Genomic DNA, 72,089 nt, shown 5'->3' with positions numbered 1-72,089 from the left:
TTGGTGGTAGGACACAAGTCATGAGTGAGAGCAGGAGAGACAGACTGACAAATGAGGAAGTGAATTAGAGTTGCGGTGTAGGTGTGGATGTGACAGAAAACGTTGGGAGAAAATACATTCCGGTGGTTTGACCATATGGAGAGGATGGAGAGCGAGAGAGTAACGAGGAGAAAGTACTTGAGTGAGGTGGAGGGGGGGGGGAAAGGGAATGGAAGGCCGAGGATGAGATGGATGGATGGAGTGGAGAGGTATACGAGAGAGGAGGGTGTGAGCTGGGGGTAGGGCAGCGAAATGACGGGGGACAGGGCGACACAGAAGCAATTCGTTTGTGGCCACTCCTTACGGGATAAAGACGTCTGGCAATAGACAGATTGACAGAACTGATATCTAGAGCATCGGCTGCATTTAGTAATCTTGAAGAAGACTTACTGAATTGGATAAAGAATTAGTATTTATATTACAGACCTCTTCTAAATAAATGAAATAATATACGCGTAATGCTAGGTGTTTTACGTTCGGCTTCCCGTTCCGCAAACGCCTAGCGTATAACGGGGCTCTCTTTCGAGACCGGGGCTTAGACAAATAAGAGAGAGGCAGGACACAAAAACTCCAGGCAACAACCTTACACGTGTATTGCTTAGTTGGACAGGGGTATGAGTAGATGTTTCAGGCACAAGTATACTGGGCGATTATAAAATCTTATGTCTAGATATGGTTAGTTGTATCTCGCAGGATACTGTTGGGAGTCACAGTGGATAGCACTTGAGGCAGAGTGTCCTTAATCAGGGAAGTCCAGGGTCTCTATGCGTGTGCAGTTGTTAAGGTTATTTCTCACTGGGGAGTGTTGTGTAAGGCACTGGGGTTTGATCACGGTCTTAGTATTACGAGATATTTTCTGATGGTAGCGTATTTACCTCGTTACCCTCGTCTCGTATTTTGCTTTTAAACAGTTACCGTCACTCACTCCACCACTTTGATAACATTATTGAATCTTGTCAGAGGGGAGGATCACTATTCCGTCCCCTGGGTCACATACACTGTTCACTGTATCTATTCTTCTCTCCACCACCCCGGTATTATCACTGACTTCCACTAGAGGGTCAATTCACTATTCTGCCTTTGCACTGTTTGATCACAGACACTACACAATTATTGTCACTCCGGTTGAATCTGGCGCCGTGGCAGTCAGGTGCACGGGCGGAGGGGCGGCACAGCTCCGCTACTGACGGGGCTGGGCACCACCGGGGGCCTCTGTACCTAGAGGCCACAGGATCACGCGCAGGGACGTCCATTCTCGTCCTGGGCCGTGGGTGGTGAAGGGTCCTGCGCCCTCAGGGCTGGGGACAGGAATGCGGCCCTCAGGGCTGGAGCCAAACAGTTACCTGAACCGGTTGTTCAGGCTCCAGACAGAGGATGAGGACCTATGCCGTCGAGGTGTGGGGAGTTCCCGCCCAGGAGTTCTGGGGGCGGTCCGGGGTTCCCGAGGGCTGCGGTCCCCGGGGCTTGGCAGTGCTGACAGGAAGGGGCTGCGGCACTGGTCTGTATCAGGGTCCGTCAGGTGGGTCTCCTCCAGAGCCAGTTGTAAAGAGCAGAGGCCGGGGGAGACTACAAGGCCTCTCCAATACTCCTCTACGCCCGAGACTCCCTCTGTGTCAGGGGTTGGGGAACAGGCGTCAGTTCCAGGCGGTGGAGCGGCTACAGGCCGTCTCCTGCCATAGGGCCCGGCTACTGGCCGTGGCTTCCTGGGGGCGTGGCTACAGGCCGTCGCCAAGACCCATTTACTGGCCATGGCCTGGGAGAGTGGGTGGCTACCAGCAGACCCAAGGGCACCTTCAGAGTGGCTACAGGCCGTCTCCTGATGCAGGTGGGAGCGGCTACAGGCCGTTTCCTGATACAGGTGGGAGCGGCTACAGGCCGTCTCCTGATGCAAGTGGGAGCGGCTACAGGCCGTCTCCTGATGCAGGTGGGAGCGGCTACAGGCCGTCTCCTTCAGGAGGGGTGTTGAGCGGCTACAGGCCGTCTCAGGGGGAACACCTTCGGAGCAGCTACAGGCCGTCTCCTGACGAAGGCAAGAGCGGCTACAGGCCATCTCCTCATTACCCTCAGAGCGGCTACAGGCCGTCTCCTTCAGGAGGGGTGAGCAGCTACAGGCCGTCTCAGGGGGAACACCTTCGGAGTGGCTACAGGCCGTGTGATGAAAGCAGGAGCGGCTACAGGCTGTCTCCTTCAGGAGGGGTGTTGAGCGGCTACAGGCCGTCTCAGGGGGAACACCTTCGGAGAGGCTACAGGCCGTCTCCTGATGAAGGCGGGAGCGGCTACAGGCTGTCTCCTCATTACCCTCAGAGTGGCTACAGGCCGTCTCCTTCAGGAGGGGTGAGCGGCTACAGGCCGTCTCAGGGGGAACACCTTTGGAGTGGTTACAGGCCGTCTCAGGGGGAACACCTTTGGAGCGGCTACAGGCCATCTGATGAAGACGGGAGCGGCTACAGGCCGTCCGATGAAGGCGGGAGCGGCTACAGGCTGTCTGATGATGGTGGGAGCGGCTACAGGCCGTCTCCTTGTTACCCTCAGAGAGGCTACGGACCGTCTCCTTCAGGAGGGGTGAGCAGCTACAGGCCATCTGATGATGGTGGGAGCGGCTACAGGCCGTCTCCTGACAAAGGCGGGAGCAGCTACAGGCTGTCTCCTCGTTACCCTCAGAGAGGCTACAGGCCGTCTCCTTCAGGTGGGGGGAGTGGCTACAGGCCGTCTGACAAAGGCGGAAGCAGCTACAGGCTGTCTCCTTCAGGAGGGGGTTTGAGCAGCTACAGGCCGTCTCAGGAGGAACACCTTTGGAGCGGCTACAGGCCGTCTCCTGACGAAGGCGGAAGCAACTACAGGCTGTCTCCCGACGAAGGCGGAAGCAGCTACAGGCTGTCTCCCGACGAAGGCGGGAGCGGCTACAGGCCGTCTCCTGATTACCCTCAGAGTGGCTACAGGCTGTCTCCTTAGCGAAGGGTGAGCGGCTACAGGCTGTCTCAAGGAAGACACCTTCAGAGCGGCTACAGGCTGTCTCAAGGATGACACCTTCAGAGCGGCTACAGGCTGTCTCAAGAAAGACACCTTCAGAGCGGCTACAGGCTGTCTCAAGGAAGACACCTTCAGAGCGGCTACAGGCTGTCTCAAGGAAGACACCTTCAGAGCGGCTGCAGGCCTTCTCCTGACGAAGGCGGGAGTGGCTACAGGCCGTCTCCTTGGAACCCTCAGAGCGGCTACAGGCCGTCACCTTAAAGAGGGGTGAGTAGCTACAGGCCGTCTCTGGGGTGCTGGCAGGAGCTGGATAGGCAGCTCCACCCCTTAGCTGGTTGGTGAAGGCTCGCCCGGAAGGTAGTCTGGTATTCCTGCTATGGTTTTGGCGAGTGAGCTCCAGGTCATAGGGGCGCACGGCCCGGGCTGACTTGTGCCGTTGTCGCTCCGAGTCCCAGCGCGCTGTCGTTGCTCCTCTGTGGGCTCCTTGTGAGGGTGTCTGGGTATTCTCAGGGGCACTATACTGCATTTTAATACGATATGACAAAAACTCATCACCAAACTGAAGGCTTTTGTCTTAGTGCCCTATCATGGGGCTTTTACCATAGGCTTTCTTTAGAGCTCTTACCAATGGGAATTTTCTTTGGAGTTTACCATGCGGATTTTTGTTCGGAGCTCTCACCATGGGGATTTTCCTTTAGAGCTCTTACCATGCGGATTTTTCTTTAAAGCCCTTACCACAGGGATTTTTCTTTACAATTTTTATTAAGGATGTTTAACACAACACTTTTCTTTAGTGTTTTTACCACAGGACTTTTATCGTAGGGTTTTTACAACAATTCCTTTACCATAGGACTTTTGTTTAGTGCTTTTACCATAGGGCTTTCTTTATTGCTTTTATCATAGGGCTTTTGTTTAGTGCTTTTACCATAGGGCTTTCTTTATTGCTTTTATCATAGGGCTTTTGTTTAGTGCTTTTACCATAGGGCTTTTGTTTAATGCTTTTACCATAGGGCTGTTTGTGCCATGCTGCATAAACAAATTATCGATAAAAAGATAAGCTCTCCTCCGTGTGTATAGAGGAACTAAAATGCTTTCGCCCATTCTCATCTCATATAATCCCTCACCTTAAACAGTACACAAACAACGCTATCATATTCTACCTCCCATCCTCTACCTTACCTACCCTACTTCTTATCTCCCTCTACACCTACCTTACCCTACCCTATCATACCTTAACCTACCCTAATCTACCTTAGTCTACCATACCTTACTCCATGCCCATCCTACCCTATCCTAAACTACACCAACCTAATCTATTGTACCATACTCTACCCTAATTTTCTGTACATAATTCTGTTCTCCCCTCCCCTGTTCTAAGCTGGCCTAATCTACCCTTTTCTACTCCAGCCCAGGGCAAGAATAAAATGTTAGCGTTCCTCTCTTCGTTTCCTTTTCTTTGTTTTTTATGCATTCGACTCGGGTCATTTGTTTAACTTGGTCCTCATTAGTTTTCTTTTTTGTTTTGTTTATTCTTGCTACAATCGTTCCCTGAGGCTCAACAATCTTACTACGTACTATACATCACATGTCGCCACTTCGACGCAAACACCCACCGTCCATATTGAATACACGCTAAGGCTGGCTCTTACAAGACTGATGTACGAAGTACTGGTATTGGCGGGGGTATTTTTACATGTCAGTGGGTCTTTTGGTAGATTAGTGATGTTTACGTTTGCATAATTGAAATCCTTAAAGTGTTCCCTGCCCCAGCCAGGATTCAAACACTGGATCTAACGACACGCAGCGCCAACCAAGGTTGGAGCAATTACACTTCAAAAATTTAATCACAATTATAATTACAATTACTTTGTTTTAAAATTACAATTATAATTACAAATACATTTGGGAATAGCAATTACATCACAGTTACAATTAGCCTACTGCAAAATAAAATCAGTTATAATTAGAAATTCCCGACTCTGGAAAAACAAAAACAAAAATCGTTATGGTTAAGAAAAATATAAATTTGGCATTGTAAGGTTGTCCTTTATTTACAGTGGCACAAATTAATTTGAAAACAAAAATCACGGTGTCATTTTTGTACAAGTTCCAGACAGTAACTAAGGAGCCTGTAATTTTTCAAACAATTCACTATTGCACTTAATTAATAACACTAAACAGAAAGAAGTGACACCAAGATGAGATCTGTTAGCAGTGAAATAATTTCCTGCAATGCTGAAAACTCGCTCTGATGGAGCAGATGTAGCAGTACTTGCAAGGTTCTTCAGTGGATGCAAAGCTTGTGACACTTGTTTCCAGTATAGCACTGGATCACTGGAAAATGGCAGAGTTCCTCCCTCTACATATTGCTTCAACAAAAGACTCACTGACACTGTGCTTCCCTCTGATCCCCGTTGATTTTGGAACTTTGATGAACATTTTGGTATAAAAGAAAACAGTCTGGGTCTTTTTGATTCCTGTAATTCTTCTGCTAGACCATCCTTGTCACACTCTTTATCCATTGTTGATCTCTCGTGAACCACCGTCTGTTCTTCAAGCATTTCCTTGACATATACCAGCACTTGGTCCTTCTGCTCTTGTAGTGAAAGCCAGTCCAGTTTGAACCTAGGATGCAAAAAAGCCGCCACTTGAACATCTCTTATTTCCAAGTATGGATCCAATCTTTTCTTCATAGTGACCAATAACACTTTAGCTAGTTGTTCATAGTATTGTAATTTGGTATTATGAATTAGATTCTCCATTAAGTGTTCAAGTCCCTGAATCACTAGTCCAATAGCAGTTATGGTCACTTTTATCTATTCCTTCACAACTTCCAAGGCCTCGTGAAAAAGTTCGAGGACAATCACAAGCTCCTTTAAGGCAGAAATCTCCACTGGCATGAATTTCTTACTCTTCTGCTCTCTCTGGGACTGAAGATCAATTGCATTATTCACCTCTACAGGGTTCTTGAGTACAGATTTCACACTTTTCAGTTGTGAATTCTATCGTATCACATCTTGTGTTTGGAGAACAATCCCTTTAGATCGAAGGCACGGAACAGCTACTGTTGATTTCCTCATTAAGTTGATCAAGGAGGAAATTTTTTGAAGCATTGATAAGAGTCGTGAATTTTTTGCATTTGGATGAGTAAACCCATATCTCATACACAGTTGCTGAGTATTTGCAAAATATCCCATTCTTTGAGGAAGGTAAGTCAGAATATCTTCTAAGCAAATATCCTCATCAATGATGTTGGGGTCACATGAATTTCCAGCCCCCTCTTCTTCCCGATCTATGTAGAAACTTGGCAAAGGAAATGTCAAATGTATTCACCATTAAGATGCATTATTAGCTACAACTTTATTTTCCCTTGAATACTGAACCGATTGACAGTTTCCTCATAGGCAGATGCAGTGTTAAATGCTGTGTGTAGGCCTTCTGAATTATCACAACCAAGGACACGAGACTTCAGTTCCCAGTCTCTTTTAACACAGTTCACTGATGGGAAGAAAGTGTGTGTGTGAGCCGTGAGGAATGTGTGTCTAGGAAAGAGTGTGAACGAGTGTGTCAAGCTTTTTCTCGCTGCTCCTTTTTATTCAGTCCAGTCTGACCTCTGACATGCTCAGGTGAAGACGTACTTTTCGGAGCTCTACCCAAGTCCGGTGCGCTGGTGTGGCGGACGAGCCACTGCTCTCCGCTCCCACTATACTCGTACTAATCGAACAACTCTCCTGCGCTGGGGTGACTACTTTTTGGTCTTGTGTCTTTGTCACGCTATACTTAGTGTGGCAGAAGCCACGACGAATGAACATATGGTAACAAGAAGGACGTATGAAGGAAAGAAACATTCAACGGTAAGGTTGGAAATAGCAGTATCGAATCAAGAATTAGTCATGGAAGTTCCCTGCACGATGGTTGGTGCTGAGGATGGTACTGGTGCTGAGGATGGTATGACCTGCACGATGGTTGGTGCTGAGGATGGTATTGGTGCTGAGGATGGTATGACCTGCACGATGGCTGGTGCTGAGGATGGTACGACCTGCACGATGGCTGGTGCTGAGGATGGTACGACCTGCACGATGGCTGGTGCTGAGGATGGTATGACCTGCACGATGGCTGGTGCTGAGGATGGTATGACCTGCACGATGGCTGGTGCTGAGGATGGTACGACCTGCACGATGGCTGGTGCTGAGGATGGTATGACCTGCACGATGGCTGGTGCTGAGGATGGTATGATCTGCACGATGCCTGGTGCTGAGGATGGTATTGGTGCTGAGGATGGTATGACCTGCACGATGCCTGGTGCTGAGGATGGTATGACGCTGGTGGCAGGGAAAAGAGAAAAACGAAAAAGGATGAAAAACCAAAATTAAGAAGACATAGGCAGAGATGAAGAAGGTAGTCTCGTAGAGAAGAGACTGAGAGGGGCGAAATCTGTTGAGGTTACTACCGCAGGAGAGAGCAGTGCGATGCTACAGGGAGGAAACTCTGCAACGGAAAGATGGCGCCTTTACTTCTCCAACGCGTGTAAGCTGACACTATCGGAAAAAAAAGTTAAGGTCAGCGAAATTAGCACAGGAATGCCGTGAGTATGAGCCTGTTCTGAAGGAAGGGATGAATAGGCCATACATCACAGTTACTGGCGATGAGGCAGTAAGGAAACTTACTACAACAGGTTATCGGGGAGTAGTGATGGAGGTTCCTGAGGAAAGAGGAACCTATACCAAAGGTGTTCCTTGCTCCCTATGACACCGCCCTTGACCCTGACTTACTCCTGGAAGACAACTGTGTGGTATGGGCCAATTAAAAGGCACATTGTCAGGGGTGAGGCTAGGAACAGTGTTGTACCCCTGGAAGGGAGAAGTACCTGACAGCCTGTATGTCTCGGGAAATGACTACCGCAAGGTAAGAAAATATATTGAGGAATCTATCATTTGCTTCAACTGCAGCAGGTGGGGGTACAAGGCATGGCGATGTACATTCCAGGCTTGTTGTCGATACTGTGGGAAAAAAAAAAAAAAAAAAACGACTCCAGAGAGTGCTAGGACAAAAAAACCAGAGGAGTTAAACCCTACTGCCGTAACTGTGGGAAGGAGCATAATGCATGGTCCAGGCAGTGTGAGAAAAGGCCCCAGCTCAAAATGGGGACCCCGAGTGTGGTAAGACTTTATGTTGATGCCCCGGCACCACAACACAATGCGTGGATGAAGCAGACGGTAAGGCAGAACGGGACGGATGGTGGTGGTGGTGGTGGTGGTGGGCAAGGTCTTGGTGGTGGGGACCGGGCAAGCCCCATGGGAACAGATCAGCCGCCCAGCTTCACTGCCATTAACGCCATCATACAGGAAATGAGGGACAATTTCAAGATGCTGTATGATAAGGCAGAAAAGCTTGAAAAGAAATATAAGGAAATACGCAAAAGTAATGGCAACGAAAATACCAATAAAGAGCAAGAAAAGGTGAATAAAGCAAAGACATTGGTGGAAAACAATGTAGTGATCTCTATCACAGCATCAACAGCAGCTGCCGTTAACGATTCACAGTACGTGAATCGCAAGTCTCAAGAAAATACTAAAGAATCAGATGTGATCAGTGAAAACGATGAAGTTGAAGTTTCTCCACGTTATCTCCTGGCTATGTGTGAGGAGATGCAAAAAGCAGCAGAAGAACTCATCCTAGGTACACACAACCAAAAGAGTAAATTGACCAAGGGTTCGGTACGTAAAGCTTTAGTTGGTGTACTGGGTAATACAGTGGGGAAATCTATAGAGTTAAGATGACATCATCAAAACTGAAAGTATTGTCCTGGACGTTAATGGCCTTAAAAACCGACGCACAGATGTTCACTGTTATGCCCTTGAACATTATATGGGTTTTTTAGCATTGCAGGAAACCAAAGAGAAAGAAGGTGATATCTATAGACTGCATAATTATCAATGTTTTTACTTAGCAAGCAACAATGGCAATAGAGGCACATCACTGTACATAAAAAAGAGTATACCAGCAGAATTATTGGAACCACCGGGAAAATGTCAGGGCACTGAATATATAGGCGTTAAAGTAAAACTAAAAGAAAGTTTTATTAATGTTGTAAATTTGTATGTAAGCAAAAACTGTTTGGACATCCAAAACCTACATGAATGCATGTTCATGGGTCCCACTCTCGTAGTGGGAGATCTTAATGCTAGACATCCTACTTTAGGAAGTGCAGGAAGACAGGAAGTCGAAACAAAAATAGAGATAATTGGGTACAATTTTTGAGAGACCATGATGAGGCTATCTTGTTAGGTGAAGGAACTCCAACACATGTGCTTGGGGGCAGATTAGATTACGCTTGTCTTCTTCACTCCTCTGACCTGACTGGCTCGTGCTCCGTTGTGCAATATTTATTGAGTAACCATTTTGCTCTACATGTCGAAATCCCCATTAGCAAAATCCCATACCAAATGAATAGAAAAAGATTACCATTACATAAAGGGAAGGTTGATTAATTCCGTAATGGAATACAACAGTGGTATGAGAGCTGCAAGCCTCATGGAGTTAACGAATTTTATGACGATTTGGTTGCAGAAATAGAGTCCTTATAAAGTGTAAATATTCCTTCCACCAATAATAAAGCTCATGGTCGCAGATCACTATATGGCAAAGACAAAAGGGTGATAGAGTGGAATAAAACACAAAAGCATGCACGTAGACATTGGTTACGGTCTGGGAAGAGTGAGGAAGCAAGAGTAGCTATGCTAGAAGCTGCTAAAACATGCAGTCAGGTAAGGCAGGAGGCGAGGACAAGATACTGGCATGCCTTTACCCAGAGTATTGGTAAAAGTGTCAAGGACATATGGCGCCATGTTAATAAAGTAAGAGGACGGAAAGAGAGAACTCCTTCAGCAGGAGAACTTGAAATATTAGCTAATGACCTGGCAGGAATATGGTCACAGGCAGCCAGTTTCTCCTCCCTCCCAGCTGCCGTAAGGGACGAGGTGTGCAGACTTAAACCATTGAGAACTGGTTTGATAACAGCACAGAAAAACAGATGGGATCACTCTTGTAACAATATTACAAGAGTAGAATTAGTCAGTGCCGTTTAGAATGGAAAGTCCACAGTCCCAGGTGCTGATGGGATAACATATGAAATTTTAAACAGCTTGGCCACACTTGAAAATAGTCCACTGCTGGATTTGTTCAACATGAGTTTTACAGAACGGGTATTGCCCAGTAAATGGAAGGAGGCTGTTATCATCCCAGTTCCCAAAGGCAACGCTGGGTATAGACCTATATCCTTAACATCCTGTATGTGTAAAATGATGGGGACGATAATACTCAATAGGTTATTATAATTATCTCCTAGGTGATAATCTTTCTAGTAATCTGTATGGGTTCTGAAAAGGCAAAGATACATCTGTAATGAAACGTATCTCATATGCAAATGAAAAATGTAGAGATTTTGTAGATTTAGGAGCGTTTGACAAAGCTGACGGTGACATAATAGTGTATAAGCTGGCAAATCTTGGAGAGTCAGGTCGAAGGCTAAGGTGTGGTACCAGGGATACTTGTCGGAACAAGTATCACTGGAACTGGCGACACCACAGGGAGGGGTACTCAGCTCTACTCTCTTCAATGTCCTCATGAACAGGCTTGCGTCAGACAGGTATCCTCAGTGTGTACGACCCATCGTTTATGCTGACGACATCCTCATACAAAGTAAGTCGGTCCCTAGCATGGAGACAGCACTGGAGTAGCTGGGAACATCGTGCAAAGGTGCAAACTTCTTGGGCTGGTGATTAATGAAAGTAAAACAAAATACCAGTGTAGACAGCGTAGTGATGTCAGGCTCACATTAAATGGAAAAGAATTAGAAAAAGTACAAGAGTACAAATACCTTGGTGTTTATGTAGGGTACTTAGATAAAGGAAAAGACGCTGAGATAAAACATACTACTGCTATGTGTAAGTCTCGGCTTCAGCAGCTATAATCTTTGGCTTGGGCAGGAAGAGGAGCTGGCATCCCTGTAGCTAAGAATGATGTACATCAGTACAGTGAGATCATTAATGGACAATGCTACACCAGTGCTCTCTGTAATAGGTAGAGGGAGGTTGGGGAAATTAGACTTGATACAGAATGAGGCTATGCGCATCATATTAGGGTGTCAGAAGAATGCCATGGTAAGAGATAATGAGGATGGATTTGAATCTGCCAAGCGTCCACGATAGAATAAATGAAATTAATGTTAGGAATGTGATGGCCTTAATTACTGTAGGGCAGGAAGTGGCGGAGAACTAAGGCAATGCATTGTGAATGCTGGGAGAAAGAATAATACAGCGTATTTTAAGAAAATTAAAGAAAGTATAGAACTGTATAAGTTGCAAGAGCACTGTACAATACTGCAGGGTGAGAAACTCTATCCACCGTGGGTGGACGAATCAGTGGAGGTAAATATCAAACCTTTAGTAACGAAAAAAAGAGCACTATATCCCATGTGAACTGAAATACATATACAATGGCATTATCAAAATACATATACAATGGCATTATCAAGGAAATACCAAGGGTGAACAGTGTGCACGTGTTCTGTGACGGGTCTGTGAGTGAGGGAATGTGGGTGGGAAGGCGGGATGTGGAGTACTATTAAAAGTAAGTTCGATGCTTGATTTTGAAGAAAGTTTGATTTGGCGAGATTTATTACAGCTTTTGCATGGTTTCTAGCAATTCTAAATTGACAGAGTGATTCACATGTTTTTTATTTTACGTAAAAGTTACAGTATATGCTAAAGACTTTTGGAGCGTTCTTCTGGCACAGTTGCTATCAAACCACTTTGGAGAGTTCGATCTTCTAGCGAACTGTTGACTTGGTATGGATAAATCCATACCAGCTAGTATTAACGTCATTAATGTGGGACTGGGTAGAACTGACATCACCAGAAAAGAAAGACTGCCATGGAGTGTCAGCAAGATAATTTCTAAATCCATCCCGGTTTGCCCTATCAAAGTACGATCGGGTCACCCTGACAGGCTCAGAACGGGGAGGTTTGTGGGGCTAACTAATGAGGCTTTTATGAGATTGTAGTCAGAGGATCCAAGTGGTGACAATACTTCTATCCTGTATTGATCTGGATTATTTGTCAGGAAAAGATCCAAGAAATGGGCATTATGGTCAGGATTATCTGGTATTCTGGTTGGTTGCTTTACCAACTGCGTGAGATTAAACGATTCTGCAAACAGCTCGCACTCTAGACCAGCGTCGTCAGTCCTGGCAGAATGCAACAACCATTCAACATTATGTACGTTAAGATCACCCAAAATGGTAATTTCGGTGCTAAGGGCAAGGTTAAGGTTACTCAACTGTGTGGATATGGAGTCAAATACACTGGGTTCTGAAGAAACATGGGGGGGGGGGAATAGACTACAAAGATATACTTGGTAATATTTAGGCAATTTAGGTTATACAGTGAGTAGTCAGAATTTGTTGACGTGACGTGAAGTTTAAAACAGTGTCACCCGAATATCCAGATTTGATATAACAACAAGTGCCGCCCTTGTTACGGAAGTTTGTAAGGAGATGGTAACTAGGAAAACAAAATGGGGATATTTCTGTAGAAGGAGAGATTTGTGGTTCTGTGAGGAATAAGGCCAGAGGGGATATGCACAGCAAGAAAAAATGAAATGAATTTAAACTGGTGCCGAGACCTCGGATATTGGTGAAGAATAAGGCTGCACATGCACTTCTCCGCTGACGAGCAAGAATGGAATCTGTAACTAATATAAATAATAATAATAATAATAATAAAACTAATAATAATAATAATACAAGTTATAATAATACAGTACCAGTACTAACACTAATTCTAACACTAACATTATTAATAATGATCCAACATTAATAATGATAATAATGATAATAAAATCATCATCATCATCATCATCATCATCATAATAATAACAATAATAATCTCCTCAACTACTGGACGCCTTTCTTAATACACTGTGATATCAGGTGTGTTTATTCAGAATGATACGTCCCTGGGGTGTAAAAATAAAGAACCGCAACGTCTGTGTGGTCTGTGTATCCATATAACTCTAACATCGAAGGACCGAATTGTCTGTGTATCTATGTAACAATTCCATCTACCAAGGACCGTAATGTCTGTGTATCTATGTAACAACTCCATTCACCATGGACCGTAATCTCTGTGTATCTAGGTAACGCAACCTACCCCTGTCCTTCATTCCATCTTAATCCACCTTCCTTCACTCACTCCTTAGCTGGCCCTCCATCCCTTCCATCCTTCATTCCTGCCGTGGAAATACCTACGATATTCAGTGACGTTTTACACCAGCGTCCACGGGGAGAATGGAAGGGTAAGGACAATCACTAGAAGGGATACACTGATAGTTATTGGGATTGAACACTGTGCCGTCGATACATGTATGTGGTTCAATCCTGTTACCAATATCCGCATCAGTGCAATAGTAGTACTCCGACACACACGACGTGAAGCACTTAGGGGAGAGACCAGCAGATAAACAGGTGAACACGTCAATACAGTAGTCTGAGCCGATGACGTTATAGCAGCCGGGGCGGGTAGCGCAGGTAGCCAACTCGGAGCAACCTGGGATGCTTTCGTCGAAGTTTTGTCCCTCCGGGCAGCTGCCTGAATCAGTCGGGGTTCCCGCGACACTACACATCCAGTACTTGGTGCAGTCAACGGGGTCAACAATTAGGTCATAAGTACCAGCTTGACTTGCAGTGCAGTAAGGCTTGCAGGAACAGCACTCAGTTACATCTGTCTGACAGTTCGTGCCGTCAAAGTATGGACTATCCACAGGGCAAGACAACACGATGTCTGGGTTATTGCATTCATAATACAGTGAGCAATCGTAAGGATGAGTGCGTGTGTTAGTATCGGAAGGGCATTCATAGGGGCAATCCTTTACTAGCGAACAACTTGTACAGTCTCCCTCCTTACATTCATGAGTTTCCATATCAAAATAAAACCCAGCATCACAAGTGAGCGGTATATCTGGGTATGTACCTCCAACGGCATTGCAGTAGTAATAGTTGTGGCAGTCGGAGGGGTCGGGTATTTTATCACCAGCGGTACAGTTGATGCAGGTCAGTGTGCAACGGTTCTCATTGGAGCAGGTGTTTTGGGCGCTTCCTGGTGCCTGGGGTATATGAGAGAGGAAGTGAGTTCTGTGCCACATACCACCTCTGACAAACATACCTTCACATATATTTCTCCCATGCCATCTTCACCACGCATTCACCCACGGTCAGTAGTTCTTTTACACCGCCTCCAAATGCGTCAAAAGCTAACGACGTATTGCCAGCTCAACCAACTGTATTTAGGCGGGTTGCAAGACTTCTAAATTTGCTTCACTATTTAGGGAACCGAAAGGCGTAAAATTATGAATGGACAACTGAACACCACCCAAGAAACACATAAACTAGTTTTTTTGCTCTAGCCCCATCACAAACACACACACACACACACACACACACACACACACACACACACACACACACACGTGTATGTATATATACTCACCACCAAGAGCGCTAATAGAAGAATCGCCTTCATAATGTCCTTGTGATTTTAACTGCGTTGTTAGGGAAGTTAATTGTAGGGACAAGTGATTAGTTTTGAGTCTGGGGCAATTACGAAAGCCAGGCTAGGTTGCGTATGCTAGATTAGAACAGGTTTCGTTGAGGAAGGTTAGATCTGAGTTAATCAGGTTAAGGTTGGTAAAATTAAGAGAGTTCAGGTTAGGTCAGGGCATCTGAATCTAAGTGAGAGTAGATCTAGATTCGCATAAATTTAGTTTAAGTCAGAGGACGTTAGAGTAGGGCAAGTTAGGTTGGTTAAGTTAGATTAGATTATGTTAGGTTAGGGTAGGAGAAGGTAGATTATGTGAACGGAGAAGGGCTTGGTGCGTTGTGGGTTGGGCAGGGCATTTCAGGCGTTTTATACCCACCGAGAAGCGCTTATCACTTTATCAACCTTGTCGTCGTGGCATCAGGCACAGAACAATCAGTCCTTTTTTTTATGCAGGGAAGAAGGAACCAAAGGCCAGAATATTGCAAGACTGCTCTCTCCAAGAACAAACAAACACGAGGTAACATCCTGGTTTGAACCACTTCAGTACGGTCCTTTTTTTAGTCATATTTTTAGAAGCTTTGCAAATCGCGAAACACCTCTTCCCTAGTGATTTAGTTTGGACATTGCACCTCACTATCGTCTTGTATTTTGTTGCTGCATATCCACGATCTATCTGGCTGAGTAAACCCATCGACCACAGGTAAGTAAGTGTCTCTATGGGGCCATCCTTCAGGTAGGGTCGTGTAGGGATCCATCATCCCCTTCTGTTACTTCCCTTCTTCTTTTCTCCTTTACCTTACTTCTCTCAATCCTTTCTCGGGCAATTCTCTCTCTCTCTCTCTCTCTCTCTCTCTCTCTCTCTCATGCGTCTGGAGATAACAAAGGTAAAAATAAAGGCGTCTTCCGGCTGGGCGGCAATTTGTGAAGGACGAATGTTACGTATTTCCTCATGGATTAAATTCTGTACATATATTAGGCTGCCCGTTCATGTGGCCCAGCAGACTACCTATGAAACACCAACAGAAGATTGATCCCTTGCAGCCCTGAACCCCTATTTAATCTTACGACTTCTTTTTCACTATTTTCGGATCACCAACAAATAATTTTATTTTAGCGAAGATGAAATTATAACAGTGAAATGGGTAATGAAGGCTGCATATAATCCTGTGAGTTTTATGTGTCTGTTTTAAGGTGAGAGAGAGAGAGAGAGAGAGAGAGAGAGAGAGAGAGAGAGAGAGAGAGAGAGATTCATGGAAATTCCGTCTCCCGCTTCGGCACGCATCAGTCTACTGGTAATTCCTCGAAACACGAATCAAACCTCTCTCTCTCTCTCTCTCTCTCTCTCTCTCTCTCTCTCTCTCAAATCAGCTTTAGTAACGGCATAGGTGAAAACATGGATGGATTTCAGTTAAATGTCCTGAATTTCATGATCTCGCCAGGGACGTTCAATTTCTCAAATGCATTCCATATTTGTTAACATTTTTTTCTACTTATATAATTTAGAGACAATACTTCAAACAAAACTCTCTCTCTCTCTCTCTCTCTAATATATATATCAACTAACCTGAACAGGGATTTATGTAAGAATGTGTCTGTAGCAAGGGGGAAAATTTTTTATACGTCTTGGGAACACACAGGCAACAGGCATATGATCTTATCTCATCAAGGACACTAACAAAGGTACGAAGGCGAAAGCGTGTAAGAGTCGTGCGTGCTTGCTTTCGTTTTTCTTCTAGGAGAAAACTTTGGTTAATCCCTTCAATGCCAGAACGTAGTGCGAACATTAATAGAATTCCACATATAAACAAAATCGCATTGCGAACTCCAGTATAATTACACATCCTTACGAAATCGTATTGCGAACTCCAATATAACTCCATATCCTTACAAAATTCTACTGCGAATACCAATACAATTCCACTTCCTGCTCAGGTCGAGCCGGGTCTCTGAGACCCCCCTCCCCCAAGTTTGTTAAGTAAACTACCTTCTAAACACCCGGGAACCCTGTACCCCCCAATAGCTGCCTGACTTTTTGTACCCATGTAAGGGGTGAAAGGGCAATTTCGAGCTCTTCTCCGTTTCCGGTGTAGGGGGGGGGGGTCTCAGAGACCCGGCTCTACCTGAGCAGGGTGCTTTATTTTGTTCCCTGATTGCCAATGAGGTCGCTGCTTCAGGCACCCCAACATCACACCATGAAGCTCCATGATGCTATTGCCAGATGCACCACACAAAGTTACTGTCAGATTTTGTTTTTATTTTTTCCATGAATATTTAAAAAAGGAACTTTTTTTTTTTAAAGATTTTTTTTTTTATTGGTAATATATAATGAATTTAAAAATTAAGTTTATTTACATGGCTGTATTGCATATAAATTGAGGAATGTCATACCATGTTTGGACGTCATAAATAAAACAAAAGTGTGTTTTCTGACCTGGGTCTGGTAGACCCAGGTCTACCTGAGGCGAAAGGGTGGACAAAGGTCTGCCTGAGGAGGGTTAAGAAATCTTATTGCAAACAACAATTTAATTCCACATCCCTTTTATTCATTTATTTATTTATCTATTTGCTTTGTTTATCATGGTTTTCATGAGTTTTCTTTTGCTGTTTTTATTTTATTTATTCATTTATTTATTTTCTTTGTTTATATTGTTTTTCATTAGTTTTCTTTTCCCTTGCTATTATTTTCTTTATTTATCTCCTTTGTTTATCTTGGTTTTCATTTCTTTTCCTTAGGATTAATTTTTACTTATTTATGTATTTATTATTTCATCTGTTTTGTTTATCATGGCTTTCATTAGTTTTCTGCTGCGTAATTTTATTTCATTCATTTACTTATTTATTTGCTTTGTTTATCTTGGTTTTCATTAGTTTTTTTGGCTTAATTTTTATTTCATTTATTTATTTATCTATTTATTTATTTATTTGCTTTGTTCATCTTGGTTTTCATTAGTTTTCTTTTGCTTTGTTTTTATCTGATTTATTCATTTATTTATTTATTTGCTCTGTTAATCTTGGTTCTTATTAGTTTTATTTTGCTTTAATTTTTATTTTATTTACTTAGTTATTTAATTACTTATTAATTTGCTGTTTATCTTGATTTTTATTAGTTATCGTCTGCTTACTTGTTATTTTATTTATTTTTTATTTATTTACATATTCATTTATTTGTTTCCTCTTTATTTTTGTTTTTATTAGTTTCCTTTTGCATAGTTTATTTTTCCTTGAAGCAGACAATTTCATTAAGCTTGCGAGGGATATTAAGTACTGAGGAGGTTAATGAAGGCGATTTACAACCCTGGAAGTCGATATATTTACCCTATGCTGAATAAAATCGTCTGGAGACAGTAAAAATGAGCAATAAGTCAGCAGACAGGTTAAATTGTAAAAAAAACAAACACACAAACAAAAAAAGGCATATGGGTCTTGGATTTAATATGTTGAGCAGATCATGACCTGTAACCCTTTACAATCATCATCTTCATCATCATCATCATCATCCAGACCTCCTTTCCCACCCAAGGGCAGGGTGAGGAATAATAATAATAATAATAATAATAATATACAAATAATATTACTAATAAAAATAGTTTTGATAATAACATTAATAATAATAATAATAATAATAATAATAATAATAATAATAACAATAATAATCTCAACTACTGGACGTCTCTGTTAATACACTGTGATATCAAGTGTGTTTATTCAGAATGATACGTCCCTGGGGTGTAAAAATTAAGGACAGCAACGTCTGTGTGGTCTGTGTATCTATATAACTCCAACTACCAAGGACCGTAATGTCTGTGTATCTAGGACTAGGTAACTCCACCTACACCTCTCCTTCATTCCATCTTAATCCACCTTCCTTCACTCACTCCTTAGCTGGCCCTCCATCCCTTCCATCCTTCATTCCTGCCGTGGAAATACCTACGATATTCAGTGACGTTTTACACCAGCGTCCACGGGGAGAATGGAAGGGTAGGGACAATCACCAGAAGGGATACACTGATGGTTATTGGGATTGAACACTGTGCCTTCGATACATGTATGTGGTTCAATCCTGTTACCAATATCCGCATCAGTGCAATAATAGTACTCCGACACACACGACTTGAAGCACTTAGGGGAGAGACCAGCAGATACACAGGTGAACACGTCAATACAGTAGTCTGAGCCGATGACGTTATAGCAGCCGGGGAGGGTAGCACAGGTAGCAAAGTCGGAGCAACCTGGGATGCTTTCGTCGAAGTTTTGTCCCTCCGGGCAGCTGCCTGAATCAGTCGGGGTTCCCGCGACACTACACATCCAGAACTTGGTGCAGTCAACGGGGTCAGCAATTAGGTCATAAGTACCAGCTTGACTTGCAGTGCAGTAAGGCTTGCAGGAACAGCACTCAGTTACATCTGTCTGACAGTTCGTGCCGTCAAAGTATGGACTAGCCACAGGGCAAGACAACACGTCTGGGTTATTGCATTCATAATAAAGTGAGCAATCGTAAGGATGAGTGCGTCTGTCAGTATCGGAAGCGCATTCATAGGGGCACTCCTTTACTAGCGAACAACTTGTACAGTCTCCCTCCTTACATTCATGAGTTTCCATATCAAAATAAAACCCATCATCACAAGTGAGCGGTACATCTGGGTATATACCTCCAACGGCATTGCAGTAGTAATAGTTGTGGCAGTCGGAGCGGTCGGGTATTTTATCACCAGCGGTACAGCCGGCGCAGGTGAGTGTGCAACGGTCGTCATTGGTGCAGGTGTTTTGGGCGCTTCCTGGTGCCTGGGGTATATGAGAGAGGGAGTGAGTTCTCTGCCACATACCACCTGTGACAAACATACCTTCACATATATTTCTCCCATGCCATCTTCACCACGCATTCACCCACGGTCAGTAGTTCTTTTACACCGCCTCCAAATGCGTCAAAAGCTAACGACGTACTGCCAGCTCAACCAACTGTATTTAGGCGGGTTGCAAGACTTCTAAATTTGATTCACTATTTAGGGAACCGAAAGGCGTAAAATTATGAATGGACAACTGAACACCACCCAAGAAACACATAAACTAGTTTTTTTGCTCTAGCCCCATCACACACACACACACACACACACACACACACACACACACACACACACACACGTGTATGTATATATACTCACCACCAAGAGCGCTAAGAGAAGAATCGCCTTCATAATGTCCTTGTGATTTTAACTGCGTTGTTAGGGAAGTTATTTGTAGGGACAAGTGATTAGTTTTGAGTCTGGGGGCAATTACGAAAGCCAGGCTAGGCTGCGTATGCTAGATTAGAACAGGTTTCGTTGGGGAAGGTTAGAGCTGAGTTAATCAGGCTAAGGTTGGTAAAATTAAGTGAGTTCAGGTTAGGTTAGTGCATCTGAATCTAAGTGAGAGTAGATCTAGATTCGCATAAATTTAGTTTAAGTCAGAGGAGGTTAGAGTAGGGCAAGTTAGGCTGGTTAAGTTAGATTAGATTTTGTTAGGTTAGGGTAGGAGAAGGTAAATTATGTGAACGGAGAAGGGCTTGGTGCGTTGTGGGTTGGGCAGGGCATTTCAGGCGTTTTATACCCACCGAGAAGCGCTTATCACTTTATCAACCCTGTCGTCGTGGCATCAGGCACAGAACAATCAGTCCTTTTTTTTATGCAGGGAAGAAGGAACCAAAGGCCAGAATATTGCAAGACTGCTCTCTCCAAGAACAAACAAACACGAGGTAACATCCTGGTTTGAACCACTTCAGTACGGTCCTTTTTTTAGTCATATTTTTAGAAGCTTTGCAAATCGCGAAACACCTCTTCCCTAGTGATTTAGTTTGGACATTGCACCTCACTATCGTCTAGTATTTTGTTGCTGCATATCCACGATCTATCTGGCTGAGTAAACCCATCGACCACAGGTAAGTAAGTGTCTCTAGGGGGCCATCCTTCAGGTAGGGTCTTGTAGGGATGCATCATCCCCTTCTGTCACTTCCCTTCTTCTTTTCTTCTTTACCTTACTTCTCTCAATCCTTTCTCTGGCAATTCTCTCTCTCTCTCTCTCTCTCTCTCTCTCTCTCTCTCTCTCTCTCTCTCTCTCTCTCTCTCTCTCTCTCATGCGTCTGGAGATAACGAAGGTAAAAATAAAGGCGTCTTCTGGCTGGGCGGCAATTTGTGAAGGACGAATTTTACGTATTTCCTCATGGATTAAATTCTGTACATGTATTAGGCTGCCCGTTCATGTGGCCCAGCAGACTACCTATGAAACACCAACAGAAGATTGATCCCTTGCAGCCCTGAACCCCTATTTAATCTTACGACTTCTTTTTCACTATTTTCGGATCACCAACAAATGATTTTATTTTAGCTTAGATGAAATTATAACAGTGAAATGGGCAATGAAGGCTGCATATAATCCTGTGAGTTTTATGTGTCTGTTTTAAGGTGAAAGAGAGAGAGAGAGAGAGAGAGAGAGAGAGAGAGAGATTCATGGAAATTCCGTCTCCCGCTTCGGCACGCATCAGTCTACTGGTAATTCCTCGAAACACGAATCAAACCTCTCTCTCTCTCTCTCTCTCTCTCTCTCTCTCTCTCTCTCTGTCTGTCTCAAATCAACTTTAGTAACGGCATAGGTGAAAACATGGATGGATTTCAGTTAAATGTCCTGAATTTCACGATCTCGCCAAGGACGTTCAATTTTTCAAACGAATTCCATATTAGTCGATTTTTTTTTTCTGTGTGTATAATTTGGAGACATAACACTTCAAACAAAACTCCCTCCCTCTCTCTCTCTCTATTATATATATCAATTAACCTGAACAGCGATTTATGTAAGAAAGTGTCTGTAGTAAGGAGGAAAATTTTGTATACGTCTTGGGAACACACAGGCAACTGGGATATGTTCTTATCTCATCAAGGACACTAACAAAGGTGGGAAGGCGACAGCGTGTGAGAGTCGTGTGTGCCTGCTTTCCTTTTCTTCTAGGAGAAAACTTTGGTTAATCCCTTCAATGCCAGAACGTAGTGCGAACATTAATAGAATTCAACATATAAACAAAATCGCATTGCGAACTCCAATATAATTCCACATTCTTACGAAATCGTATTGCGAACTCCAATATAACTCCATATCCTTACAAAATCCTACTGCGAATACCAATACAATTCCACTTCCTGCTCAGGTCGAGCCGGGTCTCTGAGACCCCCCCCCCAAGTTTGTTAAGTAAACTACCTTCTAAACACCCGGGAACCCTGTACCCCCCAATAGCTGCCTGACTTTTTGTACCCATGTAAGGGGTGAAAGGGCAATTTCGAGCTCTTCTCCGTTTCCGGTGTAGGGGGGGGGGGTCTCAGAGACCCGGCTCTACCTGAGCAGGGTGCTTTATTTTGTTCCCTGATTGCCAATGAGGTCGCTGCTTCAGGCACCCCAACATCACACCATGAAGCTCCATGATGCTACTGCCAGATGCACCACACAAAGTTACAGTCAGATTTTGTTTTTATTTTTTCCATGAATATTTAAAAAAGGAACTTTTTTTTTTGAAAGTTTTTTTTTTTTATTGGTAATATATAATGAATTAAAAAATTAAGTTTATTTACATGGCTGTATTGCATATACATTGAGGAATGTCATACCATGTTTGGACGTCATAAATAAAACAAAAGTGTGTTTTCTGACCTGGGTCTGGTAGACCCAGGTCTACCTGAGGCGAAAGGGTGGACAAAGGTCTGCCTGAGGAGGGTAAAGAAATCTTATTGCAAACAACAATTTAATTCCACATCCCTTTTATTCATTTATTTATTTATCTATTTGCTTTGTTTATCATGGTTTTCATGAGTTTTCTTTTGCTGTTTTTATTTTATTTATTCATTTATTTATTTTCTTTGTTTATATTGTTTTTCATTAGTTTTCTTTTCCCTTGCTATTATTTTCTTTACTTATCTCCTTTGTTTATCTTGGTTTTCATTTCTTTTCCTTAGGATTAATTTTTACTTATTTATGTATTTATTATTTCATCTGTTTTGTTTATCATGGCTTTCATTAGTTTTCTGTTGCGTAATTTTATTTCATTCATTTACTTATTTATTTGCTTTGTTTATCTTGGTTTTCATTAGTTTTTTTGGCTTAATTTTTATTTCATTTACTTATTTATTTATCTATTTATTTATTTATTTGCTTTGTTCATCTTGGTTTTCATTAGTTTTCTTTTGCTTTGTTTTTATCTTATTTATTCATTTATTTATTTATTTGCTCTGTTAATCTTGGTTCTTATTAGTTTTATTTTGCTTAATTTTTATTTTATTTACTTAGTTATTTAATTATTTATTAATTTGCTGTTTATCTTGGTTTTTATTAGTTATCGTTTGCTTACTTATTTGATTTATTTTATTTATTTATTTACATATTCATTTATTTGTTTTTCTGTTTATTTTTGTTTTTATTAGTTTCCTTTTGCATAGTTTATTTTTCCTTGAAGCAGACAATTTCATTAAGCTTGCGAGGGATATTTAGTACTGAGGAGGTTAATGAAGGCGATTTACAACCCTGGAAGTCGATATATTTACCCTATGCTGAATAAAATCGTCTGGAGACAGTACAAATGAGCAATACGTCAGCAGACAGGTTAAAAAAAAAAAAAAAAGGCATACGGGTCTGTAGAACTACATATTATATAGATAGATAGATAAATAGATAGATAGAAGCAGGGAGTCAGATGATGAGGTGTTGTGTCTGCGAGAATCGAGCAGTGCTAAACATGCTTACACACTCTGACGCGAGGAAGGCTTGATAGGCACACGACAGCGTCTAGTGGCCATATACACACATACACACATGCTCACACACATCCACGAGGAACACACGTGACACACCCCTGCTACACCAGAATTTAGGAAAGAGAGCTCAGACGGAGATTAGCCACAGAAGAGGCAAGAGAGAGAGGTAGACAGGCCTCAGAGGAGACAGGTGACCGGAGAAGGGCTTGGCAATTAGAGAGAGAGACAGATAGCGAGACAGGGAGGTAGCTACCCGGGACTTATACTCGTCCGTGTGAGAGACTTGTTAATATTTCCAAGACAAATAAAAATAGTCCCATACTATTCTTTACCTCTCCTGTCACTACATGACATTTGGTAGCAGCGAACGTATACGAACCTCGTCTACGAATCAACATTAAATTCCTACAAAATATCAAGATTGAAAACAAGAATATCTCTCTCAACCAACAACACAACCGGCTCCTGACGCTTCTCTCCAACCAGCCCCCTCCGTCTCCCAGATCATCATGCTGATGCAGAGGTCAAGAGATCACACGACGCCTTGCAAGTAGTTTAACAAAATATTGATACAATATTGCAATTTCTACGACGAATCAGAGAACTACAACGATCTACAATCAACTACAATTAACAACTCTACGTCGTCTGTATAATCTTCTACATGCACCTACAAGAAGCGGCAATCTTCATCCTACAACGAGTAAATCGCAAGAAAAAAGGACCAAGAATACATCAAGAAAGAAAGAAAACAAACAAATAAACAAACAAACAAACGAAGAGTGAGAGACGACTCACAACTCATAACCACCAGACCTCATCCTCCTCTCTCTGCTACATCCACCCAACCCCCAACGCTTACGCAGGAGTGCAGAGGTCAATACACGCAGCAAAACACCAAGTCCATATTCACAACTCGTCTTACTCACCCGTCTTCACTCAAGTTACTCATCGCTACTCATTCACTCACCACAGCTACCAACGTGGGAAGCCGACGTCACCATGTGCTGAGACGACAACACGCCAATCAACCCGCGAAGGACAACGCTATCACCACGTGCAACACCACTCACACCATTTCCCATCACGGTAAAAATTAGTGAGTTACATAGTTACTTCATTTATACAATACACAGTGATAGACAATAAGCTTCTGCACAAACATATAAACCGTGCTGTATAGTTACAACTTAAATTCATATACCTACTTCAATTATCTTCATAATTCAATCATTAAATACTTGCACCAACAATAAATATTCTACACAGTATATATTCATTCATTTATTATAACATTTATTTACTACCAACGAGTGTTACCATTTATACCTACACAAAATACGCGTTTCATACGTACAACTATACATTATTATATCTACAAAGTAATAAAGAAAATATACCATCACAGTTACTCAGGGAGCGATTAAAATAACTGTATTAAACATTTATTAATTAAAACTACCTAGTGGAAACATATAAATTAAGTTACAAGGTAAACTAGAAAAAAAAAAAAAAATGGCCAACACAAATGCCGTTAGCAAGAGTGAACATCTTCAACACAATCGTGCAGACAATGATTTCCACACAGTGCTGACACACATATTACTCACGATAGGTACAAGTTAACAAGAAGTCAGTGTGTATAGTTAATACTGTATACAGTGTATATATTTTTTATATAAAATAACAAAATATGGGACTATATAATATCATTTTATAATCTCTGTGCAATATAAACTAAACTTTAAAAAAGTATCCCAAGGAAATTAGCCAGTATTTATGCAACCATGAACAACATGGAAAAAGCGTACACAAGCAAAGAAAAACAAACTATAGAAAATCAATACATACAAAAAAAAAAAAAATAAATAAAGAAAGAAAGAAAGAAAAAGAAAGCAAGAAAAAAGAGAAATAGAGTAAGATCACATAACAAACAAATGAAAATAAGTGTAAGTGTTACTACATATGCCAAAATACCACATAAACTACAAACAAAAAAGCAAATTGTTGTCTCCACAAACAAGTGGCATGACACATCATCACTATCATCGACCGCAGCATATGTTCGGACTGCAATTATTACAATTATGTAACTACAATCGATATGTAACAATTATGTAACGACAAACGATTACATTATGTTACGCTTGCTACAATTATGTAACTATAAAAAATACTACAAACAATATGTACCATTTCTGTGACAGTTGCATTAACAAGATGTAACTTTTATGTAACTTTAACTACAATTATGTACCTACAAACGATATGTAACAATTATGTAACGACAAACGATTGCATTATGTTACACTTTGCCAATTATGTAACAGTTGCATTAACAACATGTAACTTTTATGTAACTTTAACTACAATTATGTACTTACAAACGATATGTAACAATTATGTAACGACAAACGATTGCATTATGTTACACTAACTACAATTATGTACCTACAAACGATATGTAACAATTATGTAACGACAAACGATTGCATTATGTTACACTTTGCCAATTATGTGACAGTTGCATTAACAAGATGTAACTTTTATGTAACTTTAACTACAATTATAAGGCCAACACAATTATGCATTAACACAATATTTTGTAATAATTCATAAAATGTTACAATTATGTAGTACCACAATGTTAGTACAATATTGTAAGTCATACAATTATAGCACAATTCTGTATTACCAGTATCATCATACAAGTTAGGTGAAATATTAGACATTACTAAAGTGATAACTCTATGTAATGTATAACCTAGCAGTATTACCATTGCACAATTATATGCGTACGTCTGTTGTACATGCACGTCTTACAAAGTGTTATACAACAACCATTGCATTTATTCAAATATGTATACAACTTGTTTAAAATGTAATATTACTGAATAATCACTGTTTACTATATTATATGTATACAATATTCATACAATTATGTTACTTTTACAATATTATGTATTTCACTTAATTAACTTATAAGTTCATTATAATGTATATATAATATGTATTAATATGTTATGACTATTAAATGTCGATGGTACGCCATTTTTGCGCGGCCGAGCAGTATGTAGAACTACATATTATATAGATAGATAGATAAATAGATAGATAGAAGCAGGGAGTCAGATGATGAGGTGTTGTGTCTGCGAGAATCGAGCAGTGCTAAACATGCTTACACACTCTGACGCGAGGAAGGCTTGATAGGCACACGACAGCGTCTAGTGGCCATATACACACATACACACATGCTCACACACATCCACGAGGAACACACGTGACACACCCCTGCTACACCAGAATTTAGGAAAGAGAGCTCAGACGGAGATTAGCCACAGAAGAGGCAAGAGAGAAGTAGACAGGCTTCAGAGGAGACAGGTGACGGGAGAAGGGCTTGGCAATTTGAGAGAGAGAGACAGATAGCGAGACAGGGAGGTAGCTACCCGGGACTTATACTCGTTCCGTGTGAGAGACTTGTTAACCCTTTAACCGCGGGTATTGTTTTGGTCTGACTGTCCTCTCCCGCGGGGGTTTCAGCCAAATGTAAACAAACCTTTAAACCTTAATAACTCTGCACAGAATAAAGCTAGAGAAAAAAATAAGGTACCATTAGAAAGTACTAACCTTCAGCTTTCCATTGATGTAGGTTTCATGACTTTGTTGACTTTCACAGGACGGGCAGTGCCGTTAGAAGTGAGGGGTGTAAAATCACTATTTTTCGCTCACACATCATTACCTTCGCTCATACACCATTACCAAATGCCAACCTCATTCTGATAATAATAATATAAACATATATGAACACTGCACATACGATAAACACCCACTCTGTGTTCACTGAGGCAGGTAAAAGGCACTGTAATTACCTGCACTTCACTGCCACATCAGCGGTGTTGTAATCACTATTTTTCGCTCACACACCATTACCAAATGCCAACCTCATTCTGATAATAATACTATAAACATATATGAACACTGCACATACGATAAACACCCACTCTGTGTTCACTGAGGCAGGTAAAAGGCACTGTAATTGCCTGCACTTCACTGCCACATCAGCGGTGTTGTAATCACTATTTTTCGCTCACACACTATTACCAAATGCCAATCACATTCTGATAATAATACTATAAACATATATGAACACTGCACATACGATAAACACCCACTCTGTGTTCACTGAGACAGGTAAAAGGCACTGTAATTGCCTGCACTTCACTGCCACATCAACATGTGTTGTCACTCACACAGCTGGACAGATACTGATGCGCGCTTGGTCAGGGGTGGGGTGGGGGGCCCAGGGGGTGGGAGGTGGGGCCCCAGGGGGGGGAAGAGGGAGGTGGGGGTCGGCTGGAGTGAAAGAACTTAATAGCTACTCTCCCTTGAAACAATTCGCGCACGGAAAGAACGCGGGGTATTCAAAATATTCACAAACATTCGAGAATGACACCCGCGGTTTGGTCCAGTTTTTGCAACGTCATTCTGGAATGACACCCGCGGTTAAAGGGTTAATATTCCAAGACAAATGTCGTTTATGACAGGTCTTGGATTTAATATGCTTAGCTGAAAATGACCTGAAACTCTTTTTAATAATAATAATAATAATAATATAAATAACAATCCTAATACAAAGAGTAATAATAAAAATAATAATGATAACAATAATAATAATAATAATAATAATCATCATCATAATAATAATCATAATAATACAGTAACAATACTAATACTAACACTAACACTAATAACAGTGATCCAATAATAATAATGATAATAACAATAATAATAATAATAATAATAATAATAACAATAATAATAATAATAGTAATCTCCTCAACTACTGGACGTCTCTGTTAATACACTGATATCAGGTGTGTTTATTCAGAATGATACGTCCCTGGGGTGTAAAAATTAAGAACAGCAACGTCTGTGTGGTCTGTGTATCTATATAACTCCAACTACCAAGGACCGAATTGTCTGCGTATCTATGTAAGGACCGAAATGTCTGTGTATTTATGTAAGGACCGTAATGTGTGTATCTATGTAACAACTCCAACTACCAAGGACAGTAATGTCTGTATATCTAGGACTAGGTAACTCCACCTACCCCTGTCCTTCATTCCATCTTAATCCACCTTCCTTCACTCACTCCTTAGCTGGCCCTCCATCCCTTTCATCCTTCATTCCTGCCGTGGAAATACCTACGATATTCAGTGACGTTTTACACCAGCGTCCACGGGGAGAATGGAAGGGTAGGGACAATCACTAGAAGGGATACACAGAAGGCTATAGGGATTGAACACTGTGCCGTCGATACATGTCTTTGGTTCAATCCTGTCACCGATATCCGCATCAGTGCAAGAATAGTAGTCCGACACACACGACGTGAAGCACTTAGGGGAGAGACCAGCAGATACACAGGTGAACACGTCAATACAGTAGTCTCAGCCGATGACGTTATAGCAGCCGGGGCGGGTAGCGCAGGTAGCCAAATCAGAGCAAGTTTGGGCGCTTTCATCAAAGTTTTGTCCCTCCGGGCAGCTGCCTGAGTCAGTCGGGGTTCCCGCGGTAAGACACACCCAGAACTTGGTGCAGTCAACGGGGTCAACAATTAGGACATTACTATCAGCTGTGCAGTAAGGCTTGCAGGAACAGCGCTCAGTTACATCTGTCTGACAGTTCGCGCCGTCGAAGTATGGCCTATCCACAGGGCAAGACAACACGATGTCTGGGTTATTGCATTCATAATAAAGTGAGCAATCGTAAGGATAAGTGCGTGCGTTAGTATCGGAAGGGCATTCATAGGGGGCACTCCTTTACTAGCGAACAACTTGTACAGTCTCCCTCCACACATTCATGAGTTTCAATCTCAAAATAAAACCCATCATCACAAGTCATCGGTAAAGGTGGGTATATACCTCCAACGGCATCGCAGTAGTAATAGTTGTGGCAGTCGGAGGGGTCGGGTATTTTATCACCAGCGGTACAGCCGGTGCAGGTGAGTATGCAACGGTCGTCATTGGTGCAGGTATTTTGGGCGCTTCCTGGTGCCTGGGGTATATGAGAGAGGGAGTGAGTTCTGTGCTACATACTGCCCCTGACAAACATACCTTCTCACATATTTCTGCCATGCCATATTCACCAAGCATTCACCCACGATCAGTAGTTCTTTTACACCGCCTCCAAATGCGTCAAAAGCTAACGACGTATTGCCAGCTCAACCAACTGTATTTAGGCGGGTTGCAAGACTTCTAAACTTGCTTCACTATTTAGGGAACCGAAAGGCGTAAAATTATGAATGGACAACTGAACACCACCCAAGAAACACATAAACTAGTTTTTTTGCTCTAGTCCCATCTCTCTCTCTCTCTCTCTCTCTCTCATACACACACACACACACACACACACACACACACACACACACACACGTGTATGTATATATACTCACCACCAACAGCGCTAAGAGAAGAATCGCCTTCATAATGTCCTTGTGATTTTAACTGCGTTGTTAGGGAAGTTATTTGTAGGGACAAGTGATTAGTTTTGAGTCTGGGGGCAATTACGAAAGCCAGGCTAGGCTGCGTATGCTAGATTAGAACAGGTTTCGTTGAGGAAGGTTAGATCTGAGTTAATCAGGCTAAGGTTGGTAAAATTAAGTGAGTTCAGGTTAGGTCAGGACATCAGAATCTAAGTGAGACTAGATCTAGATTCACATAAATTTAGTTTAAGTCAGAGGACGTTAGAGTAGGGCAAGTTAGGTTGGTTAAGCTAGATTAGATTATGTTAGGTTAGGGTAAGAGAAGGTAGATTATGTGAACGGAGAAGGGTTTGGTGCGTTGTGGGTTGGGCCACGATCTACCCACGGATCGTGGGTTGGGCAGGGCTTTTCAGAAGTTTTATACCCACCGAGAAGCGCTTATCACTTTATCAACCCTGTCGTCGTGGCATCAGGCACAGAACAATCAGTCCTTTTTTTTATGCAGGGAAGAAGGAACCAAAGGCCAGAATATCGCAAGACTGCTCTCTCCAAGAAGAAACAAACACGAGGTAACAGTTCTAGTCTGAACCACTTCAGTACGGTCCTTTTTATAGTCATATTTTTTGCTTTCCAAATCTCGAAACACCTCTTCCCTAGCGATTTAGTTTGGACATTGCACCTCACTATCGTCTTGTATTTTGTTGCTGCATATCCACGATCTATCTGGCTGAGTAAACCCATCGACCACAGGTAAGTAAGTGTCTCTATGGGGCCATCCTTCAGGTAGGGTCGTGTAGGGATCCATCATCCCCTTTTGTCACTTCCCTTCTTCTTTTCTCCTTTACCTTACTTCTCTCAATCCTTTCTCTGGCAATTCTCTCTCTCTCTCTCTCTCTCTCTCTCTTCTTTCATGCGTCTGGAGATAACAAAGGTAAAAATAAAGGCGTCTTCTGGCTGGGCGGCAATTTGTGAAGGACGAATGTTACGTATTTCCTTATGGATTAAATTCTGTACATATATTATGCTGCCCGTTCATGTGGCCCAGCAGACTACCTATGAAACACCAACAGAAGATTGATCCCTTGCAGCCCTGAACCCCTATTTAATCTTACGACTTCTTTTTCACTATTTTCGGATCACCAACAAATGATTTTATTTTAGCTAAGATGAAATTATAACAGTGAAATGGGCAATGAGGCTGCATATAATCCTGTGAGTTTTATGTGTCTGTTTTAAGGTGAGAAAGAGAGAGAGAGAGAGAGAGAGAGAGAGAGAGAGAGAGAGAGAGAGAGAGAGAGAGAGAGAGAGAGAGAGAGATTCATGGAAATTCCGTCTCCCACTTCGGCACGCATCAGTCTACTGGTAATTCCTCGAAACACGAATCAAACCTCTCTCTCTCTCTCTCTCTCTCTCTCTCTCTCTCTCTCTCTCAAATCAGCTTTAGTAACGGCATAGGTGAAAATATGCATGGATTTCAGTTAAATGTCTTGAATTTCATGATCTCGCCAGGGACGTTCAATTTTTCAAACGCATTCCATATTTGTTGACATTTTTTTCTACTTATATAGTTTAGAGACAATACTTCAAACAAAACTCTCTCTCTCTCTCTCTCTCTCTCTCTCTCTATCTCTCTCTAATATATATCAACTAACCTGAACAGTGATTTATGTAAGAATGTGTCTGTAGTAAGGGGGAAAATTTTTTATACGTCTTGGGAACACACAGGCAACTGGCATATGTTCTTATCTCATCAAGGACACTAACAAAGGTAGGAAGGCGACAGCGTGTGAGAGTCGTGCGTGCTTGCTTTCGTTTTTCTTCTAGGAGAAAACTTTGGTTAATCCCTTCAATGCCAGAACGTAGTGCGAACATTAATAGAATTCCACATATAAACAAAATCGCATTGCGAACTCCAATATAATTACACATCCTTACGAAATCGTATTGCGAACTCCAATATAACTCCATATCCTTACAAAATTCTACTGCGAATACCAATACAATTCCACTTCCTGCTCATGTAGAGCCGGGTCTCTGAGACCCCCCCCCCCAAATTTGTTAAGTAAACTACCTTCTAAACACCCGGGAACCCTGTACCCCCCAATAGCTGCCTGACTTTTTGTACCCATGTAAGGGGTGAAAGGGCAATTTCGAGCTCTTCTCCGTTTCCGGTGTAGGGGGGGGGGGTCTCAGAGACCCGGCTCTACCTGAGCAGGGTGCTCTGTTTTGTTCCCTGATTGCAAATGAGGTCGCTGCTTCAGGCACCCCAACATCACACCATGAAGCTCCATGATGCTACTGCCAGATGCACCACACAAAGTTACAATCAGATTTTATATTTATTTTTTCCATGAATATTTAAAAAAGGAACTTTTTTTTTGGAAAGTTTTTTTTTTTTATTGGTAAAAATATATAATGAATTAAAAAATTAAGTTTATTTACATGGCTGTATTGCATATACATTGAGGAATGTCATACCATGTTTGGATGTCATAAATAAAACAAAAGTGTGTTTTCTGACCTGGGTCTGGTAGACCCAGGTCTACCTGAGGCGAAAGGGTGGACAAAGGTCTGCCTGAGGAGGGTTAAGAAATCTTATTGCAAACAACAATTTAATTCCACATCCCTTTTATTCATTTATTTATTTATCTATTTGCTTTGTTTATCATGGTTTTCAAGAGTTTTCTTTTGCTGTTTTTATTTTATTTATTCATTTATTTATTTTCTTTGTTTATATTGTTTTTCATTAGTTTTCTTTTCCCTTGCTATTATTTTCTTTATTTATCTCCTTTGTTTATCTTGGTTTTCATTTCTTTTCCTTAGGATTAATTTTTACTTATTTATGTATTAATTATTTCATCTGTTTTGTTTATCATGGCTTTCATTAGTTTTCTGCTGCGTAATTTTATTTCATTCATTTACTTATTTATTTGCTTTGTTTATCTTGGTTTTCATTAGTTTTTTTGGCTTAATTTTTATTTCATTTATTTATTTATTTATTTGCTTTGTTCATCTTGGTTTTCATTAGTTTTCTTTTGCTTTGTTTTTATCTTATTTATTCATTTATTTATTTATTTGCTCTGTTAATATTGGTTCTTATTAGTATTATTTTGCTTAATTTTTATTTTATTTACTTAGTTATTTAATTATTTATTAATTTGCTGTTTATCTTGGTTTTTATTAGTTATCGTTTGCTTACTTATTTGATTTATTTTTTATTTATTTACATATTCATTTATTTGTTTCCTCTTTATTTTTGTTTTTATTAGTTTCCTTTTGCATAGTTTATTTTTCCTTCAAGCAGACAATTTCATTAAGCTTGCGAGGGATATTAAGTACTGAGGAGGTTAATGAAGGCGATTTACCACCCTGGAAGTCGATAAATTTACCCTATGCTGAATAAAATCGTCTGGAGACAGTAAAAATGAGCAATACGTCAGCAGACAGGTTAATATGTAAAAAAACAAACAAACAAACAAAAAAAAAGGCATACGGGTCTTGGATTTAATATGCTTAGCTGATAATTACCTGAAACTCTTTTTAATAATTATAATAATAATATAAATAACAATCCTAATACAAAGAGTAATAACAAAAATAATAATAATGATAACAATAATAATAATAATCATCATCATCATAATAATAATCATAATAATACAGTAACAATACTAATACTAACACTAACACTAATAACAGTGGTCCAATAATAATAATAATGATAATAACAATAATAATAAGAATAAGAATAAAAACAACAACAATAATAATAATAATAATAATAATAATAATAATAATAACAATAATAATCTCAACTACTGGACGTCTCTGTTAATACACTGTGATATCAGGTGTGTTTATTCAGAATGATACGTCCCTGGGGTGTAAAAATTAAGAACCGCAACGTCTGTGTGGTCTGTGTATCTATATAACTCCAACTACCAAGGACCGAATTGTCTGCGTATCTATGTAAGGACCGAAATGTCTGTGTATTTATGTAAGGACCGTAATGTCTGTGTATCTATGTAACAACTCCAACTACCAAGGACAGTAATGGCTGTATATCTAGGACTAGGTAACTCCACCTACACCTCTCCTTCATTCCATCTTAATCCACCTTCCTTCACTCACTCCTTAGCTGGCCCTCCATCCCTTTCATCCTTCATTCCTGCCGTGGAAATACCTACGATATTCAGTGACGTTTTACACCAGCGTCCACGTGGAGAATGGAAGGGTAGGGACAATCACTAGAAGGGATACACAGAAGGCTATAGGGATTGAACACTGTGCCGTCGATACATGTCTGTGGTTCAATCCTGTTACCAATATCCGCATCAGTGCAATAATAGTACTCCGACACACACGACGTGAAGCACTTAGGGGAGAGACCAGCAGATACACAGGTGAACACGTCAATACAGTAGTCTGAGCCGATGACGTTATAGCAGCCGGGGCGGGTAGCGCAGGTAGCCAAATCAGAGCAAGTTTGGGCGCTTTCATCAAAGTTTTGTCCCTCCGGGCAGCTGCCTGAGTCAGTCGGGGTTCCCGCGGTAAGACACACCCAGAACTTGGTGCAGTCAACGGGGTCAACAATTAGGACATTACTATCAGCTGTGCAGTAAGGCTTGCAGGAACAGCACTCAGTTACATCTGTCTGACAGTTCGCGCCATCGAAGTATGGCCTATCCACGGGGCAAGACAAGACGATGTCTGGGCTATTGCATTCATAATAAAGTGAGCAATCGTATCGATGGCTGCGTCTGCGAGTCTCAGAAGGGCATTCATAGGAGCACTTCTCTACAATCGAACAACTTGAACAGTCTCCCTCCTCACATTCATGAGTTTCCATGTCAAAATAAAACCCATCATCACAAGTCATCGGTAAAGGTGGGTATATACCTCCAACGGCATCGCAGTAGTAATAGTTGTGGCAGTCGGAGGGGTCGGGTATTTTATCACCAGCGGTACAGCCGGTGCAGGTGAGTATGCAACGGTCGTCACTGGTGCAGGTATTTTGGGCGCTTCCTGGTGCCTGGGGTATATGAGAGAGGGAGTGAGTTCTGTGCTACATACTGCCCCTGACAAACATACCTTCTCACATATTTCTGCCATGCCATCTTCACCACGCATTCACCCACGATCAGTAGTTCTTTTACACCGCCTCCAAATGCGTCAAAAGCTAACGACGTATTGCCAGCTCAACCAACTGTATTTACGCGGGTTGCAAGACTTCTAAACTTCCTTCACTATTTAGGGAACCGAAAGGCGTAAAATTATGAATGGACAACTGAACACCACCCAAGAAACACATAAACTAGTTTTTTTGCTCTAGTCCCATCTCTCTCTCTCTCTCTCTCTCTCTCTCTCTCTCATACACACACACACACACACACACACACACACACACACACACGTGTATGTATATATACTCACCACCAAGAGCGCTAAGAGAAGAATCGCCTTCATAATGTCCTTGTGATTTTAACTGCGTTGTTAGGGAAGTTAATTGTAGGGACAAGTGATTAGTTTTGAGTCTGGGGGCAATTACGAAAGCCAGGCTAGGCTGCGTATGCTAGATTAGAACAGGTTTCGTTGAGGAAAGTTAGATCTGAGTTAATCAGGCTAAGGTTGGTAAAATTAAGTGAGTTCAGGTTAGGTTAGGGCATCTGAATCTAAGTGAGACTAGATCTAGATTCACATAAATTTAGTTTAAGTCAGAGGACGTTAGAGTAGGGCAAGTTAGGTTGGTTAAGCTAGATTAGATTATGTTAGGTTAGGGTAGAAGGTAGATTATGTGAACGGAGAAGGGCTTGGTGCGTTGTGGGTTGGGCAGGGCATTTCAGGCGTTTTATACCCACCGAGAAGCGCTTATCACTTTATCAACCTTGTCGTCGTGGCATCAGGCACAGAACAATCAGTCCTTTTTTTTATGCAGGGAAGAAGGAACCAAAGGCCAGAATATTGCAAGACTGCTCTCTCCAAGAACAAACAAACACGAGGTAACATCCTGGTTTGAACCACTTCAGTACGGTCCTTTTTTTAGTCATATTTTTAGAAGCTTTGCAAATCGCGAAACACCTCTTCCCTAGTGATTTAGTTTGGACATTGCACCTCACTATCGTCTTGTATTTTGTTGCTGCATATCCACGATCTATCTGGCTGAGTAAACCCATCGACCACAGGTAAGTAAGTGTCTCTATGGGGCCATCCTTCAGGTAGGGTCGTGTAGGGATCCATCATCCCCTTCTGTTACTTCCCTTCTTCTTTTCTCCTTTACCTTACTTCTCTCAATCCTTTCTCGGGCAATTCTCTCTCTCTCTCTCTCTCTCTCTCTCTCTCTCTCTCTCTCTCTCTCTTCTTTCATGCGTCTGGAGATAACAAAGGTAAAAATAAAGGCGTCTTCTGGCTGGGCGGCAATTTGTGAAGGACGAATGTTACGTATTTCCTCATGGATTAAATTCTGTACATATATTAGGCTGCCCGTTCATGTGGCCCAGCAGACTACCTATGAAACACCAACAGAAGATTGATCCCTTGCAGCCCTGAACCCCTATTTAATCTTACGACTTCTTTTTCACTATTTTCGGATCACCAACAAATGATTTTATTTTAGCTAAGATGAAATTATAACAGTGAAATGGCTAATGAAGGCTGCATATAATCCTGTGAGTTTTATGTGTCTGTTTTAAGGTGAAAGAGAGAGAGAGAGAGAGAGAGAGAGAGAGAGAGAGAGAGAGATTCATGGAAATTCCGTCTCCCGCTTCGGCACGCATCAGTCTACTGGTAATTCCTCGAAACACGAATCAAACCTCTCTCTCTCTCTCTCTCTCTCTCTCTCTCTCTCTCTCTCTGTCTCAAATCAACTTTAGTAACGGCATAGGTGAAAACATGGATGGATTTCAGTTAAATGTCCTGAATTTCACGATCTCGCCAAGGACGTTCAATTTTTCAAACGAATTCCATATTAGTCGATTTTTTTTTTCTATGTGTATAATTTGGAGACATAACACTTCAAACAAAACTCCCTCCCTCTCTCTCTCTCTCTCTCTCTCTCTCTATTATATATATCAATTAACCTGAACAGCGATTTATGTAAGAAAGTGTCTGTAGTAAGGAGGAAAATTTTGTATACGTCTTGGGAACACACAGGCAACTGGGATATGTTCTTATCTCATCAAGGACACTAACAAAGGTGGGAAGGCGACAGCGTGTGAGAGTCGTGTGTGCCTGCTTTCCTTTTCTTCTAGGAGAAAACTTTGGTTAATCCCTTCAATGCCAGAACGTAGTGCGAACATTAATAGAATTCAACATATAAACAAAATCGCATTGCGAACTCCAATATAATTCCACATTCTTACGAAATCGTATTGCGAACTCCAATATAACTCCATATCCTTACAAAATCCTACTGCGAATACCAATACAATTCCACTTCCTGCTCAGGTAGACCCGGGTCTCTGACCCCCCTCCCCAAGTTTGTTAAGTAAACTACCTTCTAAACACCCGGGAACCCTGTACCCCCAATAGCTGCCTGACTTTTTGTACCCATGTAAGTGGTGAAAGGGCAATTTCGAGCTCTTCTCCGTTTCCGGTGTAGGGTGGGGGGATGGGTCTCAGAGACGTGGCTCTACCTGAGCAGGGTGCTTTATTTTGTTCCTTGATTGCAAATAAGGTCGCAGCTTCAGGCACCCCAACATCACACCATGAAGCTCCATGATGCTACTGCCAGATGCACCACACAAAGTTACAGTCAGATTTTGTTTTTATTTTTTCCATGAATATTTAAAAAAGGAACTTTTTTTTTTGAAATTTTTTTTTTTTTATTGGTAATATATAATGAATTAAAAAATTAAGTTTATTTACATGGCTGTATTGCATATACATTGAGGAATGTCATACCATGTTTGGACGTCATAAATAAAACAAAAGTGTGTTTTCTGACCTGGGTCTGGTAGACCCAGGTCTACCTGAGGCGAAAGGGTGGACAAAGGTCTGCCTGAGGAGGGTAAAGAAATCTTATTGCAAACAACAATTTAATTCCACATCCCTTTTATTCATTTATTTATTTATCTATTTGCTTTGTTTATCATGGTTTTCATGAGTTTTCTTTTGCTGTTTTTATTTTATTTATTCATTTATTTATTTTATTTATATTGTTTTTCATTAGTTTTCTTTTCCCTTGCTATTATTTTCTTTACTTATCTCCTTTGTTTATCTTGGTTTTCATTTCTTTTCCTTAGGATGAATTTTAACTTATTTATGTATTTATTATTTCATCTGTTTTGTTTATCATGGCTTTCATTAGTTTTCTGTTGCGTAATTTTATTTCGTTCATTTACTTATTTATTTGCTTTGTTTATCTTGGTTTTCATTAGTTTTTTTGGCTTAATTTTTATTTCATTTATTTATTTATTTATCTATTTATTTATTTATTTGCTTTGTTCATCTTGGTTTTCATTAGTTTTCTTTTGCTTTGTTTTTATCTTATTTATTCATTTATTTATTTATTTGCTCTGTTAATCTTGGTTCTTATTAGTTTTATTTTGCTTAATTTTTATTTTATTTACTTAGTTATTTAATTATTTATTAATTTGCTGTTTATCTTGGTTTTTATTAGTTATCGTTTGCTTACTTATTTGATTTATTTTTTATTTATTTACATATTCATTTATTTGTTTCTTCTGTTTATTTTTGTTTTTATTAGTTTCCTTTTGCATAGTTTATTTTTCCTTGAAGCAGACAATTTCATTAAGCTTGCGAGGGATATTTAGTACTGAGGAGGTTAATGAAGGCGATTTACAACCCTGGAAGTCGATATATTTACCCTATGCTGAATAAAATCGTCTGGAGACAGTACAAATGAGCAATACGTCAGCAGACAGGTAAAAAAAAAAAAAAAAAGGCATACGGGTCTGTAGAACTACATATTATATAGATAGATAGATAAATAGATAGATAGAAGCAGGGAGTCAGATGATGAGAGGTGTGTCTGCGAGAATCGAGCAGTGCTAAACCTGCTTACACACTCTGACGCGAGGAAGGCTTGATAGGCACACGACAGCGTCTAGTGGCCATATACACACGTACACACATGCTCACACACATCCACGAGGAACACACGTGACACACCCCTGCTACACCAGAATTTAGGAAAGAGAGCTCAGACGGAGATTAGCCACAGAAGAGGCAAGAGAGAGGTAGACAGGCCTCAGAGGAGACAGGTGACGGGAGAAGGGCTTGGCAATTAGAGAGAGAGACAGATAGCGAGACAGGGAGGTAGCTATCCGGGACTTATACTCGTCCGTGTGAGAGACTTGTTAATATTTCCAAGACAAATAAAAATAGTCCCATACTATTCTTTACCTCTCCTGTCACTACATGACATTTGGTAGCAGCGAACGTATACGAACCTCGTCTACGAATCAACATTAAATTCCTACAAAATATCAAGATTGAAAACAAGAATATCTCTCTCAACCAACAACACAACCGGCTCCTGACGCTTCTCTCCAACCAGCCCCCTCCGTCTCCCAGATCATCATGCTGATGCAGAGGTCAAGAGATCACACGACGCCTTGCAAGTAGTTTAACAAAATATTGATACAATATTGCAATTTCTACGACGAATCAGCGAACTACAACCATCTACAATCAACTACAATTAACAACTCTACGTCGTCTGTATAATCTTCTACACGCACCTACAAGAAGCGGCAGTCTTCATCCTACAACGAGTAAATCACAAGAAAAAAGGACCAAGAATACATCAAGAAAGAAAGAAAACAAACAAACAAACAAACAAACAAACGAAGAGTGAGAGACGACTCACAACTCATAACCACCAGACCTCACCCTCCTCTCTCTGCTACATCCACCCAACCCCCAACGCTTACGCAGGAGTGCAGAGGTCAATACACGCAGCAAAACACCAAGTCCATATTCACAACTCGTCTTACTCACCCGTCTTCACTCAAATTACTCATCGCTACTCATTCACTCACCACAGCTACCAATGTGGGAAGCCGACGTCACCATGTGCTGAGACGACAACACGCCAATCAACCCGCGAAGGACAACGCTATCACCACGTGCAACACCACTCACACCATTTCCCACCACGGTAAAAATTAGTGAGTTACATAGTTACTTCATTTATACAATACACAGTGATAGACAATAAGCTTCTGCACAAACATATAAAACGTGCTGTATAGTTACAACTTAAATTCATATACCTACTTCAATTATCTTCATAATTCAATCATTAAATACTTGCACCAACAATAAATATTCTACACAGTATATATTCATTCATTTATTATAACATTTATTTACTACCAACGAGTGTTACCATTTATACCTACACAAAATACGCGTTTCATACGTACAACTATACATTATTATATCTACAAAGTAATAAAGAAAATATACCATCACAGTTACTCAGGGAGCGATTAAAATAACTGTATTAAACATTTATTAATTAAAACTACCTAGTGGAAACATATAAATTAAGTTACAAGGTAAACTAGAAAAAAAAAAAATGGCCAACACAAATGCCGTTAGCAAGAGTGAACATCTTCAACACAATTGTGCAGACAATGATTTCCACACAGTGCTGACACACATATTACTCACGATAGGTACAGGTGAACAAGAAGTCAGTGTGTATAGTTAATACTGTATATAGTGTATATATTTTTTATATAAAATAACAAAATATGGGACTATATAATATCATTTTATAATCTCTGTGCAATATAAACTAAACTTTAAAAAAGTATCCCAAGGAAATTAGCCAGTATTTATGCAACCATGAACAACATGGAAAAAGCGTACACAAGCAAAGAAAAACAAACTATAGAAAATCAATACATACAAAAAAAAAATAATAATAAATAAATAAAGAAAGAAAGAAAGAAAGAAAAAGTAAGCAAGAAAAAAGAGAAATAGAGTAAGATCACATAACAAACAAATGAAAATAAGTGTAAGTGTTACTACATATGCCAAAATACCACATAAACTACAAACAAAAAAGCAAATTGTTGTCTCCACAAACAAGTGGCATGACACATCATCACTATCATCGACCGCAGCATATGTTCGGACTGCAATTATTACAATTATGTAACTACAATCGATATGTAACAATTATGTAACGACAAACGATTGCATTATGTTACACTAACTAATATTATGTACCTACAAACGATATGTAACAATTATGTAACGACAAACGATTACATCATGTTACGCTTGCTACAATTATGTAACTATAAACAATACTACAAACAATATGTACCATTTCTGTGACAGTTGCATTAACAAGATGTAACTTTTATGTAACTTTAACTACAATTATGTACCTACAAACGATATGTAACAATTATGTAACGACAAACGATTGCATTATGTTACACTTTGCCAATTATGTAACAGTTGCATTAACAAGATGTAACTTTTATGTAACTTTAACTACAATTACGTACTTACAAACGATATGTAACAATTATGTAACGACAAACGATTGCATTATGTTACACTAACTACAATTATGTACCTACAAACGATATGTAACAATTATGTAATGACAAACGATTGCATTATGTTACACTAACTACAATTATGTACCTACAAACGATATGTAACAATTATGTAACGACAAACGATTGCATTATGTTACACTTTGCCAATTATGTGACAGTTGCATTAACAAGATGTAACTTTTATGTAACTTTAACTACAATTATAAGGACAACACAATTATGCATTAACACAATATTTTGTAACAATTCATAAAATGTTACAATTATGTAGTACCACAATGTCAGTACAATATTATAAGTCATACAATTATAGCACAATTCTGTATTACCAGTATCATCATACAAGTTAGGTGAAATATTAGACATTACTAAAGTGATAACTCTATGTAATGTATAACCTAGCAGTATTACCATTGCACAATTATATGCGTACGTCTGTTGTACATGCACGTCTTACAAAGTGTTATTCAACAACCATTGCATTTATTCAAATATGTATACAACTTGTTTAAAATGTAATATTACTGAATAATCACTGTTTACTATATTATATGTATACAATATTCATACAATTATGTTACTTTTACAATATTATGTATTTCACTTAATTAACTTATAAGTTCATTATAATGTATATATAATATGTATTAATATGTTATGACTATTAAATGTCGATGGTACGCCATTTTTGCGCGGCCGAGCAGTATGTAGAACTACATATTATATAGACAGATAGATAAATAGATAGATAGAAGCAGGGAGTCAGATGATGAGAGGTGTTGTGTCTGCGAGAATCGAGCAGTGCTAAACATGCTTACACACTCTGACGCGAGGAAGGCTTGATAGGCACACGACAGCGTCTAGTGGCCATATACACACATACACACATGCTCACACACATCCACGAGGAACACACGTGACACACCCCTGCTACACCAGAATTTAGGAAAGAGAGCTCAGACGGAGATTAGCCACAGAAGAGGCAAGAGAGAAGTAGACAGGCCTCAGAGGAGACAGGTGACGGGAGAAGGGCTTGGCAATTTGAGAGAGAGAGACAGATAGCGAGACAGGGAGGTAGCTACCCGGGACTTATACTCGTTCCGTGTGAGAGACTTGTTAATATTCCAAGACAAATGTCATTTATGACAGGTCTTGGATTTAATATGCTTAGCTGAAAATGACCTGAAACTCTTTTTAATAATAATAATAATAATAATATAAATAACAATCCTAATACAAAGAGTAATAATAAAAATAATAATGATAATAATAATAATAATCATCATCATCATCATCATAATAATAATCATAATAATACAGTAACAATACTAATACTAACACTAACACTAATAACAGTGATCCAATAATAATAATGATAATAACAATAATAATAATAATAATAATAACAATAATAATAATAATAGTAATCTCCTCAACTACTGGACGTCTCTGTTAATACACTAATATCAGGTGTGTTTATTCAGAATGATACGTCCCTGGGGTGTAAAAATTAAGAACAGCAACGTCTGTGTGGTCTGTGTATCTATATAACTCCAACTACCAAGGACCGAATTGTCTGCGTATCTATGTAAGGACCGAAATGTCTGTGTATTTATGTAAGGACCGTAATGTGTGTATCTATGTAACAACTCCAACTACCAAGGACAGTAATGTCTGTATATCTAGGACTAGGTAACTCCACCTACCCCTGTCCTTCATTCCATCTTAATCCACCTTCCTTCACTCACTCCTTAGCTGGCCCTCCATCCCTTTCATCCTTCATTCCTGCCGTGGAAATACCTACGATATTCAGTGACGTTTTACACCAGCGTCCACGGGGAGAATGGAAGGGTAGGGACAATCACTAGAAGGGATACACAGAAGGCTATAGGGATTGAACACTGTGCGGTCGATACATGTATGTGGTTCAATCCTGTCACCGATATCCGCATCAGTGCAATAATAGTACTCCGACACACACGACGTGAAGCACTTAGGGGAGAGACCAGCAGATACACAGGTGAACACGTCAATACAGTAGTCTGAGCCGATGACGTTATAGCAGCCGGGGCGGGTAGCGCAGGTAGCCAAATCAGAGCAAGTTTGGGCGCTTTCGTCAAAGTTTTGTCCCTCCGGGCAGCTGCCTGAGTCAGTCGGGGTTCCCGCGGTAAGACACACCCAGAACTTGGTGCAGTCAACGGGGTCAACAATTAGGACATTACTATCAGCTGTGCAGTAAGGCTTGCAGGAACAGCACTCAGTTACATCTGTCTGACAGTTCGCGCCGTCAAAGTATGGCCTATCCACGGGGCAAGACAACACGATGTCTGGGTTATTGCATTCATAATAAAGTGAGCAATCGTAAGGATAAGTGCGTGTGTTAGTATCGGAAGGGCATTCATAGGGGCACTCCTTTACTAGCGAACAACTTGTACAGTCTCCCTCCTCACATTCATGAGTTTCCATGTCAAAATAAAACCCATCATCACAAGTGAACGGTAAAGGTGGGTATATACCTCCAACGGCATCGCAGTAGTAATAGTTGTGGCAGTCGGAGGGGTCGGGTATTTTATCACCATCGGTACAGTCGGTGCAGGTGAGTATGCAACGGTTCTCATTGGTGCAGGTGTTTTGGGCGCTTCCTGGTGCCTGGGGTATATGGGAGAGAGAGTGAGTTCTGTGCTACATACTGCCCCTGACAAACATACCTTCACATATATTTCTCCAATGCCATCTTCACCACGCATTCACCCACGGTCAGTAGTTCTTTTACACCGCCTCCAAATGCGTCAAAAGCTAACGACGTATTGCCAGCTCCACCAACTGTATTTAGGCGGGTTGCAAGACTTCTAAATTTGCTTCACTATTTAGGGAACCCAAAGGCGTAAAATTATGAATGGACAACTGAACACCACCCAAGAAACACATAAACTAGTTTTTTTGCTCTAGTTCCATCTCTCTCTCTCTCTCTCTCTCTCTCTCTCTCTCTCTCTCTCATACACACACACACACACACACACACACACACACGTGTATGTATATATACTCACCACCAACAGCGCTAAGAGATGAATCGCCTTCATAATGTCCTTGTGATTTTAACTGCGTTGTCAGGGAAGTTAATTGTAGGGACAAGTGATTAGTTTTGAGTCTGGGGGCAATTACGAACGCCAGGCTAGGCTGCGTATGCTAGATTAGAACAGGTTTCGTTGGGGAAGGTTAGAGCTGAGTTAATCAGGCTAAGGTTGGTAAAATTAAGTGAGTTCAGGTTAGGTTAGTGCATCTGAATCTAAGTGAGAGTAGATCTAGATTCACATAAATTTAGTTTAAGTCAGAGGACGTTAGAGTAGGGCAAGTTAGGCTGGTTAAGTTAGATTAGATTTTGTTAGGTTAGGGTAGGAGAAGGTAGATTATGTGAACGGAGAAGGGTTTGGTGCGTTGTGGGTTGGGCCACGATCTACCCACGGATCGTGGGTTGGGCAGGGCTTTTCAGAAGTTTTATACCCACCGAGAAGCGCTTATCACTTTATCAACCATGTCGTCGTAGCATCAGGCACAGAACAATCAGTCCTTTTTTTTAAGCAGGGAAGAAGGAACCAAAGGCCAGAATATCGCAAGACTGCTCTCTCCAAGAAGAAACAAACACGAGGTAACAGTTCTAGTCTGAACCACTTCAGTACGGTCCTTTTTATAGTCATATTTTTTGCTTTGCAAATCTCGAAACACCTCTTCCCTAGCGATTTAGTTTGGACATTGCACCTCACTATCGTCTTGTATTTTGTTGCTGCATATCCACGATCTATCTGGCTGAGTAAACCCATCGACCACAGGTAAGTAAGTGTCTCTAGGGGGCCATCCTTCAGGTAGGGTCTTGTAGGGATGCATCATCCCCTTCTGTCACTTCCCTTCTTCTTTTCTTCTTTACCTTACTTCTCTCAATCCTTTCTCTGGCAATTCTCTTTCTCTCTCTCTCTCTCTCTCTCTCTCTCTCTCTCTCTCTCTCTCTTCTTTCATGCGTCTGGAGATAACAAAGGTAAAAATAAAGGCGTCTTCTGGCTGGGCGGCAATTTGTGAATGCCGAATGTTACGTATTTCCTCATGGATTAAATTCTGTACATGTATTAGGCTGCCCGTTCATGTGGCCCAGCAGACTACCTATGAAACACCAACAGAAGATTGATCCCTTGCAGCCCTGAACCCCTATTTAATCTTACGACTTCTTTTTCACTATTTTCGGATCACCAACAAATGATTTTATTTTAGCTAAGATGAAATTATAACAGTGAAATGGGCAATGAAGGCTGCATATAATCCTGTGAGTTTTATGTGTCTGTTTTAAGGTGAGAGAGAGAGAGAGAGAGAGAGAGAGAGAGAGAGAGAGAGAGAGAGAGATTCATGGAAATTCCGTCTCCCGCTTCGGCACGCATCAGTCTACTGGTAATTCCTCGAAACACGAATCAAACCTCTCTCTCTCTCTCTCTCTCTCTCTCTCTCTCTCTCTCTCTCTCTCTCTCTCTCTCAAATCAGCTTTAGTAACTGCATAGGTGAAAACATGGATGGATTTCAGTTAAATGTCCTGAATTTCATGATCTCGCCAGGGACGTTCAATTTCTCAAACGTATTCCATATTTGTTAACATTTTTTTCTACGTGTATAATTTGGAGACAATACTTCAAACAAAACTCTCTCTCTCTCTCTCTCTCTAATATATATCAACTAACCTGAACAGGGATTTATGTAAGAATGTGTCTGTAGTAAGGGGGAAAATTTTTTATATGTCTTGGGAACACACAGGCAACTGGCATATGTTCTTATCTCATCAAGGACTCTAACAAAGGTACGAAGGCGACAGCGTGTGAGAGTCGTGCGTGCTTGCTTTCCTTTTTCATCCAGGAGAACATTTTGGTTAATTCCTTCAATGCCATAACGAACTGCGAACATCAGTATAATTCCACATCATGACGAAATCGTACTGCGAACTCCAATATAATTCCACATCCTTACAAAATCCTACTGCGAACTCCAATATAACTCCAAAACTTACAAAATTACACCGCGAACACCAATATAATTCCACATCCTTACGAAATCTAATTGCAAACACCAATTTAATTCCACATCTTCACGAAAAACAAAGATGCTAGACAGGGACGCCTTCATGTGGTGGCACAGATGTAACCAGGTCGGTCAACAAATGTCACTCAACAACATCCCTATCCCACAAAAGGAGGATGGTGAACTGTGCGACAATATCAATTTAAGCATTTGTCCATCGAATTCACGTTTGAGATAAACCTAGGGCTACTACTACTACTACTACTACTACTACTATAGTCTGTTCCATATAAACTGGCGGAGAGAAACCTGTATTTTCCTTCCCAAGTCTGGGTCAAACGTAGAACGCAGGTGACCTTTGAAGGATTATCCCCCTCTTTCCTCAAGCCCCTCCCTTCTCCCTACTCTCCTGAGAGAGAGAGAGAGAGAGAGAGAGAGAGAGAGAGTGTGTGTGTATTTACCTATTTGTATTTACCTATTTGTAGTATACAGGAATTGAGCAATGCTCGTGTTGTCCTGTCTCCATATCCACATTTATCAAGTCTACCTTTACACACATGAATGTTTTTCTCATGCACCACCTCTTTGTCTAAGTCGTTCCAAATATTTAAGAATATACCTAATTGTGATATACACGGAATGTACTATGCTCGTGGGTTTCCGTCGCTGTTTCTCAATAAGTCGAATTTAACTTTAAACTCGTTTATGTTTTTAGACTGGACGATCTCTTTGTCCAGGCTATTCCATAAGTCTATACTTCTGTAAGGAAAGCTATATTTCTTGATATCCTTCAAGCAGCTTGACTTTTTCAATTTCATTCCATGTCCTCTTGTTGCTCTCTTATCCCATACAAACAGATCTTCTTTGTCAATTTTATCTACTCCCACCATGGTCCTGAACACCGCAATCATGTCTCCCCTCTTTCTCCTTTCCTCTAACGAAGGCAAATCCAGTTTTTCCAGCCTCTCTCTGTATGACAGGTCTGTCAGACTGGGGACCATCTTGGTTGCTGTTCTTTGTATTCTCTCAATCTTGTTTATATCTTTCTTTTTGTGTGGGGACCACACTACCGCTGCATATTCTAACCTGGGGCGGATCATGGCCACTATCAATTTTTTCATCATTTCCTCATCCATATAATGAAATGCTACTCTTATGTTAGTCAAGAGCTTATAAGTCTCTCCAACTATCTTGTTAATGTGCTTTTCTGGTGACAAACTATCTTGGACCAGCACTCCCAAATCTTTCTCTTCTCTCCTTTTTGTGATTAATTCATTACCCAAAAAATAATTCAGTGATGGTCTCCTGGTACTTTTACCCATTTCCAATATTTTACATTTCTTTACATTAAATTTCATTTCCCACGTCCGGCTCCAATTGTGTATCCTATCCAAATCCTCCTGCAGTATTTTACAATCCTCCTCAACCTCTATCTTCCTCAAGATCTTTACATCATCAGCAAACAGACTCGCATAACTGTTCACTCCATCTACCATATCATTTACATAAATCAGGAACATTACTGGCGCCAACACTGAGCCTTGAGGGACTCCACTTGTTACTTCCCTCCATCCAGACATCTTTTCCTTTATTACTGTCCTCATTTGTCTGTCTCTCAAAAAGTCTCTCATCCATTCCAGAAGTTTCCCCTTTAGTCCTCCTATATATTCTAGTTTCCACATTAGTCTTTTATGAGGTACCTTGTCAAAGGCCTTCTCTAAGTCTAAGTACACACAATCCACCCAACCATCTCTCTCCTGTACCACATCAATCGCTCTTGAGTAAAAGCTCAACAAGTTTGAAACACATGACCTTCCACTTCTGAATCCAAACTGACATTCAGCCAAAATATTCATCTCTTCCAGATATTTTATCCATCTGTCTTTCAGGATTCTCTCACACAATTTTGCGACCATGCTGGTTAGAGACACTGGTCTATAATTCAGGGGTTCTTCCCTGTTTCCTCCCTTGTAAATTGGTACCACATTTGCCCTCTTCCATTCTTTTGGCACCTTCCCCTCTTCCAGTGAGCATACAATTAAACTGTGAATTTTATTCGCCAGTTGTTCTCTGCATTCCTTCAGTACCCAATTAGAAATTCCATCAGGTCCTGGGGCTTTCCTTACATCTTGAGTTTCCAGTAATTTATACACTTCCTGCACCTCCACTTTTATATCTTTCATCACCGGAACATTTCTAATCACTCCCTCCCCTTCCACAAGCTCCTTTTCTTTAGTGAAAACTGACTGGAAACGTTTGTTCATTATTTCTGCTTGCATTGCCGCATCATTAAAGACCTCTCCATCTACTTTCAGCTTGGTGATTCCTTCCTTTTGTTTCAGTTTGCCATTAACAAATCTATAAAACAGTTTGGGTTCATCCTTGCATTTGTCAATTATACCTTTTTCAAAATTCCTTTCTTCTTCCCTACGTATTCTTGTGTATTCGTTTCTTGTTCTTTTATATTCTTCCTTTGTTCTGTCGTTACCTCTCTTTCTCCAATTGTTCCACGCCTTATCTCTCTCTTTTTTGGCTATCATACACCTTCTATTAAACCACTCCTTTTTCCTGTTTTCTTTCCCTCTTACTCTTGGTACAAATTTTTCCACTCCCAAATTATAGAGGTCTAGAAAGATATCCCACTTCCTCTGTATCTCTCTTGTTTCTCTGAATTTTCTCCAATCCGCATTTTCAAAAAAGTTTCTCAATCCTGTAAAATTTGCTTTGCCAAAGTTGTATCTTCCCTGTCTATGAAGCTCATCTCTTGGCTCGACGTTTCCTATTAACATCTGGAACTCAATGACCACGTGATCACTTTTTCCCAAAGGACAGAGATATTCCAATGATTCTATTACATCAGGTTCTTTGGTGAACAGTAAATCTAACCTTGCTGGTGTGTCCTCACCTCGAAACCGTGTCTCTTCTTTGACCCACTGCGTCATCACATTATTCATTATTATATTTAATAACATAGTACCCCACGAATCCTCACCGCCTCCCGAGTAACATTCCTCCCAGTTCACCTCTTTACAATTAAAGTCACCCACCAAAATTATATTATTGCTTTTCTCAATTATTTTTTGCAAGTAGCTAGCCATATCTGACAACATCTCATGGTATTCGTCATCCTTCCATGCTCTCGTCTTTGGGGGAACATACACTACCGCCATATCTCTCTTAACATTCTCTCCAGTTTCTAATTTCATATATATCACTTCAGCCCTGCCTTCTCCCATTTCCACAGTATCTACATTTATGTTGTTCTTCACTGCTATCATCACTCCTCCTCCCTTTTTTTCTTTTCTGTCTTTTCTCCACAGTTTGTATTTACCATCTCCCAAATGAACATCAATATCTTCTCTTAATTTGGTCTCTACAAAGCACATGACATCAGGTTCATGTTCTCTCAAGAAATCATTAATTTCGATCCTTGTCGATATGAAACCATCAACATTAGTATATATCACCTTCAAATTATTTTTGACATTATTAATACCCTCTTCTCTCCTACTCTCTGTCCGTACCACTTCCTCAACTTCTGATCTTTCACAACCATCCCCCCTAATTTCCTTCACTTCTATTTCCTTAAATACCATTTCCTTACTTTCATATCCAATACTCTCCAAAACCAAGTATTACGTTCTTCCTCTGTCCTCTTATCATTTTTTTCCTTTACTTCTTCCTTTAATGATTTTAAAGCTTCTCTTTCTTCTTCATTCAGATCTTTTCTTATTATAATATTTTCCATCCCCGCCTCTTTGCTTAATTTCCAGGTCACTTTAAGTATCTCATTTATTACACTTTCTGATGTAAACTTGACTCTCATTGGTCTTGTTTCCCCTTTCTTATAAGGCCCTATCCTCCTTACTTCCTCAATTTCTTTTACCCACTTGTTTCCTTCGAGGTCAATCTTGCCTAATATTCCTCTCACCATGTTCGTGTCTCTCTCGAGTCTTGCGAACCTAACCTTTTCTTCCTCTTCCCTGTTTCCAAATACTATCACACATCTGTTCCTTTCTACAGTTTCTCTCACTATTTTCTCTTTTTTCTTCAGTATTTTCACTACATTTTCTTCCATTTCTTTCTTGTTCATTTCCCTTTCTTCCTGGATGATCTCTCTTAAGCTGACCACTTCTTTCTGTTCTTCCTCTACGTGTGCCCACTTTGCCTTGTGTTCTTCTAGTACATTACTCACCTTCTCCGTTTTATTGGTACTCTCTTCAAGTTTCCTCCTCAGTTCAACATTTTCCCGCTTCAAATTCTTTATCTCTTCACTGGCTGTTTCGTTGGACTGGATTAGACTCTGTATGGTGGTTTCCGTATTTCCTGACACATCCTTTATCACTAGATTCTCTACTTTTTTTTCGAGTTCACTAATCCTCATAATTAATGTTTTCACTAGGTCCATGACATTAGTATTAGCATCAAATCCTTGAAATTCCATTCCCTCATTGTTTACATTTTCGGCCATCTTTAACGTACCGATCAAGTACCTAAACAGCTGTTACCAATAAGCCACAAACATTCATGTATACTATTGCCAACAAATCTTTACATTTTTGGTAGTCTACCAACTTTCATTATTTTAAATTTAAAGAAAGACCCTAGGAGACAGGACAGACAACTACTATTACTTCTACTACTGCTACTACTACTACTTCGACTACTACTACTACTACTATGGACACACCTGGGGACTATTTGGCGTATTTAAATCAGGTGAGGAAAATCTGAGCAAAGGTAAATCGTAACAATTTTGAACCCGTTTAACTACAACAATATCCTCTGATCATTTTTCTATTTTGGTATCCTGGGCAAATAAATCCTTCAGTAAAATACGAAAAGTAAAGTAGGGCAACCAAAAGTGGCTCGGTTACTGAGATGGGAAAGTGGGAGACAATAAGGGATCGATACTAAGTTCACATGAATGGGCGTAAACCGGGCATCCCTCCATCCTGAATACGGAGTTACATTACGCGATTCACACTAAAATTCGGTCACGAAGAAGTTCCAAAAAATAGATGTTAAGCCGCAGCACTGTCCTATGCTGTCACTGAGCTACGGAAAATTAGCTTCAAAAGGACCAAAATCTCTATCTAGTTTACATAAACGAATTACACACCCATGAAAGTCAAGTTGTGTGTGCAAAGGCGAGGAATAAAAAGACTGCTTGGTTGCTTTGATGTGTGTGTGTGTGTGTGTGTGTGTGTGTGTGTGTGTGTGTGTGTGTGTGTGTGTGTGTGTGTGTGTGTGTGTGTGTGTGTGTGTGTGTGTGTGTGTGTGTGTGTGTGTGTGTGTGTGTGTGTGTGTGACGGGGTGCAATAAGAGGGTGGGCATTTTTATTATCAAGACAACAGCCTTCATCGTTCGTGTGGATCATGTGTTTGCCACGTTGCACATCCAAAAATGACTAATAAAAGATAAGCTCTCCTGGGTACGTATAAAACAACTGAATTCCCCTGTACCGTTCACAACCACCAAACTCCTCTATATCTTTGTTCACATCTCATCTACCCGCACAAACCTTACCCTAACTTAACCAAGCACAGTCTAACCTAGCCTACCCTACCCCAGCTTAATTTAACCTAGCACAAACGAACCTAACCTACCCTAACCCAATCTAGCTTAAATTAACCTGGCTTTCTGTACTGCCAAGCCACATAACCTACCTCACCTTCACCCAGCCCAGCTTAACCTAACCTAGCATCCCCTATCGCAATCTAAGCTACCATATCTTAACCTAGCAACATAGCCATATTAACCATTCTCTTAACACTACCCATAACTCATAAATCAATTCCCTGTTCATATTTTTCACTGCTCTCACAAACTAGTTACAAAAATCGCAGGGAAATATGAAGGCCATTCTGCTTTTCTTAACAGTCTCCGTGGTGAGTATATTATTATTATCATTATTATTTCCATTATTATTATTATTATTATTATTATTTGGTGAATGAGTTTGGAATAGCGTGCAAGAAACGGAATCTCAAGATGAATTTAGGAAGAGTATAATTATGGTCTTCGAGAAAAATGAAGTCACTGAATGCAGAGTGCGGTTGGCTGATAAGCAAACGGAAAATGTGAAAGTATTTAAGTACTTGGGTGTGCGATGAGTAAGGAAGTAAGTTTGGAGGATGAAGTGCTTGATAGGGTACAACAAAGAAGAAAGGTTACTGGTTCTGTGAAGGCAGTGATAAGAAAGGGAACTGAGCATGGATGTAAAAAAGTCGCTGCATGACAGTAGTGTGATACTAATCCTAACGTATGGAACTGAAGCTTGGACCTGTTTGGAAGGACACAAGTGTGTGTGTGTGTAATTTTTTCACCGGGTCGGTCAGGATCACTTGATGGTCGTGATCGTCAGCTTTTACCCTCCCGGAAGGGAGCTGAGAGCTCATATAGTCCGATCTAAGGGCAAGGCTGTGACCTTCAACACGAACACACCCGTCCCCTTGCTCCAGGGGGACAGTAACCACCCACTTCGTCAGTGAAACTTTTCGCAACCTGAGCGGTTCGGGAACTCTCGTCCACCAGTTGGCAAGCGAGAGCGTTACCACTGCACCAGCGAGCGGTGTGTGTGTGTGTGTGTGTGTGTGTGTGTGTGTGTGTGTGTGTGTGTGTGTGTGTGTGTGTGTGTGTGTGTGTGTGTGTGTGTGTGTGTGTTATAAAGAAAACAATGCATATATAGTGTGTCAGAGATTAGAAATGACACAGAACTCACCTCTTCCCTCATACACCGCAGACTCTACCAAGAAACCTATCAGCGTGCGTTACCGGCAACCCCTGTATACTGGACTGTTCTGGATGTCCCGATTTAGAGATGGTACCCGACCCCGAGGACTGCCACTTGTTTTACCTCTGCGATAACGGGACCGCAGCAATACACATCGATTGTGGCGACGATTATCATTATGACTACATAGCCCAAACGTGTGAGCCCGGGGGTGACTGTGTTAGCTGCAGGGCTGGCCAGTGCTTCTACGAGTGCACTGTGGGGACTACTCAGCACAGCGTCCACAGCCACCAACTAGACTGCTCCCTGTATTATGACTGCGATACCAATACACTGGAGTCTTGTCCCGCGAATGCGCCATTCTTCGACGGTAACTCCTGCCAAACAGATGAACGTCTGTGCTGTTCATGTTGGCCTTATTGCTCAGAGGGTCAAGTTGGAAGCTTTATTTCTGACCCCGTGGACTGCACGAAGTACTGGTTCTGTGATCAGGTTGGAACCCCGACATTCCACATCGGCTGCCCCTCAGGAGAGAACTTCGACCCTACCTCCGCTACTTGCGCCGAGTTTGTTCCCTGCTTTACCCACCACAGCTGCTACAACGTCATTGGACCAGATTACTGCATTGATGTGTTTACCTGTGAGACTGTTGGTATCTTCCCCAAATGTCTGCATCAGTGTGTGTCCGAGTACTACATCTGTGAGCTCTATGATCTAGGTAACATGATGGAGCCCCACACTTGTCAGTACTACGACCAAGTGTTCGATCCCATTACCCTTCGCTGTGTCGATGCTGAAGACTGCGTAGCTGCTGACAACCCCCCTGTGAACGCTAGTGTAATGCGTCACTGAATATCGTAGGTATTTCCACAACAGCACTGAAGGACGCGTGGTATGGAGGGACAGTTGAGGAGTGAGTGAAGGAAGGTGGGTTGAGATGGAACGAAGGACAGAGGTATGTGGAGTTACCTAGATACACAGACATTACGGTCCTTGGTAGATGGAGTTGTTACATAGATACACAGACATTACGGTCCTTGATAGATGGAGTTGTTACATAGATACACAGACATTACGGTCCTTGATAGATGGAGTTACACATATACACAGACATTATGGTCCTTTGTATGTGGAGTTACATTGATACACAGACAACTCAGACATTCCGGTACATACATTAAGAGACAGATATAATATACCGCTCCAAAGACAGACAGACAGACAAACGGGCATATAAACAAACAGACAGAGGTCGTATTTATAACCTCTCCTAATTTTAGTTTGTGTACATGAGTAGTTTTATATATACTGATCTTCATTCATAAAGCTGCCGAACGCCTGACAGTCCAGTTGCAGTGATGAAGCGATACATTATGAAAACAGAAATGAAATACGAAACACAAAATCCTCTGTCATAATCATTAACATTTGTGGATTTTTATGGATTCTTCTTCATCCTGTAAATTATTCAGGATTTTTTGCTAACAGGACGGTGAAGGGAGTGTTCTCGATTTTTGGCAATGTGTGTAGGGGGTATGGTTATCTTCTCATAATACTGTAAAAAAAATAAATAAAAAACTCTAACTTGGCCCAATATTATTCTGCCTCCTGCTTGAACAATGAGTTATAAGTGAGTAACACCAGAATATGATGCTAGTCACAAAGAAGAGCTGTGGAAAGGATGCAGAGCCACAGTACTGTATTCTTCTGCCGCTGAGCTACGTGAAAGAAGTTAAGACAAAAATCTCGGCCAAGTTAAGGTGAAAGGAGTATAAAGGATGAAAATCTGGGCCAAGTTAAGGTGAACGGAGTATAACGGATGAAAATCTGGGCCAAGTTAAGATGAAAGGAGTATAGCACTTTATTTCAGCTAATGACAGACGATTTTATTCAACTGAGAGTAATTTCAACCTGAATTAAGAATCACAATTAACCCGCTCATGGTCAGGGCAACGCCTCAAATTCACCTCTACTTAAAGACAGGTTTCATTCAGGTGAGAGTGAGTTTAGGAGGCTGAGAGTGTCAATACCCTTTTCCCCTTAACCTGGCCTAGATCTCCGTCCTTTTGCAGCTTATTACATGTAGCGAAGTGGCAGAGAAAGACAATACCGCTGCTGTTCATCCATTTCTTAGCACTTCTTCGTGACTAGCATCATACTGTAGTGCTAATCTACTGCTAAAACTCAGCACTGAACATGGAAGGATGAGAAATTTAGGCCAGGTTGGAGTGAAACGAGTATAGCACTGTCATCATCAACCCTCTGGATTTGATTTTATTGAAACTAATGTACTTTATTTAGCTGGAAGTGAGTCATAGGAGCCAGCTGGAAGTGAGTCATAGGAGCCAGCTGGAAGTGAGTCATAAGAGCCAGCTGGAAGTGAGTCATAGGAGCCAGCTGGATGTGAGTCATAGGAGCCAGCTGGAAGTGAGTCATAGGAACCAGCTGGAAGTGAGTCATAGGAGCCAGCTGGAAGTGAGTCATAAGAGCCAGCTGGAAGTGAGTCATAGGAGCCAGCTGGATGTGAGTCATAGGAGCCAGCTGGAAGTGAGTCATAAGAGCCAGCTGGAACTGAGTCATAGGAGTCAGCTGGATGTGAGTCATAGGAGCCAGCTGGAACTGAGTCATAGGAACCAGCTGGAAGTGAGTCATAGGAGCCAGCTGGAACTGAGTCATAGGAACTAGCTGGAAGTGAGTCATAGGAGCCAGCTGGAAGTGATTTTATTCTCACATCTGTTCTGTCCATGCATGCGGTGGGTAAGGAGGCTCCCTAACACCGCTTCTTTAGCGATTTAGTTTCGGATATGGGTGGTTAATATCTATTTGTACGTTATATATGCAGGGTATGGCGATTTTTGAAGGATTTATATAGCTTAAGGTGTAATATGCAAATTAAATCACTTAGGAAAAGGTGTTAGGGAGTTTCCTTAACTGATGAGAATACGAGTCTGAGAGTACGCGAGTTCGATCCCAGGCTCAACGGGGAACAGTCTGATGATATAAATTTGTTTAAGATCCCTAACACCTGTTCCGAAGCGAATTATTTTACTTCATACACCATGCTGTTCTCTTTCGAATGACTTCAAGCATCTTAATGTCACCATACTCTGCATACATAACTTACAAAACTCTGTTAGCCAGCCTTACCCAAAAATAAAGCGCTCAGGAAAAGGTGCTAGGGTATGCTACACGTAGAAGGACTGCTGAGCCTCCGGGAACGGGTTATCAGATCTATACTCAGGGAACAGGCTATCAAATCTATACTCAGAGTGGAATATATCTAATGCCTTAAATCCAGTGACGTATTTTCTTGATCATTTTTCTACCCTCAGACGATACTTTTACTTATTTTTTTTTATTTTTTTTTTTTAGCTTAGGGAATGCTTCGGAAATTGACTACTTGCGAATTTGGGGACTACAAGGAAGTTGAAAATATTGACACCTTTCGTAATACCACCATCAAGTTGAAAATACTGACACCGATAACGTTCGTAATACCAGCACCAATCACGTTTGAGGTGGATAAGGTGTGAAAATTGATTTGACGTAATACCAGTTACCTGCTGAACAATTCTCTGCTTCGATTTAGCCGTAACGAAGGAAAATAATACCGAATATCATAAACACCGTGAAAAGATGGACGGTCTTCGATACTGCACTTTCCTTATTAACTGCCAAGGCGAAGCACAACATCGTACTGGAAGTATTTGTTGTTCTGTCAACGTTTACCTTCACACGATAACTTTCTGGTTTTAATGCGATTTGTTGTAATGCTCCGAAAAGTGCTGATATTTTCAACTTCCTTGTAGCCCCAAATTTGCACACTTTCCACTTTTCATTAACTCCTTCACCCCCCAGAACAAGCGTCATCATCATCATCATCATCATCATCATCAGTCCTGTCAAGCAAGATGGTATCATTTTCGGTAACCCGCCCTATACCGTAGCGTTATACACAGGCCGTGTGTGTGTGTGTGTGTGTGTGTGTGTGTGTGTGTGTGTGTGTGTGTGTGTGTGTGTGTGTGTGTGTGTGTGTGTGAGTCCCTAGCCACACTAAAAATCCTCAGAAATAATAAAAGGAGGGCAAATATGGCTCTGATATCGTAGTATATATTGTACCATGACTTCATATCCGTAATGCAATATCTGAGGAGAGTGACACCCGCAGTGATTCTTCGGGGGGCCAGCTCCCTCCCAAAAATAAAAATTACCTGAAATAAAGGAAAATGAACAGATGGATTTCAACCATACTTCTCAGGTCAGTTTGGCTGGTTACTTGATAATGTCTTTCACTCAAAAAAAAAGAAAAGAAAAAAAGAAATCACTATAATTTAGGAGAATACTGACAGATGAGTCATGGGGATGCAATATTTGGACCACCGTGTATGGCTAAATTATCCTGTATTTTTTTACCATCACCACAAAAACAAAAGGTTGAGAAAAAAAATTACAAGGAAAACATTTCATTTGAGTTAGGGTTATAATGCTTACATGATAACTGGTCTGTCTAACTATGCTAAACACTTCATTTGAGTTACGGGCTATCCTGTTTAGCTAAAAATTAAGTGCAATTCTTTCTATCAATAATAACCACTCAACTCATAGGCGTCTGGCTGACATGAGGCGATTTTATTTAAGAACATCAGAACATAAGAGGATTAATTTAGTCGTCCATTTGGCCCATGCTAGGCAACTCCTGCAAGAGTGACTAAACAATAAAATATGACAAGGATACCAAAGACGATGGCTAGAATACACTTCCTAGTAGTGCTGAGGACCGCAACGTCTGTGTGGTCTGTGTATTTTTTCCCACCTTCCACTTTTTTTTTTCTATTTTAACCACACTTATAAATCTTCCTACCAATATACATGATGGTCTGCAAATAACACGCCGGTAGAAACTTGACTGATCCTTTTGTGATGTAGGTACTGCTCAGTCTGCCGGCGTGGGCGTGGCGGTGGGAATATACAAAGAAATACAATGGAAAGCAAACAGGAACACATCTTATGGTCCTTTCAAGGCTGCTTGTTACAGAGTAGACTATGACTACGAGATCTAATTCTACATGCTGAAGGATAAGGATAGTAAAGTAAGAGGGAAATGAATGAATGATGCAGGGTACGTAGTGATAAGATGGACCACCAGTAAAAAAGCCCCCTAACACATTTCTTAAGCGATTTATTTTGCTTATTACACCTTACTGTGCTCTTCTGTGTTACATAAATCCTCCCAATGTCGTCATACTCTGCATAAATTACGTACAACATGATATCAACCACCCATATCCAAAAATAAATCGCTGAGGCAGGGGTGCTAGGGAGCTTCCTCAACAGCCGCGAATATGAGTCTGTGTGGTCCTTGTATCCATTCAGCGGAATTCCAACCCACCTTCCCTCTCACACTCCTCAGCGATCCCTCCATCCCATCCACTCACCAGTTTTAACCCCCCTCCCCCCCTTTCTCTCTCTCTCTCAGTTTAAATACCTACGATATTCAGTGACTTATTACACTAGCATTAGCATGGAGGTTATAACTGTAAGGACACTGACTGGAAGGGATGCACAAGCCGGAGACTGGGTCAAACACATAACCATTCTCACATGAATGAGGCTCTATCCTATTATCGATATCATCCTGCGTACAGTAGTAATACTCTGATATACAATCATACAGGCATTTGGGGAAGGTACCATGATCTTCACAGGTAAATATCTCGATACAGTACTCTGAATCCACGACATTATAACAGCCGGAGTTGGTTGCGCATTCATGTAACTCGGAGCAATCTTGGGAGGTCTCGTCGAAGTTCTCTCCATCAGGGCAGCTGTTGCCATAAGTCGGGTTTCCAGCATCAGTACAGAGCCAGTATTTGCTGCAGTCCACGGGGTCAATAACTGATGTTCCAATTTGATCATCTGAGCAGTATGGCTTACATGAACAGCACTTGCGTTCATCTGATTGGCAGGATGTACCGTCGAAGAATGGGTTTGCCGTGGGACAAGACTCGGTTCTTTCGGCATCGCAGTCATAATAAATCATACAGTCGTGCTGGTAGCTGTGGAAACTGTATGGAACAGGTCCCACAATGCATTCATAGTAGCACTGATCTGTGGCTGGGCAATCATTACAGTCTTCCCCGTCCACACACTCACGAGCCGCGGTGTCAAAATGCTTCCCCTCACCGCAATAGAGAGGCAGGTTTGGGTCTGGCAGCCCGCCCTGACACATGTAAAAGTTGTGGCAATCCTCGGGGTCGGGTACCAACTCGCCATTGCCACATCCGTCGCAGCTCAGTACACAGACGTTGGTGTTGGTGCATGTGGTAGCGCTTTCCGCAGCCTGGGGTATGGGAGGGAAGGGGTGAGTTCTGTGTCATCTATTATCTATTGACACACGTACAGAAAAAAAAAAAAATCTTAAGGTTCCGTCTACAGAAAATTTACAACTGGCGAAACATACTGAAAACCCAATGTCTAATCGTGCGTGTTTCAGATGATTCGATATTTCCGCTATGCATTCGTTAAATTTCATACAGTTGCGTGTGTCTGTCTCTTCACACACGTTCCGCCCACACTGTTTCCATCACACATACAACTGCGGTCTACAGGTCTTTTACACCGCCTCTAAACTGTCAAAAGCTAATGACATATTGGTAAGTTAACATTTGTTATCGAGGTTTGATGGAAATTGTGAGTCTCAGTTTCATTTATCGGGAACTTTAGTTGTGTAAAGCATTACTGGGCAACACTGTGCACTATCACAGAAACACATAACAGCTCCCTTTCACACACACACACGCACACACACACACACACACACACACACACACACAGCATCCACTCATCAATTAAAATACAGACATGCTACTACTACTAAAAGTAACTACTAATACTAATACTAATACCAATAATACTAACACCAATAAATACTAATAGTAATAATAATAATAATAATAATAATAATAATAATAACTAGAAAAATATAAAATCGTCCAAGGACAATTTTGACATCTTCCCAATGCCTACCGTAGCCATTCCCTGTGCCATTTAGAAGCCACATGGTTAGGTCAGGTACCGGTATTTACCAGTCAGTCCCAGCAGAGCAATACTACTTTAATTTCTCTGTAGCCTCAACAGAAGCTGAGTTATGAAGGGATCGTTTTTAAAGATTTGTGGGTCCATATGACCTTCACCTTGAGGTCAAGGTCACTGATCTGCATGTCACCTTAGGTCATCATGATCTATAAGTCCACGATATTTGGTGGCTCTAGTTTTATTCTTTCATGTAAAATCAGGTGACTTCTCTGTCATTTGGAGTAGTCCAAAATTTTGGACCATGGGCGATCTCAGACAGTAGTGATGCGATCTGGACTTTATTAGGCACTGCATTCTGGCCATGTAACTGGTATATGTCAGCAAAATGTCAGCCCTCAAACTTAAGTGGTTCTTGTGCTGTACGGTCACTTTTTGTTCCCTTTTGTTCCGGATCCTATGCGGGTTCCGGTAGTGGGATCAGGAAGATATTTGGTCAGATGAAGCGGCCAATCAACACTATAATATGGCAAGGAATGAAGGCTGTAACTCAGACGGTATATCAATGGCAGCGATTTAGATCTTCCCTATAACAATAATAATAATACTGACAAAAATAAGACAACTTCCCACCGTATTGGGAAGTTATAAAAATAAATTACATGAACTTACCACCACGAGCGCCAAGAGAAGAAAGAGTGTCTTCATTGTCCACGTAAATGCTTGTTGGGGTAGTTAAACGTAGGAACAGGTGATTAGTGTGTTAGGGGTAATTATGAGGGACAGGTGGAATTGGTTATTTAGGTTATGTCAGGATAGGAGAGGTTTAGTTGAGCTAGGTTAGATAGGATTAGTTAGGATAGGACAGTGGAATTAAAGCGAAGGTAGGTTACAGTTTATAAGTTAGAGTAAGTTAGAAGAGGAAGGGTTAGGCGAATAAGACTGTGCTTAGTTTAGGGTAGGGATGGATGGGTAGGGTAGGGCAGGGTAGGGTAGGGCAGGGTAATGTAGGGTAAGGTAGGGTAGGGTAGGACCAGGTAGGGTATAGCTAGGGTGTGCGGGGGTAGAAGAGATGTGAAGGAAGTGACGCCTCGTGACATGTGACTGAGGGGCAGTGTGGTTCGCTTGTTTTATACCCACCTAGGAGCGCTTATCATTAAGGTAACCAAGCAGACTCTCTCTCTCTCTCTCTCTCTCTCTCTATTTTTACCCTTATTCTCGTCTACCTCCATCTTACATAATATTCTCTCTCTCTCTCTCTCTCTCTCTCTCTCTCTCTCTCTCTCTCTCTCTCTCTCTCGTTGCATATTCTTGGGCCTGCGGTCTCAATAATTGTTTCTCAGATTTTTTTTTTTTTTTTTGGTCTTTAAAAATTACTTCATGGCGAAAAATGCCCCCCCCCAAAAAAAAGGGCTCGGAACCAACAGACACAAAAACAATCATCTTATCATCACCATTATCATCATCACTATCATCACCACCGCCATCATTATCATCACCATTATCGTCATCACTATCATCACCACCGCCATCATTATCATCACCATTATCGTCATCATTATCATCATCATCATCCTTATTATCACCACCACCACCATCACCATCATCATCATCAACATTACCATCACCATGAGAGAGAGAGAGAGGCCCGGGAAATGATGCAGGTGTCGTCTTGTGCAAGGTGACACACTCTTGCCTAATCACCACGTCACCTCCTTCACCCCTGACGAAGCAACGTACTTTCCACAACGTATCTGTCAGTTTTGCATCACCTTCCTGCACCTCACCGTTACGAAAAGTTACGTTACATAGTTATCAAGCGACTATACCGTGGATTTTTTTAAAGCAATATGACGACGATGCATATGTATCTACCTATCTATGTATGTATCTATCTATCAGTGGTGTCAAACTTAAACCTTGCCTAGGGTCATACTGCAGTTCTTTTGACTGACTGAGGGCCAAGTCTATCTAACCTTATCGAAATTAACGTGGGTATACAAAAGGTGTGCACAGTGACGTGACATCTATATTATTTAAGAACAATCATGGTTTACACATCAAGGTTTAATTTCTAAGATATTTTCAGTTTCCCCTCCCATCCACTTTCCCCCCCCCCTCCTGAGATCAAGTAAAAATAATAGTCCCCAGCAGGAGAGGCCCATCTCTGCCTACAGTAAGAGGATTTCAATATATTTATTTAGAACGCAAATGAAGGTGGCTTAAACATATTAGTTTATCATCATACTTTTCTGTTCCTTAAAAATATTAGGATAATATTTGATAAGTATAATTTAGGTTAGATAAGGCTGGGTTAGATTGGGATAGCTAAGGTTTTGTAATGAAACGCACAGTTAATTTATTACATGTAATTTTGTGACAGACTGTCAACATCCCGTACTGTCAATTGGTAATTACTCTCCCTAACAGCCTTTATTCCCATTCACTGTAAGCTACGATAACCACTGATTTCAAGTAAATGTAGAAACAGGATAATGCCGGTTAAGCAAGCATCAACTCATCCAAAGTTGTGGCATGTGTGTCCCTGGGAACCTACACCAGTGTGTTTATGGTCTGCACTTCGTCTGAATTTATCAGAATAGGGGAAAAAAAATGTTCATTCAACAAGTTTCCATTTGTATATTGCAAATTTAAAATTTGCATGCATTTAAAGTATTAATTGTATAGTACGGTGTGTAAATAATAGTTCACTAATCTAATGGAAATCTGAAAACATTTTTTTTTCCTATTCTGATAAATTCAGACGAAGTGCAGACCATAAACACACTGGTGTAGGTTCCCAGGGACACACATGCCACAACTTTGGATGAGTTGATGCTTGCTTAACCGGCATTATCCTGTTTCTACATTTACTTGAAATCAGTGGTTATCGTAGCTTACAGTGAATGGGAATAAAGGCTGTTAGGGAGAGTAATTACCAATTGACAGTACGGGATGTTGACAGTCTGTCACAAAATTACATGTAATAAATTAACTGTGCGTTTCATTACAAAACCTTAGCTATCCCAATCTAACCCAGCCTTACCTAACCTAAATTATACTTATCAAATATTATCCTAATATTTTTAAGGAACAGAAAAGTATGATGATAAACTAATATGTTTAAGCCACCTTCATTTGCATTCTAAATAAATATATTGGAATCCTCTTACTGTAGGCAGAGATAGGCCTCTCCTGCTGGGGACTATTATTTTTACTTAATCTCGGAAAGAAAAATGTGGATGGGAGGGGAAACTGAAAATACGTTAGAAATTAAACCTTGAGGTGTAAACCATGATATATATATATATATAAATATATATATATATATATATATATATATATATATATATATATATATATATATATATGCGTTCGAAAAGCATGAGCAGGTGTTAATGTTCTGATAGGTGTGTGTGTGTGTGTGTGTGTGTGTGTGTGTGAGAGAGAGAGAGAGAGAGAGAGAGAGAGCACATTTCGCCCACTCAAAAAAAAGCACAGTCGACGGATAATGCATAATATATAATATAAAACATATTTTCTTTCATCAACAGAGCAAAAGAAATAATTAAAACAAAATACACCTAATATTATATATATATATATATATATATATATATATATATATATATATATATATATATATATATATATATATATATATATATATATATATTGGATACTTCCCAGCAAGTTTGTTCACGTTAATGATAAAACCAAATATTACGCAGTTGTTCCATACATAAAAAATTCCTGGGATTGTACAGTATATCGCATAAAAACCTGAGGAAAGCCAGCGGTGGAAGATAAGACGAAAATAACGTTTCTTGGGAATGTGGAAAGTATAAAAAAAATAAAAAAAAAAAAGCAAAGGAATGAAAGAAAGAAGCATACCTACAGTATTTACAAGTTCATCCCTTTACTATGATACATATATATTTTGTAACTCGGCTGATTCTTGCTAATAACAGACGATTTTACTCAGCTTTTGGACATCTGCAGAGAGAACGTTAATTAAGGTGACATCCAACCCCTCCTGGCACACCTGTAGTGAGAATATTAATTAAGGCGACATTTAACCTCACCTGGTCGCAAAATCTTCCCTCAGCTAATTAACACCGCCTGGACATAGCACGACTGAAATAACGCCTCGAACTGAAGGGGTTAATGGTAAAATATCCAAGCAGTGTGGCATTCTCTCTTGACGCCATAAACTCTGTATGTATGTGTATGTACGTATGTATGTATGTATGTATGGATGGATGGATGGATGGATGGATTGATGGATGGATGGATGTTTGTGTATATGTATGTATGTATGTATGGATGGATGGATGGATGTTTGTTTGTATGTATGTACGTAAGTTTGTATGTATGTATGTATGTGTGATGTCTGTGTGTATGTATGTATATATGTATCTATGCATGTATATATGTATGTACTATGTATGTATGTATAGATATGTATGTATGTACGTCCGTCTCAAGCAAACAGCGGATGATAAGATAACATATGCATGATAACATATACACTTTGTTATATATACTCGTAACCTTAGCCTCTCTGTCTGTCTGTCTGTCTGTCTGTCCGTCACAAAACCTCCACTACATTAACCACTCCAATACATGCCAAACCTCGTCCCTCTCACACTCAGTCTCTCACAAACCCACAAAAAAAAAAAAAGCTCAAACTCACAATATGTATCAGGATGTTTTTTCGTAGCGGTTTTTGGTCTGTTTTTTGATTAACTCCATTGGTGCCTCGAGTCCATAAAAAAAAACATTAATAAGGGTACGAATATATGAACTTCTACGACTATGAGCAAGTAGGCGGAGGACGGTACGATAAAGACCCTTCCAGCAGAATCCCCCCCTCCATAGAGGAACTCTGAAATTAATGGGTAAAATATGCTGGATTTTTTTTTTTTCATTACTATTACGTCGCTTATTTTTCGTCCTTGCTGCCCCCGGACGATTTTATTGAGAGAGAGAGAGAGTATAAGAGAGACAGCATTAAGAGACCTAAAACGCTCCAAACAGTGTAGTGAAGCAGCCAAGGAGGTACAGACATCGTTATCTCAATACATAAAATATTGGTAAGACCGCACCTGGAGTACATACTTCAATTTTGGGCCCATACTTATGCAAAAATATAGTTAAATTAGAATCTGTACACGATAGGGCAACTAAATTGATTCCTTCAGTCCGTAATAAATTTTAAGAGGATAGACTGAAACAGCTTGACTTTTATGCTTATCCAAATATCGACTGATGGATGAATCTAATGTGTTTTAAAATAGTAGAGAGCTTCGATAAAAGTAACATAGATAATTTTTTCATGTTTGTCCACGATATGTCAACACGTGGACAGAGTTTAAAATATCAGGACATGTGCAACCTGGACGTTACCAAATATTTCTTCACTAACGACGCTATCAGTGAAAGGAACAGGTTCTTGGAAAGCGTTGAGGAAAGTACAGCATTAAATGAGTCAAAGAGCAGGCGAGATAAGTTTTGTGTATGGAAAATTCGGGTCTTTGACGGGGAACTCAGCCTGGCCTACCCATAGACAGGAAGACTGATTGCCGTGTTTTGTTCTTCGTATTCCATAGTACTTAGTGTACTTGACGAACACGAAACCACACCAGGATTCGTGTTTTTTTTCCTTATAGACTGGAAGTAAATAAATAAATACACAAATAAAGAATATATAAAATAAAAAGAAGCATGGATAGAGTAAGTTTATTATTTAGCTATTTCATATTACTACTACTTTCTTCCAGTCCCGTGAAATTTCCTCAGGGTTTTTCATTCCTGCAAAGTGCTGCGTATCTCTCTCTCTCTCTCTCTCTCTCTCTCTCTCTCTCTCACCCATTTTCACCTGCATACCTTCCCAGTCACCGCAAGATTATTTATATTAAGAAAAACATCCAGCCTTTTTCTTCTGAGCGTGGGAACTCCGATGCATGCTACTGTAAACACAAAGATAAAGGAAATCACGTGACTACTCCGAATGTCAAAGACGTACCTCCCAGTTTCTTCCTTATTCCTGCTGCCTCAGTGCTATTTTATTTTACTAAGGAGGGACAAAGCTAGTACGATCTTCCCACTAAACCCAGCCGATTTCCTTCAGCTGAGTGGGTCATAGGAGTATTTGAGAGATATGAAAGAAATGATCAAAGTAAGTAGGCTACATTTAAGAGGGATTTAGGTCGGTCTCAATGTGCTGACTATATGTTAATAAGTAATACAACAACTACTACTACTACTACTACTACTACCACCACCACTACTACTACTACTACCACCACCACTACTACTACTACTACCACTACTACTACTATTACTACTACTACTACTGCTGCTGCTGCTACTTCTATTACAACAACTAATGATGATGATAATGATACTAATACTAATACTAAAACTGTTTCTACTATTACTACTACTACTACTAATTACAATAACAATATTAACAACAACAATAATAATAATAACAATAACAATAATAATAATAACTTAAGTAATATATGAACTTCAGTATATTCTTTCAACTTCCGAAAGATTATTTTTTTCAACTTACGGGAAACTTAACATCTGCACTCTGCTGCTTGTAGATAAAACACACACACACACACACACACACACACACACACACACAGGCTCTGATATCTTGTCTTTGTTTTTCTTAGAGGGAATAATCTTGCAGGCTCCTGTCCTCTGGTTTCTACTTCCCTAAATAAAAAAACACATTCCCCCCCTCACTCACATATACACACACACACAATCTTCCCTCCCTCTCTCTCTCTCTCTCTCTCTCTCTTACACACACACACACACACACACACACAATCTTTCCTCTCCCTCCCTCCCTCTCTCTCTCTCTCTCTCCTCTCTCTCTCTCTCTCTCTCTCTCTCTCTCTCTCTCTCTCACACACACACACACACACACACACACACACACACACACACACATACAAAAAGGGAGCAGACTAACAACCAATTAATCGAAACACACACACACACACACACACACACACACACACACACACACACACACACACACACACACACACACACACCAAACAGGAAAGTCAGAAAATTAAATAAACCTCCTTGACTACCTCTCTCTCTATTAAAGTCTTGGAATAAATCTTTGCCATACAAGAGCGTCCTAACTCGCTGCATTCTGATATATACTGAAATATTCTGAAATTGACGGAAAAACACTGACATGCAAAGTAGCCTCTAAGTTGTATTGATATTTGAGCCCTGTATACTCGTTGGGTCTGGAAGCTCCCAAACACCTCTTACTATGCGATTTATATTGCGTACTGCCGCTTACAATCCTCCTCCATGTTGTTTAAATAATTCTAATATTACCATTCTCTTCGGGAATAACGTATAAAATTATAGTTGCCAGCCACATCCAAAAATAAATCGCTAAGGAAATGGTGTTAGCTTCGTAACTGCACCAGAATACCGTCCTAGGCATCCTTAAAAACCCCGTTTTCTTTTACGTGACGAACTAGTTTTCTGTGAGACGATTATTATGGCTCACAATTTTAAAGGTTCCTTGATCACAGGGAAAGTAAAGCCTAAATATAACACTACAAAGCAATCCGAGAAGGTATACCTCTGCCTACGCCAATAAAATACAGTACAGGATTAACTGCTATAGTTTCTCTTTTACCGTGTCACATAATTAATTCTACGGTAACGTCTGTCTTGCCATAAAACCTCAGACAGCGCACACCTCCGCCCACGCCTATGAAATTTATGATTTATGCCTGCATCCGGACCCACCTCAAACTCTAACGATCTCTTCCTTGACCCATTGCCCACCTATCCACCATTTAACTGAAATCCGAAAATAATTTTTTGATTTGTCTTGTACACAAACACACAGACAGATAAACAAACAGAAAGACAGACAGACATGGGTGAAATATAATCTCCGTCCAACCACGCTGTCGGAGGTAATCACGCAGAATGTATCGCTTTGTATCACTGTAAGCACTCCTGCTTTTCCTCCAGTGACAACGTTCCCGGGAGAACTGGGTCTTATGTTAAACAGTAAAATAATAATAATATTAATAATAATAATAATAATAATGACAGCAAGTCGATTTAATATTGCCATGCAATACAAAGTCTCCTACCGGATGATAACCATACATATGTACTGTGTATACAATGTGGGTATGATAGAAATACGTTCGTGGACTGTGTACACAATACTGGTATGTAAAGTCCTTGACCTTGGGAGTAGATGGCCAGATGTTGCCAGCGACACACCGTCATGGTATGGGGAACAATTGTGTGAAATTGTCAAAATCTGTCCATGCACGTGGAAGTTACAGAGCGGACACGAATGTAGGTATGGTTGTTAAGTCTGACAGCACCTAACCTTGTTTGAGCCCCAAGTGTGACATTATGGGTGGTTGCTGCGCGCGACACACCGTCAAGGTATGGGGAACAATTGTGTGGAGTAATATCAAAATCTATCCATGCATGTGGAAGTTACAGAGCGGACACAAAACTGCGGACGCACTGACGGACGTACTGACGTACTGACGGAGCCGCGCACACCCTAGGTCAAGAGAATCTTGACCTAGCGCACACCTATAGTCTCCGACCTGTTCGACTGGCAGGGGATAAAAAAAACATCAAGTAGACGCGTGTGCCTCAAGTTACCGGCTTTTCCCGGCAGCATTGCCACCCGTATACTCACAGATGCCACCACGTGAAGGCGTTGACCGGATGAAAATTGCCAAGACATCTACCGCATTCATTGCCAGAAGATTTTTCTAAACTGAATACAATCATCTAGTGGTGGCAAGATGAGAGTAAGACTGTGTCATGCTTAAGGAACCTCATGAAGACTGGCAAGATATCTAACGCTTTCATTCTAAGGCATTCATTACCAAAGGATTTCCCTAAGCTGAAGAGAATCGTCAGGAGTTGCAAGATGGAAGTAGGAAATTAGTCAGGCTTAAAGACTGATTTTAACCCATTCATTGATCCACTGTCTTCTTTCACTGTATACCTGCCATCTCCAGACGATTTTATATAACTTAGTGGGATTTTTTTTTTTTTTTACACTGGAGGGGTTAGCTATACCTCTGATAAATCCTTTCAATACAAGAGACTTTTCCTAAGTCGAGTAAAATCATCTGCTATACTCTTTTAACCCTAACTTGGCCAAAGCTCTCCATCTTGAATGCTAATTGTAATAACAGCTTTACAATATGAAGCTATACTCTTTTTACTCTAACCTGATCTAAAACCGCCACCTCCCCACCTTGAATGCTGAGTTAGAATGATAGATTAACACTAGGACATGATGCTGGTCACGAATATGTGCTCTGGAAAGGATGTGGAGCTGTAGCATACCGTAGTTTTTTCTGCCACTGAGCTATGTGAAATAAGCTGCAAAAGGACGAAACTCTTGGCCAGATTAGAGTGAATAGACTATAGTACCGACAGGAAAATAAAATGGAAGTCAGCTGGATTCAAGAAATTAATGGAACACATCCCCAGGTAAAAAAAAAAAAAAAAAAAAAAAAAAAATCGCGTGCCAGAGAAGAGAAAAAATTTGACACAATGCTTAGGAGATTAACGAAGTATTCTTATCCTCTCTCTCTCTCTCTCTCTCTCTCTCTCTCTCTCTCTCTCTCTCCCAGCCCCTTCACTACTCATAAGCCGTCGACGGAAGCAAAAATAAATAAAAAAATATATATAACAAAATAAGAATAAAAATAAAAGACTTCAGGATAACAGAGGGGTCAATTAAGCATGTCTGTAATCCTTTCCCTACCAAAAAATAAAAAATAAATAAAAATAAAATAAACCCCTCTGAGCTGAATAAAATCATCTGGTGGTGACAATAAATAAAAAAAATAAATACATGAACCACAAATAAATACCTACAAAAATAAATATATAAAAACGCAAATAAATAAATAAATGAAAATTAAAAAAACAGCACAAACCTTTAATAATTTAGGAAGATTTTTTTATTACATTTTTACGAAGCACAATTTAATCATCTAAAAATAACAAGAAAAAAAATACAGGTTAGGTCACATATATAACACTTTCCAGTCCTCGTGTGTTCCGGGTACGGCTCATGTGTTATCAAGGTATTCTCGTAGGTTAAGGAAGCTCCCTAACACCTTTTCCTGAGCGATTTATTTTGCTTATTACACCTTACTGTCCTATTCCGTGCACCGTAAGTCCTTCCAATATCGTCATACTCTGATTTAATATACAGAAGGATATGTATTAATTAGACGTGTCCAAAAATAAATCGCTAAGGAAGAGGTGTTAGGGTAGTTCCTTACCTGACAAGAATAGGATCCTATATCATGTCCTTCCCATACTCCATTACCTCTCTCTCTCTCTCTCTCTCTCGTCAATAGCTGATTGGTTGATGATTAATTTTACGAACAGCCAAAATGTCCAGACTTCCTACATCAGCAGACTGTGCCGTCCCCGCAACACACAAGGCTGGGAGGCGCTATTTCTGGACCCCCCCTGTAAATTAGACGCCCTCGCAGTGAAGGGGTGGAGGGAGGGTAATTTTGTAGCTCCCTGTGGACACCAAAACAACATCATCTACAAACACAATTTATGAGATAATTTCAGTAAATCTCTCTCTCTCTCTCTCTCTCTCTCTCTCTCTCTCTCTCTCTCTCTCCCTCTCTCTCTCTTGCTAACAACTGGATAAAAACTCGATCGACATAGATATAGATACACAGGTAGATAGATAAATAGATACAGGTATACACGGACAAACGGATACACATATACGTACATGCATACATTTTTTTTTTTTTTTTTTTTTTTTTTTTTAATAACAGAATGGAGGAAGGAAAAACAAATGGAGAAAAAAAATAATCCATACACCAGATTACTGGTGTCCTCTGTTCATAAAATATCTGTAACAGTTAGACTTGAACAGTTGTAGGTTGAAATTTGGAGGAAAACAACTCTGGGGAAGCGAGTTCCAGAGAGATGCAGTTCGGGGAATGAAAGAATTCTGATAGGCAGAAGTTCTGCAATGTGGTTGAGTGACATTCCAGTCATGAGCGCTACCAGATGCCCGTGTAGCACGAGGGAAGGCATGGAGAGGTGGCACCATGGACGCAACTTCGTCAGAGCATTTGCCAAAAAAATATCTGTAAAATAATGCAAGGGAGGCAACATTCCTTCTTACTTGCAGGGGAGGTAGTTTATATGTAATGGCAGGGTTGTTAATGATTCTAACAGCTTTATTCTGAATTTTGTCTAGTTGTCTTAATGCAACCTCTCCACAACCATTCCACAAGGGTGAGCAATATTCAAGCTGAGAGCGCACATGACTCTTATAAATTATAGCTAACTGCTCATCGGCGAAGAAGTTACGGACTCTGTACAATAATCCAAGTTTCTTTGAGGCGGTTTTAGCAAGTGATCTGACATGAGAGGTCCAGCTGAGGGCACTGTTAAGTGAGACACCAAGAATTTCAATACTTTTGGAGATGGGAATATTAGTAGCACTGAAGGTAATGTACGAATCTGGCAATATCTGTCTATTAGTAAACTGTATATATTTAGTTTTACTAGCATTAAAAGAGACAAGGTTGTTTTGTCCCCATTCACTGATTGTAGATAGATCTTGATTTATGGAGATGGCTGTATTGAGTTGAGAGGTAGAGATGTTAGACTTTGTAAATGGATGTCTGAGTGTGAATGAACTATGTAGTGTTGAGTCATCTGCATATGAGTGAATGGGATTGTGAGTGACAGATAAGAGATCATTAATATGAACCAGAAATAGGGTTGGCGCCAGAACTGATCCCTGTGGCACGCCGGCGTTAATTG

General features: G+C 40.6%; 3 protein-coding genes across 3 annotated transcripts; all 3 read right to left on the bottom strand.

The window, feature by feature from the left end:
- Positions 1-13,323: 13,323 nt before the first annotated feature.
- LOC145408437 (uncharacterized) lies at positions 13,324-16,810 on the bottom strand. The gene is made up of 2 exons (XM_080279166.1): positions 16,727-16,810; positions 13,324-14,172 (listed from the first exon to the last, which is right to left on the bottom strand). Exons 1-2 carry the CDS (start codon positions 16,808-16,810, stop codon positions 13,324-13,326), a joined length of 933 nt encoding a protein of 310 aa, XP_080135292.1.
- Positions 16,811-34,044: 17,234 nt separating this feature from the next.
- Positions 34,045-53,189, bottom strand: LOC145408436 (peritrophin-48-like). The gene is made up of 4 exons (XM_080279164.1): positions 53,178-53,189; positions 43,915-44,047; positions 43,415-43,626; positions 34,045-34,884 (listed from the first exon to the last, which is right to left on the bottom strand). The coding sequence occupies exons 1-4, from the start codon at positions 53,187-53,189 to the stop codon at positions 34,045-34,047; spliced, it is 1,197 nt and encodes a 398-aa protein (XP_080135290.1).
- A 5,494-nt stretch (positions 53,190-58,683) lies between these two features.
- LOC145408435 (peritrophin-48-like) lies at positions 58,684-68,525 on the bottom strand. The gene is made up of 2 exons (XM_080279163.1): positions 68,439-68,525; positions 58,684-59,529 (listed from the first exon to the last, which is right to left on the bottom strand). The coding sequence occupies exons 1-2, from the start codon at positions 68,523-68,525 to the stop codon at positions 58,684-58,686; spliced, it is 933 nt and encodes a 310-aa protein (XP_080135289.1).
- Between the last annotated feature and the right edge of the window lie 3,564 nt (positions 68,526-72,089).

The sequence above is a fragment of the Coenobita brevimanus genome, chromosome 77, assembly GCF_032717465.1.
Source record: "Coenobita brevimanus isolate Jiangsu-jjx chromosome 77, ASM3271746v2, whole genome shotgun sequence".
NCBI lineage: Eukaryota > Metazoa > Arthropoda > Malacostraca > Decapoda > Coenobitidae > Coenobita > Coenobita brevimanus.
The sequence above is the reverse complement of the archived record's forward strand: the minus strand, read 5'-3'. Positions and strand labels throughout refer to the sequence as shown.

Excerpts from the sequence above, each read along its gene's own strand:
- LOC145408437 (XM_080279166.1), bottom strand. The coding sequence starts at position 16,810 with ATGGAGCTTCATGGTGTGATGTTGGGGTGCCTGAAGCAGCGACCTCAT. Across the intron at positions 14,173-16,726 it reads AAATAAAGCACCCTGCTCAG|GCACCAGGAAGCGCCCAAAA; the intron begins GTAGAGCCGGGT and ends CATATACCCCAG.
- LOC145408436 (XM_080279164.1), bottom strand. Across the intron at positions 43,627-43,914 it reads CTACTGCGATGCCGTTGGAG|CTGATAGTAATGTCCTAATT; the intron begins GTATATACCCAC and ends CTTACTGCACAG. Across the intron at positions 34,885-43,414 it reads GTATTGACGTGTTCACCTGT|GCACCAGGAAGCGCCCAAAA; the intron begins GTATCTGCTGGT and ends CATATACCCCAG.
- LOC145408435 (XM_080279163.1), bottom strand. The coding sequence starts at position 68,525 with ATGACGGTGTGTCGCTGGCAACATCTGGCCATCTACTCCCAAGGTCAA. Across the intron at positions 59,530-68,438 it reads TGTGTACACAGTCCACGAAC|GCTGCGGAAAGCGCTACCAC; the intron begins GTATTTCTATCA and ends CCCATACCCCAG.